Source organism: Aphidius gifuensis, linkage group LG5, assembly GCF_014905175.1.
Source record: "Aphidius gifuensis isolate YNYX2018 linkage group LG5, ASM1490517v1, whole genome shotgun sequence".
NCBI classification, from domain to species: Eukaryota; Metazoa; Arthropoda; class Insecta; order Hymenoptera; family Braconidae; genus Aphidius; species Aphidius gifuensis.
The window spans coordinates 9,791,002-9,863,090 of NC_057792.1; the positions used below are offsets into that span (position 1 = coordinate 9,791,002).

General features: G+C 28.3%; 6 protein-coding genes and 2 pseudogenes across 7 annotated transcripts; 4 read left to right on the top strand and 4 right to left on the bottom strand.

The window, feature by feature from the left end:
- Positions 1 to 18,389: 18,389 nt before the first annotated feature.
- Positions 18,390 to 22,481, bottom strand: LOC122856343. The gene is made up of 3 exons (XM_044158029.1): positions 22,337 to 22,481; positions 22,062 to 22,261; positions 18,390 to 19,844 (listed from the first exon to the last, which is right to left on the bottom strand). The coding sequence occupies exons 1-3, from the start codon at positions 22,479 to 22,481 to the stop codon at positions 18,390 to 18,392; spliced, it is 1,800 nt and encodes a 599-aa protein (XP_044013964.1).
- A 462-nt stretch (positions 22,482 to 22,943) lies between these two features.
- On the bottom strand, positions 22,944 to 24,884 carry LOC122856344. The gene is made up of 6 exons (XM_044158030.1): positions 24,716 to 24,884; positions 24,137 to 24,460; positions 23,950 to 24,069; positions 23,742 to 23,876; positions 23,545 to 23,670; positions 22,944 to 23,461 (listed from the first exon to the last, which is right to left on the bottom strand). Exons 1-6 carry the CDS (start codon positions 24,882 to 24,884, stop codon positions 22,944 to 22,946), a joined length of 1,392 nt encoding a protein of 463 aa, XP_044013965.1.
- An 8,913-nt stretch (positions 24,885 to 33,797) lies between these two features.
- On the top strand, positions 33,798 to 36,147 carry LOC122857559. 2 transcript variants are annotated; one of them, XM_044159811.1, is made up of 5 exons: positions 33,798 to 34,038; positions 34,121 to 34,187; positions 34,278 to 34,443; positions 34,502 to 34,682; positions 34,891 to 36,147. In XM_044159811.1, the coding sequence occupies exons 1-4, from the start codon at positions 33,994 to 33,996 to the stop codon at positions 34,638 to 34,640; spliced, it is 417 nt and encodes a 138-aa protein (XP_044015746.1). In that variant the 5' UTR covers positions 33,798 to 33,993; the 3' UTR covers positions 34,641 to 34,682; positions 34,891 to 36,147. The 2 variants fall into 2 exon arrangements, with proteins under 2 accessions (XP_044015746.1, XP_044015747.1); XM_044159812.1 differs by lacking the exon at positions 34,502 to 34,682 and having other exon boundaries at positions 33,925 to 34,038.
- A 5,954-nt stretch (positions 36,148 to 42,101) lies between these two features.
- LOC122857556 lies at positions 42,102 to 46,072 on the bottom strand. The gene is made up of 3 exons (XM_044159807.1): positions 43,623 to 46,072; positions 43,242 to 43,416; positions 42,102 to 43,173 (listed from the first exon to the last, which is right to left on the bottom strand). Exons 1-3 carry the CDS (start codon positions 43,785 to 43,787, stop codon positions 42,974 to 42,976), a joined length of 540 nt encoding a protein of 179 aa, XP_044015742.1. The 5' UTR covers positions 43,788 to 46,072; the 3' UTR covers positions 42,102 to 42,973.
- Positions 43,874 to 45,274, bottom strand: LOC122856346 (dentin sialophosphoprotein-like). Its single transcript, XM_044158031.1, has 4 exons — positions 45,253 to 45,274; positions 45,021 to 45,133; positions 43,955 to 44,930; positions 43,874 to 43,884 (listed from the first exon to the last, which is right to left on the bottom strand). Exons 1-4 carry the CDS (start codon positions 45,272 to 45,274, stop codon positions 43,874 to 43,876), a joined length of 1,122 nt encoding a protein of 373 aa, XP_044013966.1.
- Positions 46,073 to 46,787: 715 nt separating the features above from the next.
- Positions 46,788 to 49,344, top strand: LOC122856347 (annotated as a pseudogene).
- A 2,572-nt stretch (positions 49,345 to 51,916) lies between these two features.
- Positions 51,917 to 53,522, top strand: LOC122856348 (annotated as a pseudogene).
- A 16,466-nt stretch (positions 53,523 to 69,988) lies between these two features.
- Positions 69,989 to 71,216, top strand: LOC122856349. The gene is made up of 2 exons (XM_044158032.1): positions 69,989 to 70,148; positions 70,570 to 71,216. Exons 1-2 carry the CDS (start codon positions 69,989 to 69,991, stop codon positions 71,214 to 71,216), a joined length of 807 nt encoding a protein of 268 aa, XP_044013967.1.
- The last annotated feature ends 873 nt before the right edge of the window (positions 71,217 to 72,089 follow it).

Genomic DNA, 72,089 nt, shown 5'->3' on the forward strand with positions numbered 1-72,089 from the left:
ATAACAGTCAAATGGAGATTGCAAATTGTTTAAAAAAGGATGATAATGATGTTGTATTTATAGAAGAAATAATTTCTGTTAATGATGAGGATAATAATAATAATAATTGGCATAATGATTGTACAATACTCGAATGAATCATGCAAAATTGAATAAATATTTGATATTAAATTTATAATTTTTTAATCATTGTTTTTTTTTTATTATTAATAAATATATCCATCATAAATTTATATTTTTAGTCATGTAACGAGATGGAGTTGGCGTAACCCAAATTTGTGCTACTGCATCTTTTGCTGCGCACATGGATCCGATGACGCTCGAACTTATACGAGCGCCATCGGAGTAAAATTGAGAATCTACGGAAACACCAATGCTCCGTCTCTTCGGTCACTGGCCTCGGCACACACCACTTGCAAAAAGTTAAATGCAAAGAGAAATCCAGTTGATATTGAAATAAATATTAAAGTTCAAATATCATATTCATTACGTACGAAATAGTATTTATTCAATTAAGAACAATATTGTTAATAATACACACAATCAAAGTGTTAATATAAAAAATAATAATTGATATAATTCAGAGTTTGCTAATATCACCTGGTGCACATGGTGAAGCTATTAGTAACAACATCATACATATTAATTATCAAACATCAACAAATTGTTTAATCAATAATCTTGAGAGATATAACAATATCACCAACTGGTCTTTAGTGCTGATTGATCAACAGCAATAAACAAACAATACAATCAATTGGCTTTTGGGGAGCCGTGAAGGCAACCTGGTAGCGTCATCAACTTGGCATTGCATCAGCTAACTCATATACGGCGTCACTTGGGGAATCACCATCAACGTCATCAACAACATCAACTGGTATCTGTATGTGTGTGATTAGTATGGAAGTATGAATGTGAAATTGCGATATAACAATAATAACATTAAAGTATACTGGTATTAAATTTGAACCTGTTTTGTTTTTTGCTAATTATTATTTACCTGGCCTCATTTCAGGTGTAAATTTAATATAGAGTGTAACTTGGTGGTAAAATTTGAATATAAAATAAAATTCAAATAAAATTTTAAAACCACCGGTTACAGTCATTGTTTCAATTATTATTAATAAATATATCCATAATAAATAAATATCATCCAATCACAGTGTATATATATATATAGATAATAGTAATCACTGAATTATTAACATTCAAAATGGCCGACTTTTGAATATACAGATATACCAATCCCCTACGTTACCGATATACAAAATGGTCGACCTCAAAATGGCTGACATAGAGGGGGAATTTAATCGGAGCCTGGTGGGGGTTTAATTGGGCCGGAGTGGGGGTTTGATATCAAACTGTCCCAGAATCCGCCTTGCTCCACTACTAAAATTCATAACATATTTGTCATTATTATCATTACAGCAATGTTTAAGAATACTTGCATGCAAATCTATAAGGAACTACTAGAATATAAGAAACCATGCTGAATATAAAACACCATGCAAAATTCATAACATATATGTAATTGTTGTATTTTTTTTTGACAACTTGATGTTACAAGATGTAAACAAACTAGTATTTTCTTCAAACTACTTACATACAAAGCAAAACCAAAATCCAATTTTTTACTATTTGGCACAACACACACTCTTCAAATCATTTTTTAAAACTTTTTTCTTAATAATAATCGGTTTTTTACTGTAATTGATTTTCATAATTATAATCTCTACAAGCACTGAAAACTCACATCATGGGCCCTCAACCTAAATTTTATCCCCCAAATTGGAAAAGCGTTCTTAGTGCCATCTAGTTTTTACAAATGTTGAAGAATGACGTGGTGATTGATGATAAAAAGGTAATTATTATTAAAATAAACAATAAAATTTTTTTTTATAATTTTCAATTTTCGAGAGAATCACGCTCTCGGCTATAATACTCTGAGTACCCCTGCAAATTTTGAAGAAAAAAACTTCATTTTTGAATGAAAATCGTTGGATTTCTTTTTTGTGTAAATTTTGCAGAAAACTGTAATTTCCTAATAATTTTTTTTGTTAATAACAATTTTTGAAAGAGTCATAATAGTGATAAGAGTCCAAATAGATAATGTTTTTGAAGTGAAACTTCTTTACGGAGGGTAGCAAAAAAATTCGAGGCCCTGCTAGCGTTACGCGCTCGCGTATACTCTGGCGTTTACTCTCGCGTTTACTCTCTCGTATACTCTCTTGTAGACGTTCTCTCGTATACTTTCTGCTATACTCTCTGCTATACGCTCGGTCGCAAGCGGATAAAGAAAGGAGAATTACATAGAGAGAAGGGAAGCCGGCAAGCATTATACATGCACTATATATAGCGTATAAACTTGGAGCGTCAGCTGCTATGTGTGTATGCGTGTGCGACTTTTTGTTTGTTTATTTATTTAAATATTATTAAACAGTTCAACTGAGTTTAATACTTAAATAATTGATTTTTAAAAAAAATTCATTTGAACGTATCAAGCAATAGTTATCTCGCGGGTTTAAAGAATCATTATTATGATAACAATAAAATTATTATAAATATATATATAAATGATAATTATAACAACAATAATTTTGATAATATTACCAATTATTCACAATAGTATTGATATCAATAATAATATCTATAATAATAATATTTTGAATATCAATACTAATAATTATCAATATTTATATATGAATGTTATTGTCAATATAAAATATTATTATTCATATTATTAATATCACTGATATTATTATAAATCGATAATATTATTGTTATTATTACTAATATTAGATTGATATTATTATTATAGATGATATTTTTGAAATTATTATTTTATTTACACTATGGTTATATATGAATAATATTATGATTAACAATAATATCAATATAATATTAGTAATAATATCGATAGTATCAATTATATCGTCGCATTAAAGAATGAAGGGCGTAAGTGCCAAAAACGTCAATTTTAAAGGAAAAAGGGCGTAAGTGCAATATTATAAATTTTCGGGTTTTTCATCTAATTTTAATACTTAAAAAAAAGCGAAAATGGGCGTAACAACCTTTGATAAAGGATAAAGAGCGTATGTCCAAGGATTTACGCCTTTTTTCCCGTTATCAAAATAATTTTTGATAAAAGATGAAGGGCATATTTTCAATTTTATTTGAAATTCATTGAATGGCAGGATTTTTTGAATTATTGATTGTTTACTGATAATTATACATAATTTATTATCAATAAGAAAAACATAAAAATAATTACAAATCTTCATCTTTTATTAATAATGATTTTGAGAATAGAAGAAAGGCGTAAGTCCCTGAACATACGCACTTTTTTTTTTTCTTTAAGCCTTAAAATTGGATGCAAAGCCCGAAAATTTATAAATTCGCACTCACGCCCTTTTTTAGAAAAAAAAAAATTCCTAAAAATGGCACTTACGCCCTTTTTCCATTAATGTGACGATATAAATAATAAAATTTATAATAATAATATTCGAAATATAAATACTAATAATTATTATTAACTAATAATATTTATATTTGAATATTATTGTCAGTATTAATATTATTATTATTATTATTATTATTATTATTATTATTAATATTCAGCGTGACATTACTCTGAAAGAAGTTTCACTTCCCCCACGCGTACTCGCAACACGCTAATTTTTTTTTTTATTAGAGGCGATAGAATTTCCAAAGCCGCTTCTTTTAGGCCAAATCCGAAGTCTTTACGACAATTAGTTTAAAAGTTATAAACGTTTTTTTTTTTTTTTTGGGATAAATCCAATACTGCGGCTGAGCCTTTCGGCTCCTAGCCTCCGTAATATAAAATATATACAGACAACAACAATTGATTGATAACAGCTATCTGATAAATTTGAACCAGCTTGAATTACCTATTTAATATTATCAGTCCATTCAACAACATTATTGTACAAAACATCATTATATAAATTGTGTTTTTTTTCATTTTATCTTTTAAATTATTTTCATTAAATACAATCATTGAAATATTTAATATTTGTTTGTAGTTAAATAAAGAAAAAAAATATTATACATAATTTATATAAATAAATATTATAACAAAATAAATCAATTTCAAAGATTAATAATTTTGTATTGAAAATTTATATTGACCATAAAAACCCTGACGACAACAATTAACAATGGCAACAAAAAAAGACAAAACGAAGAACTCATTTATTTGTATTTTTATCGAATATATTATTTGATTTAATTTATAATATAATAATATAAATAAAATTACATAACAACGTTTTTATTTTATCTTAAAATAGTTAATTTAAAATTATCATTTTTACCATATAATTTATATTGAGATTGGACAATGGAAATAATACCATTAATTGTAAGTTTATTTAATACACGTAATATTGATACACTTCTTGCTTGTGGAATTATTTCTCTATTAACACCAGTTTTTATTATTGTTATTAGTTTTACATCATTAATATAACCATTTTTACCAGCATCGAACGATTTTTTCCAACCATTTAATGAATATCATTCATTGTAAGTTTTTAAATATATTTGAAAATATTTTAAATATTTTAAATATATTTTATTTATTGCATAATAATAATAGTAATAAGTTGGTACTGTATTGAAGAAATGAGAAATAAAAACTCAAAAAATTGAAAACTTAAAACAAAAATGACAATAATAATAATAATAATGACAGATGTTATTTATCCTTCCAGACGAAATAGTTTTTCGAAAAAAAAAAAAAAAAAATTTCTTGTTTCATTTTTTAATTTTTTTAGTCAAAAGCAATTATGCCTAGAGAAATAATTCTGAAACGCAGCTCTAGAGTTTTTGAAGATGGTTTTTTTAAGCATAGAATGAAGTCTCTCCGATGATCCTATCAAAGGTTATCGAATTTATAGTTTTTTGACTATACGAGTTTTACACGATATTACATGATATCTCTGGATAGCATCATCGTAGCGAGGTTATGCTAAGCTTTCAAGAAGCATCTTTTCAATACCTTTTGCCAACTCGCAAAATTTTTTCTTAATTAGATATACTTTTTTTTAAAAAAAAAGAAAAACTACTAATCGAGAAAAACAGTTTTTTTTTTTAATCTCGAAAACTATGATTCTAAGAAAAATAATTTTATAGAAAGATATATGGTATTCGAAAAACGCAATTTTTAGCTAGCCAGGAAAAAATCGTGTAGATCTACGTATATCAAATTAGATCTACGTAGATCAATGGGATGGTAAAAAAATAGAGCAATAGTTATAAGGCTCAAAAAATCCGGAAGGAATACGTATAAGGCTTTGAATAATTAGAACAATACGTATGGGGTCCAAAAAAATCTTAAGCAATACGTATGAGGCTTAAAAGAATTAAACCAATACGTATAGGGTCGAAAAAAATTAAAGCAATATGTATGGGATAGTAAAAAAATTGAGCAATACGTATGAGGCTCAGAGAATCCAAAGCAATACGTATGAGGCTTTGAAGAATTAGAACAAAACATATGAGGTCCAAAAAAATCTAAATCAATACGTATGAGGCTTAAAAGGACTAAAGCAATACGTATAGGGTCGAAAAAAATTAAAGCAATACGTATGGGGTCAAAAAAAATTAAAGCAATCCGTATGGGGGTAGAAAAATTAAGGCAATACGTATAAGGCTCAAAAAATCCAAAGCAATACGTATGGGATGGTGAAAAAATAATGCAATACGTATAGGATGGTAAATAAATAAAGCAATACGTATAAAGCTCTAAAACCCCAAAGCAATACGTATAAGGCTTTGAAGAATCAAAACATTACGTATAGGGTTCAAAAAAAATCTGAATCAGTACGTATGGGGCTTTGAAGAATTGAAACAATACGTATGGGGTCTGAAATAATCTAAATCAATACGTATGGGATGGTAAAAAAATAAAGCAATAGGTATGGGGTCAGAAAAGTCGAGGCAATACTTATAAAGCTTCAAATAATTAAAGCAATACGTATGGGGCCAAAAAAAATTAAAGATATACGTATGGGATGGTAGAAAGATACAGCAATAGATATGGGGTCAAAAAAAATTAAAACAATACCTATGGGGCTGAAAAAAATTAATGCAATACGTATAGGGTTGAAAAAAATTAAAGCAATACGTATAAGGCTCAGAAAATCCAAAGCAATACGTATGAGGCTTCGAAGAATCAAAACATTACGTATGGGGTCCAAAAAAATCTAAATCAATACGTATGAGGCTTAGAAGAATTAAAGCAATACGTATAGGGTCAAAAAAATTAAAGCAATGCGTATGGGATGGTAAAAAAATAGAGCAATAAGTATAAGGCTAAGAAAATCCGAAGGAATACGTATGAAGTAATATGTATGAGGCTTAAAAGAATTAAAGCAATACGTATAGTGTCGAAAAAAATCAAAGCAATACGTATGAGATGGTAAAAATGATAGCAATACGTATGGGGTCAAAAGAAATTAAAGCAATACTTATGAGGCTTAAAATAATTAAAGCAATACATATGCGGCTGAAAAAAATTAATGCAAGAAATAAAACAATACGTAAGGGGTGCAAAAAAATCTAAATCAATACGTATGAAGCTTAAAAGAATTAAAACAATACTTATAGGGTCGAAAAAAATTAAAGCGATACGTAAGGGATGGTAAAAAAATTAAGCAATACGTATGAGGATCAGAGAATCTAAAGCAATAAGTAGAAGGTGGCTCTTCTGGGCGACTTTGTGGAATGCGGTATTTTTGACGAATTGGCTGAAAAACCTCCGCCGTCCATCTATTCGGCAATTTACAAAATCGTTTTTGACTTTTTTCGTCTTTTTACCTTTTCGCCTTTTGACGAATTGGCTGAAAAACCTCCGCATTTTCGAAACTTTTTCGAAAAACGAAAAGCGAAAAGCGAAAAAACGATTTTGTAAATTGCCGAATAGATGGACGGCGGAGGTTTTGGATTTTTCAGTCAATTCGTCGAAAAGCGAAAAGCGAAAAACGAAAAGCGAAAAGCGAAAAAACGATTTTGTAAATTGCCGAATAGATGGACGGCTGAGGTTTTGGATTTTTCGTCGAAAAGCGAAAAGCGAAAAACGAAAAGCGAAAAGCGAAAAAACGATTTTGTGAATTGCCGAATAGATGGACGGCGGAGGTTTTGGATTTTTCAGTCAATTCGTCGGAAAGCGAAAACGAAAAGCGAACTTGGTATTTTACGTTAATATTAAAAAATCCTCTTATTTTGTTATTCCCTACAGGGTAACGGGTTAGGAGGGAATGAGTATAAATGTAGATCTTTGTTGTAAGAATAATCCGAAACAATTGTTGTTGAGAGCGTGTCAATCTGGATGGCCGCCTTTTGATGTTGATAGTCTCGAATGATCCAAACAGTAAAATAAACTCAAAGTACAGAAAACAACACCCCGGAAAAATGTCACAGTCAATAATTTTTATATAGGATTAGGGAAGGTTAAATAACACAGGAAATAATAATTTATCACAAGTATTAATTGATTTAAATTCACTAGAAAAATGTTATTTATCCAAAACATAAAAGTTCAATTGATTTTATTTAATTTTTATCAGATGTAGTTGATTTAATTTTAATTTTAATTTTAAAATTTTAATTTAGTTTTAATGATTTGAATAGAACGAAAGTTGTCGCAAGAGTGAAGCTCCTTAAAAATTTAAAAATAATAATTCCCATAAAAAATTATATTTATATAATTATATAATTATATTATAAAATTGATGGTTCTCATGATAGTCAGCGTTCAATTATTGCTGAGATATTATTCATAATAATTGATAAATTCAACGGATGTTAAATATCGAGTTGCTTGATAAAAGTGCAACTATGGCTAAGAAAAATAAAAGTTAAAATGAAAAATAATATTGAAAAAGTAAATAATATTTAAATAAAATGTCAATGACACTAAAACTGAAATATAATTATTAAAAATAAAAAGAAAAAATTTATGTGCTACTCGATATTGTATATCAGCATTGAACTTAACAAATATTAATTATTAATTATTTATTTTAAGTACTAAAAATACCAATACGTAACAATTCCCCCCTAAAAAAGGTCGTTGTTTGTCTAAAACACGACAGCAGCGAATCAAAAAAAAATTTATCAATTGTTGTTACATATTGTTAAAAAAAAGATGTTATTCCCTATTAAAAAAAATTATTCTCTACTTCCTATTCGAGACTTCTTACCGACAGTCGACGGATATGGTAACTCTGAGTGAGTCGAGCGTGACCTACTTTTTATCTTATTCAAGTTGTAGTTCAGTGTGATAGTGTTGAGCTTTTCATTCTTTTATCTTACCTTGAAACTTCGTTAATATTAAATTTATTGTTTTTTTTTTGTTTATTGTTTTGTTTTTAATTATTGAGATTTATTGATTGTTAATATTTTTTTTATCTAAGGTTTTTCAACGATGTAGAATGAAAATTTATTGTTATTATTTTTTTCTATATTGTTTTGATTTAAAATTATATTAATTATTAATCTTTTTTAATTATTTTATTTTGATTTTTTTAAAATTGAATGATTGGTAAATCCGCCGCTCACTCGGAATCAATTAACCTCCGACGCGCGCGTTAAAAATCTCTTACAGATTTCTAAGCTAAAAATCTTTATTATAATATTTTTTTTGTTTTTTTTTTTTTGTATTTTTTTTTTATAAGTTTTTTTATTAAACTTTATATCAATTTTTATTATTTTTTTTTTTTTTTTATATTTTTGTTTATTTTTTTATTAGAATATTTAAGTAATATTATTGATAATCAAAAAATTATTAATTTATAAATATATATAAATTTATTATTCAAAAAAAAATTAATTTATCTTTTTGTTTTTCATTTTAGTATTTCCCAAAATATTTTGTTTATGTTCAATGTATTTATTTTCATGTATTATTTGTGTATTTGTTTTGTGTAAAAAAAAATATCATTCCATATATATATGTAAAAAATTTAATTTTCAATTTTATTAGGAATATTTATCTAATTAGTGTTTTTGTTTTAAATTTTTAAGTATTTTTTTCGGTATTTCTTTTTAAGTGTAATTATTAGCAATTTTTCCTTCAACAAATTTTTACCAGGTTTATAATATTCTAGGTTCGATTTTAATCTCGCCCTATCCGGTCTACGTTCCCCCTTGAATTTTTCTACAATATTAATTTTCAATTTACCTTTGTCAATTACTTTATTTTGAAACTTCATTATATCCGGCTTTAATTTTTTATCATATGTTTTCATTAGGTCATCTCGGGTCTCATTCGATTTAATATCTAATTTCTTCCGACTCATATTGTTTTTAATTTTATTCTTTTTATTATTTTCATTAATTTTATTTAAATCAATTTCGTTTAACACATCATCGGTTTTTCCATCGGTTCATGAACTTTAATTATATTTATTACACGTTCAATATTATTATTAACATCTTTGCAATTTATTTCTTTATTATTAACTTCAAAATTATTTTTATCATTATTCAAACTTTTTTTATCAACGTAATCATTATTAACATTTTCCTCGATTTTATTCGCGTGTACGCATATATTTTTATTATTTTTGACAGTTACTTCGTCATTTATTTCATTGTTACTTAAAATACTATATTCTTGGTTTCTCAAACATCTAGTTTCTTTATTCTTCAACTCAATATCTTCATTAAAATTATCATCAATAAAATCTTTGTCATTATCAGACTCATTATTATATTCATCATGTAAATCATCATCATTTTTATTATCACTTAAATTATACATTTCATTGTCAATATTTTTTCTAGTTTCCTCGAGTATTTTTCCCGATTCTTCTAGCATTTTTTTATTAAACAAAAATATTTTGTCATCATCGCGGAAAATCTTTGTTTGATTACGTTCATTATTAGTTTCTTCAATAAATTTAATCTCTTCGTTAACTTCTTTTGCATTAATAATATTTATATTTCGCGTAGCAATATTTAAATCTTTATTTTCATTCATTTCAATTTTATTATTATTATTCGATGAGTTTTCCGATACAGACATTTCATCTAAAAAATTTACTCTTTTTATTTTATTAACATTATCATTTTTATTTTCTTTTTTATCAAGTTCAGAATTGAAGTTTAATTTTTCAGGTTGCACGATAGGTTCATAATAATTATCAACGGTATCTTTCGACGTTGATGGTATTGGATTATCTATATCATTTATATTTTCAAATTTATTATTTTTATTTTCAATTTCAGTAATAGAATTTAATATTTCATTTATTTCTGATTTTAAAATTAATTTGACTGTATTATTTGATCTGATTGTGGTATTGGCCATTTTTGTGTTCCTCCCTCTTGGTCCACCGGCCCATCCCCGTTTTTTCGAGCTTGACGTTCAAGAAATTTTCTCTGAGCATTTTGTAATGCAAAACAATTATTCATATCATGCCTCGGTTTTTGGCAAAAACCACAAACTAAATTATTATTCGTTTTATTATAATCTCTTTCATCTCGATTAATATCATCTGACACAAAGTCATTATCATTATAAACATTTAATTTTCTAAGCTTTAAACTGTCAATATATTCATTATAAATTTTTTTAGTAACATTCCACACTTTCAAAAAATCTGTAGTATCTATATTTTTACATTCAACTCTCAAACATACTTCAGGCAATAATCCTTTAATAAATTGACGAATAGTTTTTTCTTCAATTTTAGATTTACTCATTGTTCCAAAACCATCATTATCACCCTTATTGCAATCAATTAAATCATTATATAATTTCAACACTCTACTTCCATACTTATCAACATTCTCATTATCATTCATTAATACAATAGATAACTCATTCTAAAGTGACTCAAAGCTTTTTCCCGTGTATGTAACTGTACGGAGCAATCTTTCTAGCTCATCAAGAGATGAAAATTCTGTCTTAGAAATTAGACTGATTTTAGGATCTGTAATTTTATTTTTGATTGAAAGGATAAAAGCTTTTGTCCATTGTGGATCCAAAAGTTTCAAAGTTGAACGGCAACTACTAATAAATCCGCGAATAGAATTTGTTTTCCCGTCATAAGTAGGAATTACGTCAAAAGCATCTCGTAAAGAACATTTACCGATTATAATTGTTTCAGCTGACTTTACTGTTTTTACTTCTGAATTTTTATGATTAATTAAAAAATATAATGGTTCATTTAACTGTGAACTTGGACGTTCAGTTTTTAAAGTAGAATTTACATGTGTATCATTGTTATCATTGAAGAAATTTGGGTTGAAAATCTTGCAATTGTCTTTACTTTGTTGATTAAAATTACTAAACATTCAGTAAATGAAATAAGACAGTCATCTTTAATTTGTAAATTTTTTTTCAAGGTCCCATTCTCACATTGCAGCTGATTAATTGTCTCACTCAAAACATTTTCTCTCTCACTTGTCATCATATGGTTATATGTTTCACGGTCATTCATTAATTTCTCAATTTGCTGACGACACTCATTCTTTTCGTAACTCGAAGTACTATTTCTATCTCTTAAAATTTTATTTCCCTGAATCAATTCAATCACTCTCTTTTTTTCACTACACCATTTTTTTGTTAGATTTAAATTTTCATAGTACAAAGTATCATTATTAAAAATGAAACGATCAGACGCGACTTTCAATTAACCAGTAATATTCACCATTTGATCTCCACATTCTGAATATTGTTTAAATTTTTCTATAGTTTTTTTACCAAGATCAATTGAATATATTTGACAAGTATTTTTTTAATCAAACTGAATAGATATTTTTTAAAACTTGCAATTGAAATATAAAAAAAGTATATTGAAATTAAAAAAAAATTAAATTGGAGATTAATAATTTTTTCATGTAATTAAAGTTCATAAATATTAGAATAAATTAAAATTAATATATAGTTTCTAATAAATTATAAATTTCATTGATATTTACTGGTAAATGAAAATTCTAAAAATAAAATTATCTCTCTAAGAAAAACAATACAATTATTTTATTCATAAAAACCAACAAGTGAAGTAGCATTATCAGAAATATTAAATTTTCAATTCAATATATTGAAATATCGTAGCCGGATCATTTATGAGACAATCAATATTGCCCTTTAAAATAATCCAACTAGATATGTATATAATTCAACCCTGTTTATCCTGCCCAGCAAAGGAACATTAGAAAGGTAGGGAGACGATTTTACGTTATGTAGGGAGAGGTAAAAAGGAACCTGAAAAATACGCGAGAATGGTACACAAATTAAACACAAATAATTTATAAAAAACTTGAGTCAAACACAAAAATAATAATGTTAAATAAAATGGTAAATTTATTATTAAAATACCACAACTTTACCAATGGTATTGATGTTCAGTAACAGATAGTTAAATTTGGATCGACGTGGACCTTGAGTTAATTGATGCACTTGTGTAACACTGAATTTACAATAAAAATTATAACGAAGATCACTTTTACATTTGTTTGATTCAATAATTACATAAACTCTTTACTATACTTTGCAGGTCGTAGCTAAAACCAAATTCATGACCACGAGGTCGTTGATTGTTATATTTAAAATAATTAACTATTTTTAACAAGCAAATTCTCGCTTAAATCTGCCAACTATAATTTACTTTATTCAATATTTATTTGAATAAATAATTTAACACAAAACTTGCACTTGAATTTAAATTAAAAGAACAAGCCAACTTAGACCATGTGGTCGGAACTTATTACAAGTTAAATCCAAGATGATTTTAATGAGTTTAATTTAATAATTCATGTAACCAAATATTATGTGAATTTAAGTGAGAATATTTAAGCAAAATAAATCAATGAAATATTGGATAAATATAACTTACAGTTTTCGGCTGGTGATTCTTAAAATTATTCTAAGACTTTTTAAAACACCTATTAAAGCAGTTAGAGCAGTTAAAGCGATTAAAGCAGTTAGAGCTGGTAGTCACGGGATCAGAGATCCCAGTGAACTGATCGATATATTGGGTCAGTGGCACAAGCTAACCGTAGGGTAAGTCGGAAATATTCGGGAGTGCTCGGGGTTGCGTTTGCTCCCTTGAATGTTACCCTTATGAATCATAAGATGGAGCTAAGGGTATCCAATTGGACCCTGAATATATAATTTCATAAAATACAATATATATGAAATAAAAAAAAAGGTTCGGCGCTTACCGCAGGACATTACAATATTATTCAGTTGATTCAAAATTAAATTTTGTGACTTGGATTACATACAAAAAAAGTTGCTGAATTTACTATAAATTGTATTTTCACTCAATTTGTAAATAAATTTTTTTAGCCCATTATAGTCAATGACAGAAAACTGTTATAAAAAATGTGTACCTGATTTTTAGATGCAATATCACTTTTAAAAGCATTAGAATTATTATATGCATTTTGACGAAGTAGAGGAGTTTCCATTAGACCATTTTCTAACATGTTTTCTTGATCGAAATTTTCTTGTTGTTGAGTCTGGAAAGATATGATACACAAATTAATAATAATTACCATTAAAAAATAAAAATCAAAGATTTTAATATTCCAAAAGAAATTTGATAAAAAAGAATTCAAAAAATATATAAATTATAAATATTTTTGTCATAGTTTTAACAATTGTTTCACCTCTTCACGTGTTGTATTATTATTATTTTGTTCATGAAAACCAACAACTAAATGACCATTATCAGAGACATTTATATTTTGATTTACTAAATTATTTCTTAAATCAATGTCTGTATCGAAACCCGACTGCTTCATCTAAAGACAAATTAAAAAAAGATAAAAAAAAAAAATTATTACCAAAATAAATAAAATATATTTTAGATGTATATTATTTATTAAACTGAATAGTTTTTTTTTTCAACTCGCATTTCGAGTATTGTACCTGATTTCTGATTGCAATGTTACTTTTAAAAGCATTCGAACAATTAATTGCATTTTGACAATGTAGAGTTGTTTTCAGTTGACCAATTTCTAAAATTTTTTTTTGCTCCAAGTTTTCTTGTTGTTGGATCGGAAGAGATAAAAAACGAAATTATATAATAATTGCTATTTAAAAAGAAAAATCAAAATTTTAATATTACACAAGAAATTTGAAAATAAAGATAAAAATAAAAAAAACCTATAAATACTTTTGTCATATTGAATAATAAATACAAATTTTAACAATTGTTTTACCTCTTTACGACGATCATTATTATTATTTTGCCCATGGAAACCAATAACTGAATTTGCATGATCAGAAACATTCATTTTTTTATTCATTGCATTATTGTGTTGAGTCTAGAAATGATTACAAAAAAACCAATAAATATTGAAACATTTATTTTATATTTAATATAATGATTACAAAAACAATTAATCTCGAATTGAAAAAATGATTGATCATTAAATTATATTTTTTTTGTTAATTTTTTCAAATTTTTTTTTATACTCACTGCCAATAAACAAGATGAAATAGATGAAATAGATGAAATAACATTAGGTTTTTTATTAACAACTGGAATCTCTTGGTTTTCATCTGAACAATGTTGACGCTTTTTATCAATCTTCTTCAATTTCTCAAGTTCTTTAATTAATTTTTCGTTTTCATTTTTTAAATTTTCTATTATATTTTTTTTTTCTTCATCCTTTTATTATTAATTGTTAATATTTTTTCCATTAATTGTTGATCATTATTTTTTATATTGCAAGTTTTAGTTGATTTTTTATTTGAGTGGTTTTCATTCTCAATTATTTGATTTTAATTCATCATCACTATCACTATCAAATGATTTTTTAAAAAATTTTCTGCGTTCTGTTTTTGTTGTATCTAATACGTCGCATTTTTCTAAATTTTTACTTTTAGAAACCATATCAATCCAATTACCAAATGACAATATTTTTGCTGTTAATGTATCTCATGTAACCCCATTTGGATTTTTGATTAAGCTTTGTATTGACCGTTTGCCATAATCACGAGGCCATTTTGCAATGACAAATTGTTTTTCATCAATGAGCTTTTGAATTTCAACATCTGATGGATTATTTTCGATCCATTGACTGATTGTAACACAAAATTCTGTCTCATCAGGATTTTTTTCGTTTATAAATTCAAGTAAAGCACTCCTTTTTGTTTATATTTTTTGACGTGAAACTTCTTTTGAATGGGCAGTAAAAAAAAAAAAACAAAAGATGGATGCAACGAAAGTAACGGTATGAAGGTAAGTAATTTTAAATTATTTTTTATCTTGTTTTATTTATTTATTCCCTTGACAACGATACGAAAAAATTTGTGTAAAATTTGTTTCAAAATTTTAGTTTCATGAAAGATTCAAAAGACAAAGGTGAAAAAAAAATCAGATTTTTTAGTTGTATACTTTTTTTTAAAACTTTAAAATCAATTTCAGAAATTGCGTTTTTCTTGATATTTCCTTAAAAACTCAGGGCACTCTGACAAACATTGAAAACCAAAATTAAATCAAAGCATTATGGCTTCCAAGTCCAGAGCAATTCGCCATTTAGTCATTTTAACCAAAAAAAAAAAATATATATATGACTAAATAATAATTATAAATATGATAAAATGACATACAGTTATCAACAATAAGTTTATTTATTAATTTTTATGATTTTTTTTTTGTTCTTGTTTCGCTTTTGTTTTGCTATTGGAACGTTCTGGTTTTGTTCATGTTTTGCTCTTGTTTTGCTATGGATTGGATACTGCGCAGACTAGGTGTATTTTTTTTTTTTTTATATATATATAGGTATATATATATATTTTGGTTAAAATGACTCAATAATAATAATATAAATATGACAAAATGACATACACTTATCAACAAAAGGGTTAATTTATTAATTTTCATGATTTTTTTTTTGTTTTTGTTTCGCTCTTGTTTTGCTATTGATTTGCTTTTGATTTTAGTGGTAAGTTTTCATAAATTACCGCTATTGGAGGTCTTGTGTTTTGTGTCTGAAATCTGTTTGACAGCTCGCTCCCTAACCTCTTAATTCTATGTTTTCGAATCGTATAAATTATCAATAATGAAAGATAATTTACGTTAAATTAATGTGTCTAAACTGTCAATAGAATATTTTAATATTTTATTATGGTATTTAATGGTTCATATTATAATTAGGGGTTCTGTAATATTAATTTTAATTTGCTCTTGGATAGCTATTGATTCGTTCTTGTAAAAGCGCCGAAATCAACTCTTGTCATTTCCGCCAGGGTAGAATGGTGTGAGAGAACCTTTATTTATATCAGTACAGTACAGTATTCAATATCGCAGCGATGGTGCGCGCGCCATATGAAGTTGGGATATGGGCGCGAATCCTGCTTATCAGGTGTGCTAATGTACTAATATACAACATACACATGCTTGCTGATAAACGTAACCTTTTGTTTATACATCCTTTTGTCTTTATCGTGCCTTTGTTTCTAGTGCCTTTTGAAATATATTATTTGATTGATGTGAAAAATATTCTGTCTTCTGATCATCTTATAAATTAATTGAAACTTTTTAATAAAAATAAAAACAGATTTTTAAGATGTATATTTTTTTTTTAAACTTCAAAATCATTTTCAGAAATTGCGTTTTTTTTGAAGATTATTTAAAACCTTACTGCACTCTGACAAACATTATAAAACCAAATCAGATCAAAGCAATATGATTTCCAAGTCCAGAGCAATTTGACAACATTATAAAAATAAAATTGTGCAAGGTAGTAGTAGATGGTGTGGGAAACCTTCATATTTACTTCAGTATCCAATATCGCATCGATGGCGCAAATTAAATAATGATACTTTAAGCTATGTTCCCAAGTCACATGTTATTGTTTATTTTTCTTTCCATCAAGTTTAATGAGTTTTTTTTTTTACATCATATGTAAACAAAAATACAAAATATTTTTATTTACGAAAGGATTTATTTTCGAATATCTAAATCAGCTGCCAGAAGCAACGGTCTATAGAACTGCAAATCTGTGGTGTCTCTCCGTGACTGCAGAACAAGCTTGACACCACCAAGCTTGTTCTAAAATCACGGATTCGCGATAAATTTAGTAAATTTAGTTACTTTTTGGTAAGTTTTCTCGCTCACTGACGAATCGAGTCTCCGCTCGGTCTCTACGACTTCACAGCTCTATGGTGTTATTCATTTTTCATTAGCAATGTACAGTTGTAGCTATGAACAAAAGTATTTAGAAAAATGTGAATCGTGTTCATATGTAAATGTTTCCTTGTCAAACGAATTTATGATGAATCTTTTAATACCAATATAATAATAATAATTATAGGTGTAATCAATAAGGCTAAAATACCAATACAATGCTTTATGATAATTTTCTTTTTAGATGCCCAACTTATTTTTCAAAATAAATTGTCTCAAAATTTTCTTATATTTTTTGAGCTTCCTTTTTTCCTTATCTTTTATTGGTAAAACCCCTTTCAAATAATTCAAAATGATTTCACAAATACAATGAATAAATTTAGAATCACTGTGTTGAAGTATTGCTCGACGCTGTTTTGGATTAGCATGAACAAGTGATGTTAATAATATTGTATTTTTCCGATCAAATGGTATTCTCAAAGGCACCTGCTTTGGTATGTTGTCAGACATTATAGATGTACAACTGGTAAATTTAAAGATGGATCACTATTATTTATATCACGTACTTGTTTTGGGACATACACATAATTTTCAGGGTCACTAGGAAAAATACATGTCCTAATACGAATGTTTTCAGGTGTTGACTGATTCAAATCAATTAATAAGTAACCATGTGGCGCTGATGTAGCATCTAAATAAGCTTCTTGAATAAATTTTGTATTCAATGGGGATATTTGTCTAGCAAGATGAGAAATTTGAGCTTTGTCACGAGGATTTTTGAAAACAACAATATAATTTGTATTCAAAGAAATTTCCCTATAAAATTTTCCCCCATGGAATAAATTTTGTGATAATAATAATACACTTAAATTACGGTGATGTGAACCCTTGGTAAATATATCTAATACAGATGAACCACTACTACTTTCACGCATTAAATCATCCATTATGATTAACTTTTTTTTTTTAATATCATTAAAATCTTTCATGTCTGGTAACCCTTCTTGAAATTCAACATTTTTATATTCAGTATACACAGGTTGCCATTCGGCGTAATATAGAATAATACGGTCAAATTCAGTATCACATAATCCCGATAATTCTTTTAAGAAACGTTTAGTCCAAACACTTTTACCAGCCCCTGACGGTCCTGAAATAATAATTTTAAATGGATGTGTCATTTGCCAAGCCATGATGATAACTGAAAAAAAATTTGGTGTGGGTGTATATTCAATAAAAACATTAAACAATTTATTTTTATTCAAGATTTATTCATATAACATATTTAGCACGTTTATTTACAGTATTATTACATGTATAATACTCAGTCGTTAAGTCCCTAGGTCTTTTTTTACTGGTATTATACAGGCTAGTACTATACTCAGTAGTTAAGCCCCCATGTCTTTTTTTACCGCTATTATACATAGTATTATAACCATACGGTAATGTATTATTCATGTTAGCCGTAAATTTCCGTTTCGGCCCGGTAACACGTACAATTTTCGATTCCGATATTGTATGTACATCATGTTCTTTAGTTCTACGTATTGAGTCACAAGTTACAATAATTTTGTCGTTTTCACCATCAGTTAAAGTCTTAATACTATCATAATTGACTAATTTTTGAGCATTAACGTCAAGGCGCACACCTTTTAATTTACATACTTTACTTATTGTACCATCAGGTTTTTCAGCAATATAACTATAAAATTTAGGGCCCCCAGAAATAAAAGTTTTTATGTAACCACCATCAAGCTCATCAGTGAGATCACCTAAATAATTACCTAATGGCAGTTTATCATTTTCATTCTCAGAAATAAAAACTATAGAGTCAGTATCAACATACAATACTCGTGACTGAACTTTATCAAAATATTTGTATAATTCTAAGCGCGCATGCGCAGTCGTGAATGCGCCTAGAACTGGATTAGTTGAGCTATCAGTTCTATTACAACTTTCAACATATTTCCAATTGACAAATAGTGTATCATTATCGATAATAGTTATGCAAGAAACTTTAATATTGGCGTTTTCAATAATTTTATTAAAATCTTGAATATTTTGAATAATACTGTACATATCCGAAATATTATCCATAGCTAGTCTACCCCAAAGCGAATTCAAGTTATTTTTACTGACTTGGCGTAAACCAGGATTTTTTTCAATTTTCGTAGGCTCTAAATCAATTCCCTCTACTTTACTATAATTATCTATGTATGCTTGTTTTGATGCGTCATCAACGCACTCTACAGGCCAACCGCTAGCTTCTTGTTTTATTTTCAAAAATTTATTTATGTAACCTGTAAATAAACCACCAGTTCTAGTTTTTGGGTCATATTGAGTTGTTTTATCCCAATGCCATATTTCTTTTATTTGTAAAATTTTATACCCTTTCTCAACCGCTACTTTCAACTCCTCAGATACCCAAGTACCTATAAGTGCGCGTTCTGATTCATTATGAGCACAATTTTCTTGATTTAAAGTTAATGTACATGCGTTACATAGTGGAAAAAAAAATTTTTTATGACACCTCATTGGCAATACTGGTATATATAAATCGGGGGGTGGCAAAACTCGACATTTAATTAATCCTATCACATTACTTATGTTATTATCTGGACAAAGCTCACGTATATCATCCAGAACAAAAACTTTAGGGTGACCTAGCGGGTAAATATTTTTCTTCAAGACACTAGAATAAAGTGATGTGACGTCCACGTAGTATATCTTTTGAGAACCAGTAACAGTATGTGAAACACAAAAATTTTCAGTTCGCCCACCAAATAAAGCATCACGAGGTAATATTGCTTCTTTATAAAAATTATTATCAATTGTTTTCAAGAAATTCTTTAAATCTATGTTGTTTTGACACATTTTTTTAAAATCACATTCCCAAATAATAATCAATTCATAACCTTTTTTTTTAAAATATGCATTTATGTACTCAGTATTCTCACGCCTCGTTCTAAGCGTTGTATTATCCCCTAAATCTGCATCCACATCTTTGATCAATTCAAAACAATCACAACCATGATAGTAACAACCTAAAAAAGAGTATATGGTTTTTCCATCTTCTGAAATGCCATCGACCAGATAGGACCCTACTCTACGCTCACGCCCTCTACCAGCATGAATTATTTTGATCCCTTGAGAATGTTCAAGCCATAGTAGCCATTGTATAGCTATGGTAGATTGCATGTCACCTAACCTATATCCATTCTTGGGAATCTGTGCTACCTCATTTTCTTTTAAATAATTTCTACGATAAATTAATAAACTAGTCGATGCAGCAGTTAAAGCTTCGGTGAATGGGCAAACATTCCCTACTTGCATCATTAATTTTCTATATGTAATACACGCCTTCTTAAGTAATTCTACATCAGATTTACAATACATCGCCATTTCTCCTTTAAAATCAAATGGTGGGCCCTGAAGTCGTTCATTATACCATTTATCAAATTCTTGTTGTTTTTCAATAGTCAGCGCGCGCACACCAAAGTCTTCTTTAGGCGGTAAAGGACCAATATAATTTTGATTTTCTGGTTTATTAAAAAAGAAAGGAAAAAAACCCTTAGTCAATTCTTTGATTCCAAAAGCTTTTGGTAGCGCACTTAATGGCATGAAAAAATAATTTAGCGAGTCTATAAATTTGACATTATCGAAAGATATCAATATAAGCCTAGTTCCTTTTACAATTGTTTGAATATTTGTTATAGGCACTCTTTTGATTATTTCACGTAAAACAAATTGGGCATCATAGCCCCCACCATTATGAGCTATACAAATTAATTTTGAGTATCTTGATTTTGACTTTAAAACTAAATCAACAAATTTTTCCATGGCATCATCACCCTGATGTGTAAATTCGTGCGTCTCACTACAATGACAATTTTCTGTACCGTCTGACTCCGAACAAATTTCACAAACTATTTGCGCGCAAAAATAATTGACGATATGCATTTTTAATTGTTTATTATTTTTATATGATCTCAGCTCAGACCGTGTTTCAAAATCAAAAAATAAAAATCCGTTAACTTTTTTTTCTTTACGAGCACTCTGCTTTATCGGCCGTGGCTTCATATAACACAGATGGTTTGGTTGTTTATGGTCTTGACAGGGCGCACAATAATAATAACCACACAAATGTTCACTGTCACGGACGTAGACTTTACGACAAATATTACATTTTTTAATTCGATTACAAACTGAAAAATTTTTTGAATACGAGTCTGGTTGTAAATGTTTTTCATAACACTGTTCACTATAAAATACTCGATTACATATCAAACATTTTTTAAAATCATCATCATTACTGTTATTGATTTTACATGCCGGGAAATTTAAGCACTTGTCACATTTTGTCCAACATTGTTTATGATATTCATTTTTTGTAAAGCCGATACGACACCAATCACACCAGAATTTTATATTTGTAGCCATAAATACATGCATATATTTTATAGGCGCGAAATGTTTGTCATCAGGATAATACACAATATTCAAAATTTTCATATTTTCACGCGAAACACCACGATTGAGCAAAGTTTTTTTCCCATCAAAAAAAATTGTATGACTATCATTAATATCGAAATTCCAGATAACTAATGCAGCAGATTCAGTAACTAAATAATTTTGAAATAAAATTATTTCATTGATTCCGCACCCGCCAGGTGGTACACAAATGTTAGCTTTTTGACACAGTTCAAGACCCTGCTTTTTACTAGCAACTATAGTTCTTTTCTTTTTTTTTATTGATAAACATGTTACAATAGAGCGTGGCAAACATAAATATAGATCATCGTGGTTCAGTTCCAGAGCACCACGAGCCTTTTGTACCACTTGGTGTGGGACACTACCACCAGTCGTTGATTTTAATACAACCAAGTCAATAGTAAATAGATCGTTGGCCTGCACTGGATCATTTTTTTGACAAATGCTACTTACAATCTCCCATAACCGTTCAAATGTAAAATTATTGGCAGGTGTCAAGTGAGTATGCGCCTCAGAGTTCATAGAAGGAGTTTTGAAACTGAGAATAACTCGATCACGCGGATTATTTGAATAATTTCTGATCAGCTTGTATACTTCTGCAAATGCTTCTTCAATCCATGTTTCAACTACAGTATTTTCCGGTATTTCTTTCACTTTAAAATTTATCAAATGTTTATTTAAATTATATTTTGCCACAAATGTCTGTGTTTCATCAACAATATCTATACGCTGAAAATTATTATCACTACCACCACCTGTTTGTAAAATCTCACTTAAATGATGTTGTTGTAATGGCGATTGCATGATTCGATTTATTATGTCCCTATCGATAAAATTATCGTCAACTTCAGCATCATCTAAAACACGCTCCATTCTTTAGCAACAACTTGAAAAAAGATCTTCACACTGCAGTGGTCACAGCAAAACTGATTTTTTTTTTCTAAATTCACCTGTTTCGTAAAATATTTTACCTGACAAAATTGAAAATTTTTCTGACCCTCTGGTGTGAAAAAATATAACAAGAGGAATACGAATTTTTTTTTTCTAAACAAAATTATATTTGATACCGGTAAAAAGAAAACGAAAATATGCTGTAACCTGAAAAATTTTTAACAATAACAAATATATCTGTAAAAAGAAGACAACAGGAAAAAGGTATACAAAATTTTTATTTATTTATTTATTTATTTTTTCTATACAATAATACCTGTAAAAAAGACATAAAAACAATTTATTTATTTATTTATTTTTTCATTTTATTTTTTTCGATACAATAATACCTGTTAAAAAGACATACAAACAATTCAATTTATTTACAAATGGGTTTATTATTATTTAATCTATTAATTGGGCACAGTGTTCACAATGACCAAATTCATTGACAATGGGTTCTCCACCACAGAGATCGCATTTTACGTGACTCAATGATTCTTCGAGCTCACGTATTTGGTCTTGTAAACATTTTATTCTATCATCTACAAGTTGTTGTCGTTTTTCAAAAATTGGATTGGGCATTGGTGATGGTTGTGGGATATGTGGTTGTTCACCCATCTGCCATTTTTCATGACAGCCTTTACAAAATTGACGATATGGCGTTGCTGCTTTATTTGGGCATTGATATCCCTCGCAGTCAACGCAGAAATCTGTAATATCTACAGACTCATTTTTTGGCTTTGAAGACCCTGCTTTAGGGCGATATTGATGTTCTTCGTCATATTTTTCAGCAACATTATTCTCATTCATAATAGTGGGTGGGTCTGAAGGCGAAGCCGATGATGACGACCCCGATGACGATGATGATGAACCGGATGATGACGAAGACGTTGACGATTGACTCAATATAACCACGTCATCTACCATACAAAAAATATATATGATTAATATTATTATCATTATTATATTTTAAAATTTTTTTATTTATTTATAAAATATTTACCTTCTTCTTCTTCTTCTCCATTGTCATCATCTGTGGCTATTATTTTTTTACCGTATTTCCCGGACTTATGCATTGCCAGTGGTGATACTGGCCTCTGTTTCTCACCATTGTCATCTTTACTGCGTTCTGTAATAAAAAATAATATTTTATTATTATTACATTATAAAATTTTTCTATTTATTTTATAAAATATTTACTTTTTTGATTGTTTGATTTTTCCTTTTTGCCAGAAATTATCGAAACATGTTTACCGCGTAGTATTTCATCAGCAATGATGTTTGGTTTCTTAGGTCCTGAATAAATTTTTTCTCCAAGACCCTTTTGTTCTAGGTCTGTAACATAAAAATTATTATTATTATTATTATTATTATTATTATTATTATAAACATTTAAAAAATATTTTACCTTTTAAAACCTCATCCAAGTCCACATCAATACCTATAACTTTCCCCCTGAATTTTGTGTTTGCAAACAGTTCCGCAGGTTCTGAATAAATTTTTTCTCCAAGACCCTTTTGTTCTAGGTCTGTAACATAAAAATTATTATTATTATTATTATTATTATTATTATAAACATTGAAAAAATATTTTACCTTTTAAAACATCATCCAAGTCCACATCAATACCTATAACTTTCCCACTGAATTTTGTGTTTGCAAACAGTTCCGCCGCTGTTTCATATTTTCGGTCTGTGTTAGCCATGTCAATTTTTTCAAGAGGTACATTTTCCCGTTCAGGCTCATCAACCGGGATTTCATTGTTTATCACAATTTCGTCAACTGGCATTTCAGCCGCTGTTTCATATTCCCGGTCTGTGTCAACCATGTCATTTTTTTCAAGAGGTACATTTTCCCGTTCAGGCTCATTAACCGGGATTTCATTGTTTATCACAATTTCGTCAACTGGCATTTCAATGTCTATAAAAAGTATTGAAAAATTATTTATTTATTTGTTGAAAAAAAGTATTAAAAATTTTTTTTTTTTATTGAAAATTTATTTGTTGAAAAAAAAGTATTGAAAATTTATTTGTTGAAAAAGTATTAAAAATTTATTTGTTGAAAAAAAAGTATTGAAAATTTTTTTTTTTTATTGAAAATTTATTTGTTAAAAAAGTATTGAAAATTTATTTTATTTATTAGTTAAGAAAAAAGTATCATTGAAAATTTATTTACCTAAAAACATCATATCATCCTCATCAGCCTTCTCAAAATCCTTCACCACATCTTCACACTGTATAGAACTTTTTTTATGTATAACACTTTTTTCACTTTTATCATGAACTCTTTGTATGATTTTTTTGAACTGCACTTCTAATTCCGGATACTCTTCTATATAGCGCATATCTGTCGGGTTATCGAGTAATTTATATCGAATAAAATCATGAAGTTCCCTATCTTCTTTGGGGAAATCTTTGAAAAACCCGGAGACCCAATATCTGCGGGCAATCACAGTACACTTCAAATTTTTCAGCTCGCTTAACAGTTCAGGGTATCTATTAATTTCGTGTACCCATTTTTTATCACGGCTATCTTCTACTTTTTTTTTTTTACAAGTAAATGCAACTTCGTTACTTTTAAGTCCGCGTTTCATTTTTATTTTAGTAGTTAAGATGTGACTAAGTAGACCCGGAAAACACAACTGACACTTGTCGTGAAAATTTTCAGGGATGATAGTCAAAATAATTTTAGTCAGGCCCATTTTCCCACCACCATAAATACTTATCATTTCTAATTGGTCCATTTTTGCTAAGATGTTGCCAATAGAAAATCAGAAAATCAAAAAAAAAATAACAGGTGTATCTTAAAATTTTTAGAAATTTGTCGGTAAAACTTACTTAAATCCAAAAAAATAACCCACTGTTTTTATGACTCTTTTCCACGTACAAAAATCTGAAAATACCCATCGCAAGTCGCTCGTAAAATTAGATAATAAACAGCAGGAACATTTAGAAAAAGTCTATCGAAAAAAAATTAACCCTCGGCATGGAAATCTGAAAAACATGCAACTCGTAAAAATAAAATAACAGAAGAAACATTTTAAACTACAAAAAATTTTTTAGAAAATCAGTTCATAAAAAATCCTATACAACATCTTAAAATAAAAACTTACCTTTTTTAAAGGGAAATCTGAAAAACATGCAAGTCGTAAAAATAAAATAACAAAAGCAACATTTTAAACTTCAGAAAAATTTATGTCGTTCGTAAACTAAATTAACAGCGAGATGATTTTTTCTATTCTACCCTTATACGATTTGAACACGAAACTAAAAACTATATTAAAAAAACTCCTTTATTCTTACATTTTCTGAAAACTATACTAAAAACTATATTAAAAAAAACTACTTTTATCTATGTTCTCTTAAAACTCTATTCTTTTTTTTCCCTACTATAAAACTAAACACATGTATTTCAAAACTAACACCGAAAAACTATACTAAAAAAACTAAACAGAAAAACTATATTAAAAAAACTACTTTTATTTATGTTTTCTTGAAACTCTATTCTTTTTTCCTACTATAAAACTAAACACCTGTATTTCAAAACTAAAGCAAAAAAACTATACGAAAAAAACTACTGAAAACTCTATACTAAAAATACTAAGCCGAAAAAAACTATACTAAAAAAAAAAACAACTGAAAACTCTATGCTAAAAAAACTATCTACCTGTACGATTTCCTTATTCTATACTACGCTTACCTATGCTCTATTCTTCTTCTATTTCTATACTACGCTTGGCCTATGCTCTATATGTACTTCACCGTTGCCCCCGTGACGTCACCCATGCATTTTTATTTTACTACGCGCCCTTACAATCTCATTTATCCTATACTACACACCCCCTTACACACATACCTCTCTCTCACACACATACCTCTCACTCGCACCTATGCTATTTTATTTTTACCCCATGCATCCTATGCGGACCCATGCACAACACACACGAGGGGGGAAAGGGGGGAACCGCATTCCACAAAGTCGCCCAGAAGAGCCACCTTCTACTTACGTAAGGGATGGTAAAAAAATTAAGCAATACGTCTGAGGCTCAGAGATTCTGAAGCAATACGTATGAGGCTTTGAAGAAATAAAACAATACGTATGGGATTGGAAAAATATAAAGCAATACGTATGGGCTTAAAAAAAATTTAAGCAACACTGTTAAAAATGTTGGTAAATTTACAATACTTTTTCAATACCGTTGCACAGTAAAGTTCGCAGTTTTGTATTGTAATGTCGAATTACAATTCAAAGTTGGTAATATTAGTACAAAATATAGTAAATTTCCATAAACTTACAAAAAAAATTTTGTAATTTTACAAACCATTGTAATTTTCCAAAATAGTTTGTAAAACTCCAATAGATTCGGAAACTGAAGTCCCATTACGTTTGTAAATTTTCAATAATAATATTGTGATTTTCCCAATGTTGTAATTGTCCAAAACAGTTGCTAAAATTCCGAAGAAAACTTGAAAATCAAAATCCCATTATGTTTGTAAATTTCTAATAATAATATTGTAATTTTTCCAACATTGTGATTTTCCAAAATACTTTTGAAAGTTTAGTTTCCATGTTGTCAAACGTTTCTATTTTTTACCATAGTATTTATTGCAGTACAGTGAAATTACATTTTTTTTCTGTAACATTTTCACAAAACCAAATGTTGTAAATTTTCTAGATTTATTAACATAGAAAAAAAAACTAAAAAATCAATCAGTGCATTTGAGTATTCAATTATTTAATTAACTGCACGCTGTTTAAACAAAAATTTGTCTGTTTATTCAAGTGAAAGTATGATTGGGAATATCAAAAAAAAAAGTTCAGCAGTGAGAGTCGAACCCCGGAACATTAGACTGTGAACGAGGCGCTGTGCCTACTTGGCCACAACCTCTCTTGGGCGTTGGAAAATACAATATTTTGGGGTAAATCAACACGTGTTGAAAATCTTCAATTTTGGTAGTTATTAATAACTTTTGAAGTTTTTTAACTTTTTATAAGTAAATGAATCAGGCTATTGTACACTTTTAGACCATAAAGTTTTACAATACGTTGGAGTTTTAAAATATGAAGATAACATGTTTCTATATTGAGAATATGCAAATTTGCCAAAATAAAAAAAACGAACGTTTCACATTTAATTTTCTCGTGGTTATTGAATCGAACATTTATTAACCGCAAAGTAACATATTAATATTTCTTTGTTTTTTTTATTACCAAACTATTTTAAACGTGATGAGAATGATTTTGCACGAAAATCATCGACCATCGGTAAGACAGTAAGAAAACTTTCTTCTTTTTTTTCTTTTTTTTTGAGGGGGGATGAGTTTTCAGGTCAGTGCACCTAAAGTCCACTCGTACATCAGACAGCCACCGTGCTAATTGCTGCTCACCCCGCTTGCCTAATAAAGCCTATAAAGCACAGTGACTTTGTGAAGATTTAAATGAAATTATATTGTGTTTTTGATAATTACCGAGTAAAAAAAATTATTTATTTTGTGCTACGAAATTTTTTTCACAAATATATAATAAATTATACTATCAAAACCTCACTACAAGGTAAGTTTTTTCATAAATAGTTATTTATTTTTTTTTTTGTGTATATAATAATTTGACAATAATTTTATTTGTAATTTGATATAAAAAAAAATTGGTCCCATTGAAAATTTAATAATATTTATTTAAAAAATACAATTAAACGCGTGGAAATAAACCGAACAGAAGAACCTTAACAATAAAATTTCCTTCCCAGAAGAATCGGGGCCAATAAAAATTGCGTATATTTTCATTGTCGTCATGCGCCTAACTTTTTTTTTTTATATTCAGATTTTGTTGCTTTGTGAAATAATTTTGATAATTAATCTCATCAAATAAAAAAAGTTGAAAGTTCAGATTATTGTTTACATTGAACATGTTCTGCCATTTGGCCAGTTCTCGCGAAAAAAGTATGCTCTTACATCATGAGCATCATATGTATATGTAAATTTCATTTTTGAATTTTCGAATTCTTTGTTAAAATTAGAATAATAATTAAGAACTTATTCTTTGTTACTTTATTTTTTTGTTGTTTGACTACATGAGATAAAAAAAATATCAAAAAACGTTAATAAACTCAATCATTTTTTTCATTCGATGAAATTGATTAATAAAATAATTCCATAAAATAAAAAAAACTGGAAATTTTTGAGAAAAAAAGTTATATATTTATTTATATATTATATATTTAGAAAAAAAAAATAATTTTAAGTCGAGACTCAGCGACCAACTGTGTAAAAGAATGTTGGCAATAAGACAAAATCTTCTTGGAAAAATGGCGCGCCTTATTGTATTCTTCTCTTTCTTGTCTCTACGCTTCGTTGCATTATGAAATAATATTAGTCCAGTCAAAAAACTTCGAAGTTCACCAAATTTCTCAACAAGAAAAATGAAAAATATGGGCAGATTCCTTGTGACGAGCTGATTAAAGATATGTAAAAAAAAATTGCATCAACCCCCGGGAAAGGGTTGAAAAAAAAAAAATAAAGTTTATTTTTTAAAAAACACATAGAAAAAATAATTTTACATGGATAAAGTTCAGTAACTTTTTGTAGAGAAAAAAATTTGCAATTTTTTGGTTTTTTTAGTTTTTTTTTTATAGAAGGGTTGATTTAATATCAGGGTTCAAAGTTTAAATTAATCGCGTAATCGTTGTAAATAGTGGGGGAGCTAAAAGTTTCAGGGGAAAGTTGAGAGGGAAATATATTGTAGTCGCGCTCACACTCAGTTACACTCGGCCACGCTCGTTCATTCAGTTCCTACTATATCTGTCTTCTTTAAATATATATCTTTCTTTTTTTTTTCAAATCAAACTCTGAGCCGATTTTCATTTTCGGAGCATCCGCGGCCGAAAAATAATAACAAAAGCAATTATTTATTGTTAAATTAATATTAACAACTTGATACTAGCTTCAATAGTTGACCGATTTCAATAATTTTTTAAAGAGCTTGAAACGTGCTATTATATAATTAAATGAAAAAAATTATCACTTAAAAAACAACAATAAAAAAAATTGTTTTTTGTAAAATTATTATTAAAAATTAAATTTCTATTTTAATAATTAATTGATTTGAAAATTTTTTTTTTTTTTGTTCTAAGGGAGACAAAAAAAACTTCAATATTATTGTGAAAAAAATATTTTCACTTGGAAAATAACAATGAAAGCAATTGTTTATTGTAAAATTGTTATTTAAAAATTAAGTTTCTGTCTTAATAATTGATTTATTTCTTTTTTTTTTTTTTTTTGTTTTAAAAAAGATAAACTTCAATATTTTTGAAGAAAAAAAAAAATTTATGAACTTGAAAAATAACAATAAAATTAATTTAGAGTTTGACTTTTTCTTTTTTTTTGAAAAACAACAAAAAACGATAAAAAAAACATTAATTGTTAAAATAGAAATTCAATTTTCAATAATATTATTTATTACTATTTCATTTTACAATAAACAAATAATTTTATTGTTGTTTTTTAAGTTTAGAAATTGTTTTTTTTTCTAATACTGAAGTTTGTCTTGTCTATTTTTAAAATAATATTTTTACGATAAAAACTAATGAATAATATTTTAAAAATTAAATTCCTGTTTTAACAATTTATGGTTTTTTTTTTTTTTTTTAAAAAAAAAAAAAAGGGGAAGACAAATTTTAATATTTTTGAAAACTCACGATTTAAAAACTTTATGAACAATTAATTTTGTTGTTGTTTTTCAAGTTTATGAATTGTTTTTTTTTTCTAATATTGAAGTTTGTCTTGACTTCTTTAGAACAGAAAAAAAAAAAAGAAATCAATCAATTATTAAAATAGAAATTCAATTTTTAAATAATAATTTTACAATAAACAATTAATTTTATTGTTATTTTTCAAGTGAAAATATTTTTTTCACAGTAATATTGCAGTTTGTCTTGTCTCCTTTAGAACAAAAAATAAAAAAAAAAATTGCAATCATCTAATAAAATAGAAATTTAATTTGTAAGCAATAATTTTACAATAAAAAATTATTTTTATTGTTGTCTTTCAAGTTTATGAACTGTTTTTTTTCTTAATTATTGAAGTTTGTCTTGTCCTTTTTTAAAGCAAAAAAAAATTTTGAAATCGATCAATTATTAGAATAGAAATTTAATGGTTAATAATAATTTTACAAAAAACGATTGCTGTTTGTTGTCTTATTGTTGTTTTTTTTTTAAGTGATAATTTTTTTTTTTTTACAGTAATATTGTAGTTCAAAACTTCAATAATACTGTAAAAAAAAAATTTTCACTCGAAAAATAACAATGAATTTAATCGTTTATTGTAAAATTATTAGTTATAAATTGAATTTCTATTTTAATAATTGATTTATTTCTTTTTTTTTTTTTTTTTTGTTTTAAAGAAGACAAGACAAACTTCAATATTTTTAGAAGAAAAAAAATTTATAAACTTTTGAAACAACAATGAAATTATTTGTTTATTGTGAAATGATCATTTAAAATTAAATTTCGATCTTAATACATGATTGATTTTTTTCTTTTTTTTTTGTTTCCACAAAGAACAACAATAAAATTAATTGTTTATTGTAAAACTATTAGTTGTAAATTAATTTTTATTTTAATAATTAATTGATTTTCAAATTTTAAAATTAATTATTCAATACTAGACAGTTCTTTCAATGATTTTTAAAAGTATAATAAAGTAATTCGACTTGTTGAAAGAGTTTTATTTTATTATTTATATAATTATAATTAATGCATTAAACCATGGTAACTAAAAAGTCCATTATTATAATATATCAAGTACAGTATAGAGTATAATTTTTAAGTGTTTAAATGTTTTAATAATATTACTTTTGTTATTTTTTACTGTGAAAAAATTAACAGACTGAATACAGCTTGTATGTATACTAAATTAATTTTTTCATATATATTTTAATGTATTTTTTATAAATTAAAAATTAAAACAATATACTAATTGTTGAATGATGCAAGTGAAAAATTTGAAAAACAAAAATTTCTTGTGTTCACGATTACAATAAAGATTAGTAATTTTTGAAAAACAACAACAAAAGTAAATGTTCATAAAGTTTTTAAATCATGAGTTTTCAATAATATTAAAATTTGTCTTCTCCTTTTTTTTAAAAAAAAAAAAAAAAAGATAAAAAAACCATAAATTGTTAAAATAGAAATTTAATTTTCTTAAAATATTATTCATTAGTATTTATTGTAAAAATATTATTTAAAAAATAGACAAGACAAACTTCAGTATTAGAGAAAAAAACAATTTCTAAATTTGAAAAACAACAATAAAATTATTTGTATATTGTAAAGTTGAATAATATTAAATAATATTACTGAAAATTGAATTTCTATTTTAACAATTAATGTTTTTTTCATCTTTTTTTTGTTTAAAAAAGAAATCGCAATCATCTATTGAATTAGAAGTTCAATTTTTAAACAATAATTTCACAATAAAAAATTATTTTTATTGTTGTTTTTCAAGTTTATGAACTGTTTTTTTTTTTTAATATTGAAGTTTGTTTCAGATTAGTGTCAAAATTCCGTCCAAATTATGTGCGATTTATCTGTATTCTTTTAATTTTTTATAACAATTTCAATTTTTCAATATTGAAAACACCTTCACCAAATAAAAAATCTCACCAGGTGTTCTAAAACAATAAAACTATTTTCTTTTTAATTTTATCATACTCCAATTTACAATAACATCAAAAAAATAAATAAATGAAATTTTACTTCAATAAATAAATTGGAAGATTAACATTTTTAAAACAAAATAATATTTTGTTTCAAAATCAATTGTTATTTCTGGCGTAAATTTAGAGAAAAACCATTATTTTTTATGAAGATGTTTTTTTTTTTTCAACCAATAGTTTTATTATTTTAAAACACCTTATGAAATTGGTTATTTATTGAAGGTGTTTTCAATAATAGAAAATTAAAATTAATACATTTTCCCAGAAATCTTTTCCAAAATGATTATATTTATATCTCTTATTTTTACAAAATATATATGTCAATATATTTCAAAATGCATGTCTCATATTAAAAAAAATTCACGACTTGGTATGATTAGAATAACTACAAGTAATTTAAAAAAACATAATTATTATTTGAACATAATATAATTATAAAACAATATATAGAGCTAAAACGTACTGACTAATGTTGAGTGAAAAAAAAAACTTCTATTAACTATTTACAAAAGTTTACAATTATTATATTTAAGAAAATTTACAAAAAAAAAAACAAAAAGTAAATTTAAACGAAATTTTGATTTGCCCAAGTAAAATAAATTGATTTTGTTTTTCCATTAAATATATTCTTTTAGAAAGTAGAAAAAAAATTTATTAAAATTCAAAATCAACCAGTAGAATAATGAGCTTTGGACATTGATTTTATAATATGAATAAAATATATATAGAATTTTCACATTAAAATATTTTCAATAGTCATCTGTGATATGAAGTAATTTTTTAAAATAAATATATATTGATAAATAACATAAATAAAATAGATAGACTTATTTTGTCGTTGCATTTTTTTATTGTTAATCATTTTGTTTTTTTTTCGGTGATAGATGTAATGGAAAACGTAACTTTAAATGTTTATGATAAGTTCGTAGACTCGTTACCAAAAAAAGTCAAAGAGTGTAAGAGAGGATTGGTTGATAAAGATGAAAGAACATGCTTGCAAAGACGTGCAGTCGATTTTATTTTTGATGAATTGAAAGACACGAGTTTAGGTACTGTCAAAATAGTATGCAAAAAAATTTGTGACAGATATCCTCAATATCGATCTGTGGTTGGCGAAAATGAGTTGGGTGATAAAGCACATATGGGTATAGTCTGCAGTATTCATGACTCTATAAACCATCGTCTGCGAGTCAAAAGAAGACGCGAGTCAAACAGTTTGTCTATGGAAAATAATGAAAACAATTCCAAAAAACGCAAAGATCAATATGGTCTTGCCGAAGGTCAATACTGCCCACCAATAACAGAAGAAGTGTTGACAGCGTTAAATAAGAAAAGAAGTGAATTAGTTGAATTGTTTGGGGATGGTGTAAACAGTTCTGAAAAAAGTGTAACGCAATTAATGCATGAAACTTATAAACTGCAAAGAAATGACATTGTTGGTGGATCTGCTAAGTCAATTGCAACCATATTTTTAGAATGGCCTTACTTAAAAACTTACGCAATATTACTGCAGCATGCAAATTGTTTATTGGGTCAAACTGATTTTCAAAACCATTGGAATGGAGCATTGGAACTGTGGGCCAAACATACTAGGAAATACTTAGAACTTGATGAGTATGCAAGAATAGTACAGTCTAAAAATCAAAATAAAGTATTTCCAATGAGAATAAAAATAACAGAGGCTGAAGAAATCAAAGATGGCACGCATGGAAATGAAGCTCCAGTAATACACACTTGTTGTAATGTATTTTCATGAAAAAGAAGAACTTTTATATGTTGTGGTTGACGTAAGTTAACAATTTTTAACTATAAACAATATATTTACGAAACTCAAATGACATATTTATATCTTTTTCTTATTTTTTATAGGAAGAAGCAAACCAAGACCAAATACGTGATGCTCCTACAAATGTTACCCCAGTACTTGTTATAAAAGGTGTTTATCTAAATATGATATTTAAATTTTTCTAAATTTTTTCGAACAATCACACTTATATTTGTTTTGCATTTTGAATTTGATTTGCAGGTAAATCTATCTATGATGATAAGGCCGAATTTTTCGTCGTCATCGAAAAAAATGTTTTACGAGTTGCTAACATACTGAACGGAGTATTATTAACTTTGTTGAGTTACTATATTTTCAACTTGGAGTATCCAGTTGGTTTAGAGAATACACTCGAATTTATTCAAAGGTAATAATAAAACAATACTTTATATTTAGATCTATATACTCATATACGTCTATTTCAGATTATTCCTCGCCATTAATTGTACAATTAATAATAAAGAAAGCAGGAAAAAAGCTGGTAAACAGCCCAAGAAATTACCAGCAGGTTTCAATCGAAAAGTGATAAAACTAATCGATGAAATTAACCTTTTAAAAACTTAAGAATAGTTTGATATATTTGGATTTATTTTAGTTTATATTTAGGTCAATAAGATTTAAATTCATAAAAAAAATTTTAATTTTAATAATAAAAAATACCGCAATATAGATTATACTAATTAGTTTGATTACTGACAGAGTACAAAAATTTTCAAGTCATGTTTTGCAAATATCCAAGATTAATGTGATAATTATAATTATGTAATAGTTAACAGTTTTTCTGTTTTACTTATTATTTTCAATATATTCACAGATTGCCAGCTCAATATTAGTGTCAGTTATACACATATACATATCGAAACACTTACACAATCAACAACTCCAACTCAATCTATTGTGTGTTGACTGAGACAATACAATGGATTTTCGTGTAGCTGAAAATGTGCCATCATTGTTGACTATCAAAATGATGCTCTATGCCAAACTAGAGAATGCTCTGGTGGAGTTTAACACAGCTCATGGAGAAGCGAACCTCCACATGGACTCATCAAAGCTAATATTTCTATGCTCAAAGAAGAGTAGGCAGAATTTAACTCCAATGAAAAATATACACAATTTCATTTATGTCAAAAAGATAAGTCAGTAATTAAAATCATTGAAGAACATGATTATATTAAACTTGATATATATCATAATGCACGATCATCCTACATGCATGATCTTGGCATCATGATGGAAGAATTGGTTCAATATGAAACACCTGAAATACCTCAACCAACTCCAACAACAAATTTAGAAAAATTAAATATCACTCCATTTTCAGGTGATTTTAATCAATGGATCACGTTTAAAGATACATTCGACTCAAGAATAATTCAAGCGAACATCTCTGATACTGACAAACATGCTTATTTAGTCCAATATACTACTGGACCAGCTTAAGAACACATTAAATCCATCAAGGTATCAAAAGATGGATTTGCAAAAGCGTGGAAAGCATTAGATGACCATATTATAATAATAACCCTGACGGAACGCTACAAGGCTTGTTTTGTCCAAAAATACATGGCTTATTCAAGCCTTGTAGGCGTGGCTTGAACGATACTTGTATACAAGGTTTGAACAAGTCTTGTACAAGGCTGTGTTAACAGACTGAATCGCTGAGATCGATTACAATACTCGTTCAAGCCTTGTACGAGCGTGGTTACAAGGCTTGTACAATGTATGTACAACGATGGTTTTTGATTTGGTTTATCGCTCCCGTGTATTCTGCTTGTACGAGCAATGTACAAGCCATGTATACAATACTTGTACAAGACTCACACAAGACTTGTTGAAAGTTACAAGCATTGTACAACTCTCGCACAAGGGTTGTAAGCAATGCTTGTACAATACTCGTACAATACCGGAATAAAAGCGGCTTCCAACGGTTCTCAACTAACTTACAATATTGTGTTTACTTATAAAAGACGGTTTTAAAAGCTTTTTACGATATTTACTAGCATTTAAGCGTTAATATTTTTATATTAATAAATAAAAAGAAAATTGCTTTGATTTTTTAGTGTTAAATAGAAAAAGATGTACACTCAGAGAAGGATAAGTTCACAGTTAACATATCAATATGTTTACATTAAACATACAAAAGTTTAATGTTAACATATATATATTAACAATAAACATAGATATCTTAACTGTTTACATACGTATGTTTATAGTTAACATACGCACTGTAAAATTTTTTAGTTAAACCCAGGTGGAAATTCGCGGTAAGGAATCGACATAAGCTATGTCGACAATAAGTCGGGTAAACGGTCGATTCGACGTCGATGTCGCCGTAATATCGACATTGTGAAAACTCAAAATATAAAAACTGTCGAATGTACAAGAGAATTTAAGTGTTAAAAGTTACAAATAATTATATTACTGTATAGATATTTGTTTTTTTCGTCCTTCTCTCGATAATATTGTTTAATTTGTTGTTGTAAATTTTTTATACCAAAATGCCATTAAAAAATATAAATCTAGAATACAAAACTTGAAAAAAAAAAAGTTACTAGATAAAGTCAAGTGACATTACCGACAAAGCAGAAAAAAAAAAAAATTTTGTCAGCCATCTAGACTCGCGGGTTTATTATGTGTAAACATCTTCGGCGTGTTGTTGTAATTGAACAAAATAATTATAAGTACACATTTAAACAAATTTTTTTCATTCATTTATAAAAATATTGTTTGTTTTTATTTCATTTTTTCCATTTTCATACAATTATTGTTGTTCAGTAATTTTCAATAATCAATGATTTTAGAATTTCGATATATCGATTTTTTGTTCCTAATTCTATAATAACGATTGATAAAACACATGAAGTAGAAAAAGAAGTTCAAATAAAATTTTTTAATATATTCCGAACGGCTGGTAAAAATATGTATAGGTATTGTTTGTTCGGCTATAATTGAGACTAAGTGAAAAATATAGCTAAGGGAAAATTTAGCTATGGAAAAAATGTAGCTGAGGGAATAATTGAGCTCGTAAAATTATGTAGATATTGTGTGTTTATATGTATAATTAAGACTAAGTAAAAGATCAAACGGCTGAGTAAAAAATGTAGCTATAAGGAAAAAATCTAGCTAAAGAAAAAATTTAGCCAAGAAAAAGATGTAGCTGAGGGGAAAATTAAGCTGATAAAAATATATTTGGCTATAACGGAGACTAAGTAAAAAGTCTAGCGGCTAAGTAAAAAAGCTAGTGCCCGAGTGGAAATTTCAGTCCGGTTCGGATCCAGGACGGATCCGGTTTACCTGATTACATATCCGAATCGGATCAGGCTGGCCGGATCCGATTCGGATTGAAAATGTAACGCCCGCTAGGCTCCAAATCGAAAAAAAAAAATTATCCATTTCCTCAGTGCCGTTTAAAAGCTATTGGCTAATTACTTTTTAAATTTACGGGTTTCAGCCGGCTGAATTACATTGAAAATTTGGGGTACGTTCCAATACCGCCATTCGGTTTTATTCTTCTAGCTCTATCCTGCTCTCTATCTCTTCTGGCTCAATCTTCCATCTCTTCTTCTATCCTTCTCTTACAAGAAATGTACGGTTTTGGAACTTCCCCCTGAATGTTTATTGCTAGAGTACACTGAAAAAAAAAACTTCTGTCAGATAGAAGTTTTCTTCTTGCAAAAAAATGGATTTGGATTAAGAAAAAGTTGATTTGGATTGAGACAAAGACTTCTTAATCCAAATCATAAAAAACTTCTTGAATCATGAAAAAAACGTCTTGGTTCAAAACAAATTGTTCATGTTTTTAGAAGTATACTTCTTGGATTATGAACAAAAATGTCTCGGTTCAAGGCAAATTGTTCATGTTTTTAAAAGTATACTTCTTGGATTATGAACAAAAGTGTCTCGGTTCAAAACAAATTGTTCATGTTTTTAGAAGTATGCTTCTTGGATTATGAACAAAAGTGTCTCGGTCCAAGGCAAATTGTTCATGTTTTTAGAAGTATGCTTCTTGGATTATGAACAAAAGTGTCTCGGTTCAAGACAATATTGTTTCTATTTATGAATATAGATTCTTGATAAGATAAAAAATTGAAACCAAAAAAAAAAAAAAAAATTTTTTTAATTACAAACTTTTGATTTTGTAATTATATTTCCTACAATTTTTTTTTTCTTTTTTTGGTGTCTTACGCGGTAAGCTAATTTTTTTTCCAATTTTTTTCTACCTAACGCGGGACTCGAACCTATGACCGTAAAAACCTATCTAAATCTCAACCTGTGCCTTAGCTCGCTTAACCACGGGCGCGATATGAAAACAGGAAGTTATTTGTTTTACTTTAGTGACAAGATATTTATTTTTTTTAAATTCATTACATGAACAAATATCAATGAAACTATACTATATATATATTTTTATCAACAAACTTCAATAAAACAATAAATTACCAAATTACTATAACAACATTCTTTTGTTATTTCAAAATATTTTATGTTTTCCAAATAATTATTAAACATTCAAATAACATTTCATCATTATTATTATTTAAGAATATAAATATAATAGTTATAATAGTTGAAATATTCAAAATTTACGGATTTTAAAGGAAAACTAAATTAAAATGAAAAATTTAAAGAAAGTTATCATTATTTTATATAAAAGTTTATATGAGTACATTCGAGAAATAAATTAAAGTATATGCAACGTTAAATATAATTTATTAAAATACACAATAACTTTAGTAAATTATCATATTTTTTTTTCTCATCTTTATTCAAAATAACAATTTATTACTAATACATCATTCTTATAATGGCAAAACGTTTTTTAATTTTTTGAACAAATATTATATACTCTAATAACACCTTAATTATCTTAGATATTATTTTATTGTTTTATTGAAGTTTGTTGATAAAAATATATATATAGTAGTTTCATTGATATTTGTTCATGTAATGAATTTAAGAAAAATAAATATCTTGTCACTAAAGTAAAACAAATAACTTCCTGTTTTCATATCGCGCCCGTGGTTAAGCGAGCTAAGGCACAGGTTTAGATTTAGATAGGTTTTTACCGTCATAGGTTCGAGTCCCGCGTTAGGTAGAAAAAAAAAAAAAAAAAAAAATTGGAAAAAAAATTAGCTTACCGCGTAAGACACCAAAAAAAGAAAAAAAAAATTGTAGGAAATATAATTACAAAATCAAAAGTTTGTAATTAAAAAAATTTTTTTTTTTTTTTTTGGTTTCAATTTTTTATCTTATCAAGAATCTATATTCATAAATAGAAACAATATTGTCTTGAACCGAGACACTTTTGTTCATAATCCAAGAAGCATACTTCTAAAAACATGAACAATTTGCCTTGGACCGAGACACTTTTGTTCATAATCCAAGAAGCATACTTCTAAAAACATGAACAATTTGTTTTGAACCAAGACGTTTTTTTCATGATTCAAGAAGTTTTTTATGATTTGGATTAAGAAGTCTTTGTCTCAATCCAAATCAACTTTTTCTTAATCCAAATCCATTTTTTTGCAAGAAGAAAACTTCTATTATTAAGAACTTTTTGTCTTAAAAATAGAAAAATTTTTTTTCAGTGTATAGTAGTAGTGTCTGTAAATATAAGCCGGCAACACTCACACTACTTATGACGCATCAGTAAAGTGAAAAGATTTTAGGCATGAGGGGGCGCTATAATTTTTTTATTTAACATACGTTTGTAAGTACCCTTGTGAACCCAAAACGTCGCCCGGTCATGCGATTTAAAAACAACCTTAAAAATATTTTTATCTTAGAAAATTCAACCTTAACTAAACTAAAATTCCGGAATTTGCGGGGATCAATCTCGGGGCTATTCTGTTCAAAGTCGGCAACTCTATCCTATTGACCACGGTGGCGTACGTGGAATCGATGAAATCAAAAGTCCTTTACAAGTGTAGAAAGTTATTTCAAAATTACAGTAGAAAAACTTGATATAATTAATACTATATATGCAACAATGTATTTATTATTATCAAAAAATAAAATGACATTCTGAAATTAATTTTTTTTTTTTTTTTTTTCAAATACTTCTGAGTTGGATCCGTTTCAAATCAGGGAAACCGGATCTGGCTTACCTTAGCCAAGCCTGACCGAATCCGGAAGTTAACTTTGACAAAAAAAACAAACTTTAATTAAAGTCCGGCATTCCGGATCCGATTCGGATCAGGATAGAGTAAGGAAAACCGGATCCGGTTAGCCTCAGCCAAACCTGACTAAACCCGGAGATAACTTTGAAAAAAAAAATGAAGGTCCGATTAAAGTCCGGCAATCTGGATCCGATTCGGATCAGGAAAGAGTGAGGAAAGCCGGATCCGGTTAGCCTTAGCCAAACCTGACTGAACCCGGAGATAACTTTGAAAAAAAAAATAAGGTCTGATTAAAGTCCGGCAATCTGGATCCGATTCGGATCAGGAAAGAGTAAGGAAAGCCGGATCCGGTTAGCCTTAGCCATAACGGATCCGAAAAGGGTCAGGAAACCCGGATCCGGATTACCTTAGCCATACTGGATCCGATTCGGATCAGGATCCGGCCAAGCCGGATTCAATTTCCACTCGGGTGGCTTAGTTAAATCTAGCGGTTTAAAAAAGAAAAAAAAAATTTAATATATCGAAATTTTTATTTTGACTTTCTTTTTTACTTGAAGAGTTTTATCGACTGCTATTATTATATTTGCAAAATATATATATATATATATATATTATCTAAATTTTTATCGATACATTTTTTTCTCCTTGACGAGCTTTATTGATTGATATTAATAAATTTTCTAATCAATTGTTATTTTAATAACTATACGATATATAACCGATAAATAGCCGTTTTTTACTTACTTCAACTCCATTTTTAACGACTTTGCGCATGTGTAGGAATTTTTTCCGTATTTTTCCCGTAATCGTGAGAAAATTTTTTATAAAAACTGAATAAAAAAACATGTTGTCTTCAATTAATACGTCTTCAATTTTATACGCCGTGTACCTATACATTACAGCATCTCGATAGTTCAGTTCCCAAATTATATTTTACGAACACTATTTCGCATTTAGTATGTTAAACGAACTTGAATAATTGGAAATCAATAAATATCGACAGATGAAATATAATACATAGTTAGATCCTAATAATATCGATATCGAAACTTTGAATATCACTGTGTTTTTTTATACGTAATATATTATACTTATTGAAAAAAAGGTACTTTTTAGTTTAAATGAAAAATTATTTTTTTACCTAAAAAGGACCTTTTTTTAATTCACTATAATAAACTTAATAATTATAAATATATATATATATATTTATCAACTATACCCTTTTTTCTTTACTTTGATTAAAAAAGTATATAAATAAATTATATTGTAAAATTATTGTACAATTACAATAATAATTTTCTTTTTCAAACTAACACATCAATGTCTATTTCTCTTTTTTTAAAACACGAATTTAGTCAATATTATAAATAAATTATTATTGTATAATAATTCAATATTTTGTTTTAAGTTTAGGAAATATTATTTTATATAAACAATAGTATATTAATATACTTATCTTACAATATTAATCTTGTAAATTAATGTAAATGAAAAATACTTGCATATGCATGTATACATATATATGTACAATATGAACTTTACTTCGACTAACAAATGCGAGCATAACCAATAAATACAAATAAAATACTTGTATATTAATATATACAACGGCATATATATAACAATAAATAAATAAATATATATAAATACTCGCATTTAAATTCACCGATACTACAGAACGCCTGATGGTAACGGTTACCGACCGATTACCATGGCGCTGCATGGCGCAATGTAGACTGACAGAAAATGGATTCCTGCCCAGATCCGTTACCGGATCTGACGTCTAAACTCAATTTTTTTCCTTTTACTCCATACCCAACCCGCGCCTAAAGATGTTTACACATCAAAAATGTTAAGATATCTTATTTTAAGGTTGCTTCCCAGAGATTGGATTTCTATTGAATTTTTTTTTTTTTTTTGGCTCATTTTGTAAATGAAATAATTATCTATCTGGTAAATTTTTTTCAATTTTTTCTGACGTGGATCTTTTGAGATAATTAGTCTCAAAGTTGATAACTTTTATACATGAGGATAGGGCGGAACCTCACATTTTGATTTTTAGCATATTCGTTGTCTATTAAAAAACCTTTCATTTACTACAAAATTTTAGTGATTACAAAGATACATACGATAAAAAATTTTGAATTTTTTCTGACGTGGATTTTGAAAAATAAATAACTTTAAAGTATTAAAACTTTGCTAGTGCGTGGCACACTGACATGCACACAAGCATGGTTTTGGCGTACGACGTAAACTTTGTTTGCTAGTGTGTTGCCGCGCACACACATACTACTAAAGAACTTGGTTTTTTCATCAGTGGCGCCACAAAAATTTCAGGACACGGGAATAAAAAATAGCGTTATTAATATACGGGCCCTTCGTGGCATAAATATTGGTTCGGTGATGCGACTGGGAAGCAACCTTAATATAATAAAAAAAAAAAAAAGATATCTTATTTATTAATATTATTAATAAATTTTTTAACATAAATTTGGAGGAAGTTTGTGACGTAATTTTAAACATTTCTTTTTTTGAACATTGAAATAAATTCATTAAAAACATTAAAAAATAGATAATTCATTTATAAGTTGAAAAACACATAAAATTAATAAATTGTCATGTCACATTGAGTTGTTTTAAATTTTTTTATTTTATTAAGGTGATTATAATTGTTCATGTGTTATTTATTTATTTGAATAGAATAATAAGATAATAAAAAAATATTAAGATAATAAAAAATAAATAATATATATTTATTGAATTAAAAAGTAATTTTTAAGTGTTATGATCACTGTTTTCATTCATTTCTTCTTTAGCAATATAATCAGAAAGAGTCTTTTGATTCTGATCACTTTTTTTACTTTTGGAACGATGATTGTCCCAGTCAGTTGCTCTCGTTAAGCAACTGCTCAAAACACTTGAGCATTTTAATTGCAACGATTCATGTAATTTCTTTCTTCTACGTTCCAATGCACCTAAAAAAAATTAAACATTTATTTTTACAATAATTTGATTTTTAATTATATATAAGTTAAATAATTACCTAAAATACAATTCTTTAAAATTGGCAAATCTTTGGGCATGACAATTTTTCCATCACGATGCCTAGACATTGTCAGACGCATGGCTAGTTTTTGCGTAAATACTGCTCGTAAAATTAGTCTGGTACAATCTGGCAACCTACTTTCATGCTCAATCAGCTGGTTCATGTATTCAGTCTTGTAAACAAATGAATGGATTATTATAAATATTTGTATATACGTATATAGATCTATATACAAACTTGAGGTTGTATATATAATATATGAACAAATACACATATTTATAAATTAATATTGCATGTCATTTTATTATTGTTATTTAATAATATATTTAAAATATATAAATCAATAAAAAGTTTCTTATTTCAATGAATTATACTTACTGTCCCTGTCAGGCATTCTTTATTTGTTTTCAATTCTTTTTCTAGTGATTGAAGATCAGTCAGTTTGTTCAGTGGCAACATGTAGCCATATTTTTTATAGAGGTCCACTGGAAAAGTCGTCACTCTAACAGGCTGATGAATATCTTTGTGAATTTTTTTAATCATTAAAAACGTTTTTTTTATTTGTTCATCTGTAGCTGCTTGATAATTAGAAACTGATGGATGGACTTTGCTTGGTATTTTATGTCTAATTAAATTTTTCCTGTAATCATCATCAACACGACTACATTTACTTGTTGCCTTTTTAAATTTTTTAGTAGTAGTTTTATTACGTGATGTTACTATATCATCATCATTAACATCAGTATCACATTGATCATCACAATTAAAATCATAAGCATCTCTTGATCCACCACCATCATCAACACGACTACGTTTTCTTGAAACTATTGAACTTGATGCTTTTTTAGATATGTTAGTAGTAGTTTCATTGCGTGATGTTACTATATCATCATCATCATTAACATCAGTGTCACATTGATCATCACAATTATCATCATAAGCATCTCTTGATCCGCCACCATCATCAACACGACTACGTTTTCTTGAAATTATTGAACTTGATGCTTTTTTAGATATGTTAGAAGTAGTTTCATTGCGTGATGTTACTATATCATCATCATCATTAACATCAGTATCACATTGATCATCACAATTATCATTATAAGCATCTCTTGATCCACCACCATCATCAACACGACTACGTTTTCTTGAAACTATTGAACTTGATGCTTTTTTAGATATGTTAGAAGTAGTTTCATTGCGTGATGTTACTATATCATCATCATCATTAACATCAGTATCACATTGATCATCACAATTATCATTATAAGCATCTCTTGATCCACCACCATCATCAACACGACTACGTTTTCTTGAAACTATTGAACTTGATGCTTTTTTAGATATGTTAGAAGTAGTTTCATTGCGTGATGTTACTATATCATCATCATCATTAACATCAGTATCACATTGATCATCATAATTATTATCATAAGCATCTCTTGATCTACCACCATTATTAACACCACTACCACTGGCACGACGTTGAGTTTTTTTCTTAGATGTTTCATCATTAGTATTATCACAACTGTTACCATTACTATCATGATTTTTTTCACTTAAAATTATTGATGATTGTTGAGTTGTTTTTCTGGGTATTTTATTATCATCATCATCATCATCATCATCATCATCAGTCGTCAACAAAGTCGCTATATTTTTACTTGTTTTCTTAACTTGATCTTTCTGGTTTGATTTCACGTAATCATTTTTCAATTTTTTATTCAGATTCAATATTAATTTTTTTTCTTCTAAAATCTGTGAATTATGAATCACAGTCTCTGTCTCGATGGCTTTGGTAGCTTGCGTGTTTTCACTGCCATCAGAGTACCCATATTTATCTCCTCGTTTTAGATTCTCGTAAGCCAACAAGGCACCATCATATGAATCTGAAAATAATTTTCAAAGGTATATTCAATGAAATTTTTTATTTTTGGTTAGCAGTATTGGTTTTTATTTTTGATTTTTAATATTTATTTTTTATTATTTGGTATAAAAATTAACTTACCTGAAGCACCAACAATTTTCATCTGGTATGTCTTCCAGGTGTTGTCAGGTCCAGATGAAGTCTTTATCAAGGTTTCCAAATTCATAAAAGGACTTGGTGGAAAATAACAAATAATTATTTGCTGATTATTTTTTTTCCTTTGGGGTTTTATCCATGACAAAGGCACAATGTCAATTTTTCTAACTTTTGGTTTTGGACCTGGAAGAACCCATTCGACCAATTGATAGGCTTTTAATTTTTTACATGATTTATCCATTTTTGTAAAAAAACACTAGTCAATTATTTTCTTTTTAACAAATAAAATTTATCTTACAAAGACAAAGGGTGAAACACCCACATAAAAAACACGACAATTAACGAATTAATCAATGGTTGAGGACGCTCTTCTGTGCGTATATAGGTCTCACTGTATGTGTGCTGACGTAAGCGGAGGGGGGCAGAAGTTTGTCAGCTATCGTGCGGCTATTGTTCATGAACTAATTTTAGTAAACATCAACAATGAAATAATGGGTGCCAGTGTGAAATTATTTATTCAGATATTTGACATTGTTTAATGAATTATTTAAAACATTTCAACAATCAAAAATTTTAATGAAGCAGTTATTAAGCCGGTTTTTTTTTAGTTATACATGCGTGGTAAAAGTTTCACTGTAACATTAAACAATATAGATTCTAAAATAACGACAGTATATATTCATTATTAACCTAGAAATAACAAAAACAAAAATAATAATAGCAACAGTGAGAGCAACAACACCAAAAAAAAAATATAATAATGAACCAAGTAAAAATTAATCCAATAATAATTATAACCACAGCCGTTTTGTCAATGAAGTGCAGTTGCTAATCATCCAGGATAAGTTTATTGTTCCGTATCTCAAGCAGCAACAGGTGATCAAGAACTAATAAAAAATTTTTTTGATGCTCCTACATCAGGTGATCCACCACCTAATACAACAAAAGTAACAGTATCAGCGATACCAAAAGTTAGAAGTAAATGTTCCAGTGAAAAAATAAATAATAGTATGATAATATAAAAGTAATCAAAATAATCCAGGACCAAGTTATTTACATGGAGAAATAAATAAATCACCACCTGGTACTTTTGGAACAATTATTAATTCATCAAGAGTCACAATAAAAAATCGACTTGATATACTGAAGAAGTAGCTAAACGTAAAAATAAAAGAGAAGTAGAACTTGTTATTATGCGTTTATTAAGTGTATTAATGACACGTTTAAAATGTAGTAAAAAATCATCAACATCATTAGAAAGTTTAGGTTTTATTGGTCTTTCTAATAATCATTACTAGCTGAATTATTAAAAGATCGTAAACAACAAGAATTAATGATCCAGGTAAAATAATACGTTCGTGGACATACAATGATGTTTTTTAGACATATCCACAATTGTTAACTGAAATGACACTACGTTTACCATATCAAGTTTATAAATATGACGCTGAAAAAAATAAATCAACACAATCATTGTTTGATCAACGAGCATGGTATTTTTATCTTTGCGAATATATATAATGTTATATCAAACACCATTTATACGTCGTCAAGTTAAAAAAATTATTACAATTAATATGTGGTAATAAAAAAAATTGTCAATTGAGAAATGGTGCTTGGTGCTTAAAGAAGTATTATTTAATCCAAGTTCAAGGCTTGCACGACAAATTGCTTGTAATATGATTGAAAGTTTATGTCAAGGTAATGAAAGAAGAAAAAAATATTAATATTATTAACTGGTTATCTTGATGAATTAAGAAATGCTGGTGAAAATTCAGCTGAATTTTTATTTTTATATCAAACACTTATACGTCAATCACCATGGAAACAATTTTTAGCTGTACGTGGTGTTATGACAAAATTAGCAAATTTATTAATACGTGAAATTGAAGAATTACATCGTCTTGAAGGAACAACATTAACAAGTGATTTATCACAAGGTTCTTCATTAAAAATGTTAACTGAATTATTACCAACATTTTTAGAACAAAATAATATTAAACAACAATACAAAGGAAGATTAGTTGGTGCTGTATTAAATGGTTATTTATCATTAAGACGTTTAGTTGTACAACGTACAAGACTTATTGATGATACACAAGAAAAATTACTTGAATTATTAGAAGAAATGACATCTAGAACTGAAAAAGAAGTCCACAAGATACACTTGTATTTGTATTTGAGCGTTTATGCTCAATTATATATCCAGAAAAAAATGATATTGGTGAATTTTTTTTAACACCTGAAAGAGATCCACAACAAGAAGATTTTTACAAGGTAGAATATTTGGTAATCCATATAGTAATTTAGAGCCTGGTATGGGACCATTAATGAATGATGTTAAAAATAAAATATGTCAAGATTGTGAATTAGTTGCGTTACTTGAAGATGATAATGGAATGAAGCTACTTGTTAATAATAAAATAATAAGTTTAGATTTTTTATGCTATAAGAGTTGTATACATGAGAGGTTTACGTGGTGATGCTACTGAAGAATTTGTTGAAACATTAAATGCAACAACACAACAAGAAGTTAATAATGAAGAAGTATATAAAATGGCAAATGTATTAGCTGATTGTGGTGGTTTACAAGTTATGCTTAATTGTTTATCTGGTATTAAAGATATTTGTCGTGCAAAACCATTATTACAAGTTTTATTAAAACTATTTCGTTCATCAGTTAAAGTTAAAAAAAATCAACAAGTATTAATTAAACCAGAAATTGGTGTTGTTACTGTTTTATTACAAGTATTACAACGTTTTTTATCAAATGAATCATCACAAACACAAGCTAAAATAACTGAACAATTACTTGATATTATGAAAACAATACTTGCAAATGCAACATCACAACCATTAAAATATTTTGAAAAAATTTCAAGAACACTTGGTAGACCAGAACATGTTAATGCATTATTAAAATGTACACAATTATCAACAGTACGACAAAGTAATAATGTATTAATACATTTAGCTAGAGTTGTTACTGCATTAACATATGGTAGTTCAGAAAAAATGACAGTACTTAGTGATTATTTTAAGCCAGTATTAAATTTTTATGAATTTGATTTTAAGCATACAAATAAAGATGAACAAAAACTTAAATTATTTTGTACTATATTAACAGAAGGTATTAAAAAAAATTCAATTGGCAATACACTTGAAGGTCATATCATATTGATATGGAAATTGTTAACAATGCATTTAAATATATAATGGTTTATGCACCATGTGTTAAATCAACATTATTACGTACTGATTCAGATGAACTTTAAGAATTTATATTAGAACTAGCATAAAAATATATATTACTTTGGCTAACTGGTCTTGCTAGTGAATATGATCCAACTTAACTTGCTGCAACACAACCAAAAATATCAATAATAAATCTTCTTGAACAAGTATCATCTGATGAATATGTTGGTTCACTTGCTGAAAATTTACTTGAAGCATTATTTACTAATGAATAAGTAGCAAAATTAATTGATGAAATTTTTCATGATGATACTGGTTGTGGTGGTGATGCACAATCGAATATGCATATTATACCATATCATATACATATGACACTTTATGTTATACAACAAGATTTGCTAGTAAAGAAGAACACAAATTATCGAATTATTTAAAATCATTATCATCATCATCACATCAATGGCTTGATAATTATTATGAAGTTGAAGGTCCAATGTATCAATTCTTTCCAAAGAAAACAACGACAAATTACTAATAATTGTTTTGTGTTTTAATATACTTGGAACTTGATTTCTGCAACAAATCAGGTCTCACAAAAAAAAAAAAATAATAAACGAGCCGCGAGAATATATAGACCTTGGAAAGACATTGAAGATAATTATCCAAAACCTAGATCATAAGATGAATTTACATTAAAACCAAGATTTTATAATTCAACAAATTTCGATATTAATAATCAAGATAACAAAACTTGATGATCTTGTATGTAAATTTGTTCTTGGTATACCCGATAAAATGCAATATGCACTTTTAGTTGATGCATTAATTGATATATTCAATGTTATTAATCACACATTGGATGCTAGAACAGATTATTTTTAAGAAATGGCATCAAAAACACTTGTTAAATTATTTGATAATAAAGATAATGAATGACGTCAATTACAAAAACATTTATATGTATTAAATTATACATATAATGTTATTGTTGATTATACTCAAAATAATGAAGAATCAATTGATGTATCTGTTGATGAAAAAATATTAAAACAATGTATTATCTATTGGATGAACTTTTTTCTCCAAATACAAATAGAACGTTGATATCTTTATTTTTATCAACAGCATCACCACTGCAAGCATTACAACAATTTAATTCATATGTTTGCAAGTATTCATAAAAATGTCTGAAGTCTTACAAATACGAAAAAAATATTATTAGCAATTAAAATTTGTATTATTCGAAATACAACAGCTTCAACAACAACTACTACTTTTGAATTCTACGACAGCAAGTTTAACATATGAAGATAATCAACAAATGCAATTAATTTGCAAGAAACTAATCAATTACTTCAATTATAAACAAAACAGTGATAATGTATCTGTTGAAATATTATTGGCATTAATACTAATCAATATTAATGTTAATTAATGTTAGTCAATATTATCACCAGCTGTTGAGGCGATTAGTTTTCATGATTCGATGCAGGCAATGTCAAAATTGGCTGTACTAGAAGTGATCAAAGTAATATATTTATACCACCATCAACTCCATATATGGATAAATTAGCACTTGGTGAAGAAATTCCAGCAGGACCAATGTTACTTTATTCATTAATTTGGGGTCCACGTGCAGCATATAAAACATTTAATAGTTGGATTAAAGATTGTCTTGTTAAACAAGGAATGTATACACAGTATGCTGAAAATTTATTGAAAACAGTAACATCAACAGTTAATTCAATTAAATATGATACAACACTTGCTAAAAATTGTATTAAAGCATTAAAACCAGAATTTAATACAACAGATAAAATTATGCCAAAAATGACATTACCAAAGTTAAGTTCATTAACAATTTTAGCAGCAGTTATTGCAAAATTACAAGTATTAATGGATGAAAATAACTTAAAAATTACAATTACTGAACAACAACAAGAAATGATTGATACATCAAATAAAACATCTGATACATCAAATACAAATACAAATTTAAATAATAATAATAAAATTATTTCTGATATATTACCACATGTATTATCATTAACAGAATCTATATTGTCATCATATCAAATGCATGAGTCATCAGAATCAATTGGTAAATATACAGTGAGAGATTATTTAGTACTTGATGGTATAACATGTGTTGCTGGTGCAAGTTGGGCAATGGAAGCATCAATTGTAACATTATTACCAAGTACAATACGTTCAGTACTTGATAAATGGAAATCAATCTATATATCACGTATATCATGGAATAATTATTCAAATGATATTATACCAGCTGAAAGTTATATATTAGCTATTGTTAATACACATATTAGTACATTATCACAGTATGGTGTATTTTCAATAAATTCATCACTTAAAAATTTATTATATTCACTTGTACAATTTTTATTGGATTATGTTAATACAACAACAGTACCAGATACATCAGATATACGTAATAAATTAATAAATATATTAATTGCATAAACAATGTATGCTAGAACAGATTATCTACAAGAAATGGCATCAAAAACACTTGTTGAATTATTTGGTAATAATGATAATGAATCACGTCAATTACAAGAACATTTATATGTATTAAATTATACATATAATGTTATTGTTGATTATACGAAAAATAATGAAGAATCAATTAATGTATCTCTTGATGAAAAAATATTAAAACAATGTATTAAATATTGGGAACAATTAATTGATACACTAATTGGTTGTAAAGCATTGGATGAATTTTTTTCATCAAATACAAATAGAACATTGATATCTGTATTATTATCAATAGCATCACCACAAGCATTACAACCATTCAATTCATATGTTTTACATTTTTTTAATAAATTATTTAAAACTGCTGGAAAAACACAAGATTCTTGTCTTGATCGTTTATGTATATCTGTTGCTAATTTAGCAAGTGTTGAGAGTAAAAAATTACATCGTTGGTTAAGACATGTTGTTTTTGGTCGTCGTAATAATACAGCAACAATACCAACACCAACAGCTTCAACAACAGCAACAGATGTAAAAACACAAAATGATAATAAAAATGAAGATGCCAACAATACAACAATACAACAACAACAACGAGTATTGTTCTTGCTGCTACTATTGCAAGTATTCATGAAAATGTACAAAATCTTCCAAAGGCACAACAAATATTATCAGCAATTGAACGTGGTATTATTTGGAATATAACAGCTTCAACAACAACAACAACACCACTTTTAAATTCTGCAACAACAAATTCTACAAATTAAGAAAATCAACAAATAATGGAAGAAAATAATCAATTACTTCAAGCATTAACAAAATATATTGTTAAATCAAATAAAAGTATTGGTGATAATATGTATCGGTTGAAATATTATTGGTATTAATACCACTTGGTTATTTAATATTATCACCAGCTGTTGAAGCAATTGGTTTTGCTGGTTTAATGCAAGCAATGTCAACATTAGCTGATGCTGGAAATGATAAAAGTAATATATTGTTATTCAAAGTTGCAATTGATTGGGTTGAAATTTGTAAACAACAATTAATAAATAAAGATAAAGAATTAACAAAATCAATGCCATATACTGAAGCTGGATGTTGTGTATTAAATTATATTGTTGGTGCAGCATGTCCACAACAAAAATATACATATCATGATCGTGCAATGAGTCCACCATGGGAAGGTACAGCACCATCACTTGTAAGTGGTGATTTAAATGATAGTGATTGGATTGATGAATTAATTCACGAAGATGAAGATAGTGCTGCTGAAGATTCAGATGAAGATAGTATATGTAATAAACTTTGTACATTTACTGTTACACAAAAAGAATTTACAAATCAACATTGGTATCATTGTCATACATGTAGTATGGTTGATGGTTCTGGTGTTTGTACAATATGTGCAAGAGTTTGTCATCGTGGTCATGATATAACATATGCTAAATATGGTAATTTCTTTCGTGATTGTGGCTCAAAAGATGATGCATCATGTCAAGCATTAACAAAACGAAGTCCACAAAGTACTGAACAACAACAATAACAACAACAACCACAACAACAAGTATCAACAACATCATCATCTACTAGTCTTGGCTCATCATCAACACCAACATCATCAACAAATGAAAATTCTACTAGTAGTATGAATTGTCGTCTTCGTAGACGTGCATCTAGTCCAAGTAATTTACATGAAAAATTTGAAAGAAATTGTCGTGATAAAGAAAAATTAATTGCATTATGAAAACAACTTGATTCATCAACAAAAAAATGGATATTATCAAAGTTATGGTCAAGTGATCTTGTATCATCTCTTGTTGAATTAACACGTACATTAATACCAGCAGTTGATGCATCATGTCAAATAAATGGATCAGTTGGTTGTCATACACGTGGTCAAGTTGCTCTAACATTATTACATACAATTGAAAAAAAATTTGAACATACTGATCAACTTATGTTATCAAGAGGGTGCATTTGAAAATGTTAGAATGAATTTTTCTGGTGATCAAGGACAAACAATACGTCAATTATTAACAGCCCATATGATTAGAAGAGTTGCAATGTGTTGTTTAACATCACTACATGGTAAACGTCAACATCTTGCTGTATCACATGAAAAAGGAAAAATAACAATATTACAATTGAGTGCATTATTTAAACAGGCTATTTATCAAACCGTGAATTAAGTTTAACTAGACTTACATCAGCACCAATAAAAAATTTGCTGTATTATCAATAACTGATAATCCATGAAATAAAGATTTTTTAACTGTTCGTGGATGAAAAGATTATCATGTATTAATATTTAGTAATTCTGGTATAGTGTTAGATCATTTAGTATTACATCCACAACGTGAACTTGGTAATTTTTTAATAAATTCAATAAAGGAGCCGGTTCACAAACACAACTTGCTTTAATAACTACTGATTTTGTGATTGGTTTGTCAATTGGTAAATTATATGATGAACATGGTCCATTGTATGCAACAAATACACTTGATACTTATCAGCCTGAAATCAAATATTATGAACAAATAAGAAAATATAGATTCTGAGATAATAATACTATTTATGATTAAACTAGGAAATAACAACAACAATAATAACGAATAAATTTTTAATTGGTATTTATTTAATTTTTCAATTTTAGATACACATAACAAAATCATTTAAATTTATATTTATGTATTTTTAACATCCAATATTCAAGAACCAATGACGACATAATCATCTGTTGTATTCTAATGTGATCTATGTGTAATGTAATTTTAATGGTCTATTACATGATAATGATGATTTTATTCATGAAGTAAAGGCATTGTAAACATTCGTATTGGAAGAACTGTAGAAAAGTTAAGCTCAAACTTCACCATTTTATTTGCCACTTCATCCAATGAAATAATTACAATATCTTGTTCAGCATGATTTTTAATTTCCCAAGAATTTTGAGACTCAGAATTTATTAATCCATATTGATAGATTGGTTTCAAGGTTTTCCAACGATTACCTTGAATTAATATTCCATTTGAAATTTTTATAAATTTTTTAACTTCAATAATATGTTTATTTTTTAATAATACAATATTATCAGGTTTTTCACAAGAAATAATTGTACCTTTGAATTGAAGCTTTTTGATACGAGTTTGAGTTTGTTTGAGTATTTGTACTTGTTGTTTTATTTGAGGTTTTTGATTTAGACAGCTGTTTTCTTCATGTATTCATCGAATGACCTGGGCAGTTTTACGGGCACCTGAACGCAGAAGTCTTTTTAATTTCCCCAAATAACTCTCGAAACAAAATGCATTCATTTCACTGAGGCTGCAACCAATATTTTCCACATCATCAGAAACGTGAATCAAATTATGTACATTTATTGATGCTGATTTATCACCATATATAATTTTAAATTGATCAAAGCATTGTCTCATCAAGTTTCTTGCGACAAGTACAAATTTTACAGCGGTTTTTGGACTCCACAAAAGTCTCGATGCATGATGAAACAAGATAAAGTGTTTATATTGATCCTGTGTGAGTACTTTTTTAAGTACCACAGGTCCAATATACAATGAAAAAAACTTTAATTCTGTCGCTTTGTACTTTGTAAAATCAAATAAATCTCGTGTCTGTCTTTGAAATTCACTTGGTACTTGTGACCGTATCATTGTTAATCTTCTCGACACTTCTTTTTTTACACCAGCACTGACTCTAAACTCTGAAGTATCTAAAAACCAAAATGAAAGTAATTTTCCCATGATACCCATAAAACCTAAATGCATAAAATCAAGTACAAATGCTGTAACCATATTAATTTTTGGTTGAATGAAACACAACGATGATGCTCCAACACGATGTCCTGGTTCAGCTTTTGCTCGAAATGATGTATCAGTCCTCAGGTCTTTATCAGCATCAAGAAATAGCATTCGTTGATTTAACCTCACACCAGTAACCCTGCACCTTTCACATCCGTGCTTTCCAGTATGACTAATCACACTTTTTAGGAAAGCTCGAGCTGGAGTATCTGCGATAAAACAATGAATCTTGAGGTGGAAATGTCTTCCAGATATATCCAGGCCATCATTGAGTAACTGATTTATTTCCAACAGAAACTTTGCAAAGTATTCACGCTCGTATTTTGGTTTTGATCTGCCGGTATAAATAGCAACTGGAAAAGGATGATAAATAACTGAAGTCGAATAGATTTTACACAGCAAGGGCCACATTGAAAGACTGCTTGATCTTCATAAAGATAAGCCATCACAGTGAAATTGTAACTGAAGAACGTCTGAATCGTGAGCAGCTAGATTAATACAATTTTCAATTCCTTTTCTAATGCCACAATATGAAAACTCCCCTGGTGGACCATCTTTACAATCTTCCATAGGATCAATTTGATATGAAGCCTTTGCTGTTTGCAGAAGAGTCTTGGACGACTTGGGAACATTTACATGCAAATCCTCTCGCAGAATTTTGAGAAATCCATCCAAGTCAGAATGAGAAATCCGAGATCGAATAGCCCAGTTTTTTATTTTCTTTTTCACTTTACCATCATCATCATCATTATCATCATCATCATCATCATCATCATCATCATCACCGATATCACCAATATCACCAACATCATCTCTATTATTAGTATCATCATCATCATCACCACTATCATCTCTACTACTATTATCATCATTATCACCAATATTATCAGCAATATCATCATTATCTGCACCACTACCACGATCATCATTGTCATCATCATCATCATCATCATCATCATCAACGATATCACCAATATCACCAATATCATCTCTACTATTAGTATCATCATCACCAGTATCACCACTATCATCTCTACTACTATTATCATCATCGTCATCATCACCAATATCATCATTATCAGCACCATCACCACTATCATAATTGTCATCATCATCATCATCATTATTATCACCACAATCAAAATCATTTGATGATGATAAATAAAGAGAACAATCAGTAGACTGATCATCAGAAGCGTCAACAAAAATGTTATCATCATTATTATCATCACAATCAAAACCATCTGATGAGCTTAAATAAATGGAGCAATCATCAGTAAACTCATCAGAAGCGTCAAAAAAAAATGTCATTTTCTTGATGCCTCATTCTCTTCCTACTTAGTGATGGTGAAATAGTCCTTTTGTTTTTACTCATTATATATTTAGATTTAAATTGTATAAGTGTTATTATTGTTTCTTATGAGTATTATAGTTCTTATGAGTATATAAAAAAAAATTGTTAAAGTATTATGCTCAATAATTATTTATTCTTTTATTCCACAACAATAACAATACAAAATAAATTTTGATATTATGTTGACATAACCATCAAATAAGTGAACCACAATAATTATTAGACAAGAATTTAGAGTTTAAAGCAGTTTAAAGAAAGAAAGAATTTTTCAGATATTTCTGTCGGTAAAGTCACCTGACTAGTAACTTTTTTTTTTCAAGTTTTCTATTCTAGATTTATATTTTTAATGACATTTTGGTATAAAAAATTTACAACAACAAATTAAACAATATTATCGAGAGAAGGACGGAAAAAACAAATATCTATATAGTAATATAATTATTTGTAACTTTTAACACTTAAATTCTCTTGTACATTCGACAGTTTTTATATTTTGAGTTTTCACAATGTCGATATTACGGCGACATCGACGTCGAATCGACCGTTTACCCGACTTATTGTCGACATAGCTTATGTCGATATAATGTCGATTCGACGTCGATTTTCGCGTATTTTTCTACCTGGGTAAATTGAGACAAAAATTTCTGCAAAATAGAAATTTTTGTCTAGGAAAAAAAAACGTTTGAAAGAAATAAAAAGCGGTTTGATTGAAGAAAGAAATATGTCTTCTTGAAAACAAAAAAAATCCTCGACTTTATATTTTTTAGGTTCAATTCGAGTATTAGAAACATCAAATACAGTAAAAATAAATTTATTTCAAACGACTAATATCCTTCATTTGAAATAATTGCAGGAATTGAATTAATTTTTTTTTTTCTTATTTAATAAATATGTTTGTCTTGAAAAGAAACAAAAGTGTCTAAATTTTAAGCAATGTCGTCTTGCTTTATAACATACTTCGTTTCATTAAAAACAATATTGTCTAAATTTTAGACAATGTCGTCTTCCTTTATAACAGATTTAGTTTGTAGTATAACAAAATTGTCTAAATTTTAGACAATACTACGTCTTGCCTTATAACAGATTTTGTTTCCCTGAAAACCAAATTGTCCAACTTTTAGACAATATTACGTCTTGCTTTATAACAAATTTAATTTTTATTAAAACGAAATTGTCTAATTTTTAGACACTATTGCGTCTTGCTTTATAACATGTTTGGTTTCATTGTCGACAAAATTGTCTAAATTTTAGACAATGTCGTCTTGCTCCATAAATGATTTGGTTCTATTCAAAACAAAATTGTCTAAATTTTAGACAATATTGCGTCTTGCTTCATACCATAATAGACTTCGATTTCAACAAAAGTGTCTCAATTTTAGACAATATTACGTCTTGCTTCATAACAAATTTGATTTTTATTAAAACGAAATTGTCCAAATTTTAGACAATATTACGTCTTGCTTCATAACAAATTTGATTTTTATTAAAACGAAATTGTCTAAATTTTAGACACTATTGCGTCTTGCTTTATAACAAGTTTGGTTTCATTGTCGACAAAATTGTCTAAATTTTAGACAATGTCGTCTTGCTTCATAAATGATTTGGTTTAATTCAAAACAAAATTGTGTAAATTTTAGACACTTTTTGTCTTGATGTAAATACTTGTACGCCTTGATTTATAGATAAAGTCCCTCAATTTTATATACAATTTGTCTTCGTACATGCAATAATATTCTTGAATAAAAATAATAACATTCTTTTTTCATGGACACATATTGCCTCGAATCAATACTTAATTTTTTTTTTTTCAAGACTTTATTTTCTAAATTAAAAGCAATAATAGAATAACTCAAGACGTAAAAAGATATTTTAAAAGTTTAATAATAAAAAAAAAAAAAAATTATATTTTGTATTGTTAATTAGTCTTTATTATATTGATGTCTATTTATATGCCTACCTATCAATGAAAACCTAAACCTATTTTTTTGTCGTAACCGGGAACCGAACCTACTATCTTCTAATTTCTAAACGCATATCTTAGCCCGCGCGGCCATCGCAAGATTATAATTTCAATGTGATTTTTGTAAACTTAAAGTACACGTTGGCTAACATAGAATAAATTTGCAAAGTCTTGTAATAAAAAAAATATTTAATTATATTTTAATGAACAAATTTTGAATCCATAAAGAAACAAAATGTTAGGTGTCCCAATTTGAATTTATAAATTCGTTTAATCAAATATTATTCCCAGACTAAATTTTTTTTATTATTTAAAATTTAACCATAAATTATTTGTCATTGTTAAGTTAAATTATTTGTTAATGTCAAATTTGTTTTATTGAAAGAACTATTCATTTATGATCAATTATAAATATTTAGACATGGGTAATTCTTTCAATCAAACAAATTTTACTGTAATATCATAAATATACAATGCAAATTTATTCTATATGTTAGCCAACGTGTACTTTAAGTTCACAAAAATCACATTGAAATTATAATCTTGCAATGGCCGCGCGGGCTAAGACATGCGTTTAGAAATTAGAAGATAGTAGGTTCGGTTCTCGGTTAAAACAAACAAATAGATTTAGGTTTTCGGATAGGTAGTTAGGATAAACAATGACGATAAAAATAAACAATAAGGATAAAGAATAATTAACAATAAAAAAAATAATTTTTTTTTTTTTTTTATTATTAAACTTTTAAAATATCTTTTTACGTCTTGAGTTATTCTATTATTGCTTTTAATTTAGAAAATAAAGTCTTGAAAAAAAAAAAATTAAGTATTGATTCGAGGCAATATGTGTCCATGAAAAAAGAATGTTATTATTTTTATTCAAATAATATTGTATGTACGTATGACAAAGTATAAAATTGAGGGATTCTTGATCTATAACCTGCGTACAAGTATTTCAAGCATCAAGACACACAAAGTTTCTAAAATTTATTAATAATTTTGTTTTGAATTCAAAAAACCAAATCATTTATGGAAGCAAGACGACATTGTCTTAAAATTTTCTAGACAATCTTTTGTCGACAATGAAACCAAACATGTTATAAAGCAAGACGCAATAGTGTCTAAAATTTAGACAATTTCGTTTTAATAAAAATCAAATTTGTTATGAAGCAAGACGTAATATTGTCTAAAATTGAGACACTTTTGTTGAAATCGAAGTCTATTATGGTATGAAGCAAGACGCAATATTGTCTAAAATTTAGACAATTTTGTTTTGAATAGAACCAAATCATTTATGGAGCAAGACGACATTGTCTCAAATTTAGACAATTTTGTCGACAATGAAACCAAACATGTTATAAAGCAAGACGCAATAGTGTCTAAAAATTAGACAATTTCGTTTTAATAAAAATTAAATTTGTTATAAAGCAAGACGTAATATTGTCTAAAAGTTGGACAATTTGGTTTTCAGGGAAACAAAATCTGTTATAAGGCAAGACGTAGTATTGTCTAAAATTTAGACAATTTTGTTATACTACAAACTAAATCTGTTATAAAGGAAGACGACATTGTCTAAAATTTAGACAATATTGTTTTTAATGAAACGAAGTATGTTATAAAGCAAGACGACATTGCTTAAAATTTAGACACTTTTGTTTCTTTTCAAGACAAACATATTTATTAAATAAGAAAAAAAAAAATTAATTCAATTCCTGCAATTATTTCAAATGAAGGATATTAGTCGTTTGAAATAAATTTATTTTTACTGTATTTGATGTTTCTATTACTCGAATTGAACCTAAAAAATATAAAGTCGAGGATTTTTTTTGTTTTCAAGAAGACATATTTTTTTCTTCAATCAAACCGCTTTTTATTTCATTCAAACGTTTTTTTTTCCTAGACAAAAATTTCTATTTTGCAGAAATTTTTTTTTACAGTGCATATCTTTACGCGGCCAAATATTTTGATGCGCCAGTCTACTTCTTGTCAGCTTTTTTTTTTGACATTATATTGTGATACTATTCTAATTGTAATATAATATAATATGTACTCGTGTTGTCATAAATTTATTTAAATTTAGTTTTTTTGTAAATTCATTCTTAATTTTACATTCAATTTTCATATTACATACGTAAATGTCTTCAACTATCAGCCTAACCTTCAAATTGTGTCAATTACAGATATCTTAATAGTTAACATACGCATATTAACTATTAAGATACGTATGTTTAATGTTAATAAATATATCTTTGACGTAAACTTATCAGCCACCACCTATTTCAACATGGCATATGTTAACATTAAACAGGATATGTTAACTGTTAACATATCCTTCTCTGTGTGTAGCTATAAGGAATAAATGTTGACCTTGGGTATTTTATTTTTTTAATAAATAAAATACATGGAATTTTATTTTTTAAAAATAAAAATCTCCAAATAAAAGCAGTAGCTAAGAAATCAATGTAGCTTACCATTTACATTTTTTTTTTTTTTTTTAATAAATATTAATAAAGCTTAGCTACTGCTTTTCCTTGATATTTTTATTAGGAAAAATTAATTGCATTAATTTTATTTGTTAAATAACTTAAACAACTAACGATTAATTTCTCAGTCAGTGATCTCATACCCGAAAAATTTCTCTATGGCTAACGAGCAAAAATACGATTAATGCCAAAAAAATATATTCACCAGGGTAGCTCCATCTTTTCCGCAGCTACATCTTTCTATTTTAACTATTGTTTTTCATTATTTTTATTTATGAAAATAAATTCAATGTATTTTATTTATTAGACAAATGAATTACTTAAGACTGGCAGTAGCTAAAAAATAAAAGATAAAGCTAAAGAATTAAGGTAGCCAAAAAAAATATGTGGTAACCCGTGTAGGAGACTACAGCACGGCTATGCAACGGCCGATGCATGGCGAAATTCTGCCATTAATGGCCCATTAAAATTTACCAATATTGTCCCATTAACGTTTACCAAGATTAGCCCATTAACATTTGCCAAGATTGGTCCATTAACATTTGCCAAGATTGGCCCATTACTTGCGAATTCAATTATTTTTATAAATAAAAAAAAAAAAATATTTTTTTTTTCAATTGCATTTATAGATTCTCGAGTCCAACTCTGTTTTTCTTTTTTATAATAAATGTTTTTTTTTTCCTGCCTCTCGCCGGGCGCGAACTTTCGACCTTACTGCCTAAACCTATCCTAAACCTATGCTTTAACTAACTGAGCCACGAGCGTGATATATATTTTGGAAGTTTTTTCTTCTCTTGTAGTAATTAAGTTCACTCGTAGACTTGGTAGACTTTTTTGAAGATGATTATTCAAATAAAAATATATTTATTTATTCATTCAATTTAAATGCTCCATTGTTGATTCATTATTTTTTTTGTCTTGTTTTTTTTTTTTCGCCAAAAAATGGCTGATGGTTGGCAGCCATTAAATGGCTAGCCATGCATTTACCATGAATTGGCCAATAAATAGCAGCCATGATATTGCCAAATAACGGCCAATAAATGGCCAGCCATGAATTTTCCAAGGATCGACCGATGAATGGTAGCCAATTAATGGCCAAACGTTGGCCAAGAGAAGGCTGCCAATTTTGGCAACAAAATAATGGATCGATCGTTTGCCAAGTATATCTTATGAATGGCCCTTGCTTGGCTACCAATCATGGGCTGCCATTCATCAGCCAATGTATGGCCGTGTTTCCATCGCTTAGCGAGTCCTACAGGGGTTAATTGTAGTGAAAACTGTTTTAATTATAGTTAAAAAAAAAAACTGGTTTAAGAAAAGATTAGATGTCGACTTTTTTAAAAATAGCCTTAGGACATTGCAAATAGTTCAAATAGTTTTGTTTACAATTTCAGTTAATTGTAGTGAAAAGAGTTTTACTTATAATTCAAAAAATAATTGTAAAAAATATGAATCGAAATTTTGGGCATAATTCATAATAATATTTCCAGTGATCTCATGTCGGAGTAATTTCTCGGGCAATGGGCTAAAAACGGAGTTATGCCGGAAAAATATTTCTGACAGGGTATTAGCCAAAATAAATTGAAATCCGTTTGGCAAATAGCTAAGGGATTAATGGAACTCAAAAAATTGTATATTATTAATCTTCATTAGTTCCTTAGCTCAATTTGCCAACAATATTTTTATTAATCTAAAAAAATTACAAGCCTCTATTAAATATTGCAAATTGTCAAATTAAAAGTTCAAAAAAATTGAAATATAAAAATTTTATTGCAGTTTAATAAAATCTTATTGTTATTACCCTGATGGAAATAATACTTCGAATTTTCTACGAATTTTCACGAATTATTACAAATTCTTACGAATCTCTACGAATTTTTACGAAATTGACCCATTCGAGAAAATAGTTTCGGAGCTATCTCTCAATTTTTCTTTGAGTTTTTATGGCCTTCGGAGAAACTTCTCCGATTACTCGGGAACTTTTATAAAAGTCAACCATGTGTTAAAATAATTCCAAAATTTTCTCTAAATGTTTTTCCGAATTATTTCGAGCTTCAGAGAAGTTGGACTATTAGTAGAAATAATTTATAGATTTTCTTTGAACATTTTTCGGAATTCATTTAGTTTTACAAAGAAACTTCTTCGATTGTTTGCGAACGTTAGAAGAACTATTTTCAGAAATTTGTAAAAAGTTCGTTGAAATTCGTAAAAATATTTCCGCTATGAATTATTTGGCAAAAAACCTTAAAATATCTCTTGAAGCTCAGACAAATGATTAAGAGTACGGAGAAACCTTTCAAAGACATTTTAAAAGTTTTTCCCCGCATGGGTCAATTCCGTAGAAATTGGTCGAAAACTCGTTAAAATTCGTAGAAATATTAATTTTTTTTCCATTGCACCGGGCAACAATAGAAAAATACTCCAAATGGTGGACACCATACCCTAGTAGAAACTTGTTCAGGATAGTCTGAACACTGATCCAGGCCTGATTAGGATATCATAAGGTTATCCCTATTCCAGTAACCCCTGATGAAAATATTTTTCCGCGATTTCACCTGAATTTCTTCGCAATTACTCTGAATTTTGCCCAAATTGACTCATGTAGAGAAATAAGTAGAGAAAGGTATCAAAATTTCTCCGAATAAACTTGGGTGAAAAAACGTTCGGAAATATTTCTCCGCTTTGAAAAAAAGTGTCTTCGAATTTTCATTTTTTTTTTTTTTTTTTTGGAAAAATTGAAAATTGAAAAAGTTGAAAAAAAATTGAACGAATGGTGGAGAAAGTTGGAGTAAGGGTTGAGACATTTGTCCGCCATTTCTCCAACCGTGTGAAAAAATAATTTTACTGCTGATAAATTTTTTTTAAAATCAATGGCCAGGAGAAATTTTTCCGTCGTTTCTCCAAATCAACTTGAGTAAAGGAATTTTCGGAAATATTTCTCCGCAAAAAAAACACACGCGGAAAAACATGTGAAAAAAATAAATTTTACAGGCTATTCCTATTAAGGATAAAATACAAATAGTTAGAGCATAGGTTTAGTGTAGGTTTAGGTATTAGGTCGAGAGTTCGCGCCCGGCGAGAGGCAGGAAAAAAAAACATTTACTATAAAAAAAAAAAACAGAGTTGGACTCGAGAATCTATAAATGCAATTGAAAAAAAAAATATATTTTTTTTTTATTTATAAAGATAATTGAATTCGCAAGTAATGGGCCAATCTTGGCAAATGTTAATGGGACAATCTTGGCAAATTTTAATGGGCCAATCTTAGCAAATGTTAATGGGCCAATAATGGCAGCCAATATTAGAACGGTGTAACGCGCCAGGCCCGGCGTATGAGTGGCCCATTAATGGCAAAATTTCGCCATGCATCGGCCGTTGCATGGCCGTGTTGTAGTCTCTTACACGGGTACAAACAATGACATTTTTACGTTGTGCCCCGTGAAAAAAAATACAAAATCTCGGGAAAAATACTTTTCCTTCACCTTGAAATAAATTTACATTTTTTCACAGAAGAAGAAAAAAAAAAAAAAAGTTCAATTTTTTTTTTTTATGGTAAACTGAGAAAGCTTATTGATGGATTTTGTTTTTTTTTTTTCGTCCTAACCGGGATTCGAACCTACGACTCTGCCTAAACTTATAAACCTATCTTTGGAAATCCGGCGCCTTATCCCCTAAGCTATCGCATGCTACAGATATAAATTAGAAAATTTTCGTCCATATAAAGAATGACCTTCAATTGACTGGGAAATATAATTCTTATTAATAAATTATATGATACATTAAATAATTAACATATGAATTTCAATTTAAACATTTCAAACATTAGAAAATTGATATATGTATTAAAATGTTTGTATTTGTTTCGCAAATGATCACTGAGAGAAAGTTTCTGTGATTTTCAAGTGAGAGTCCCGGGCTTTGTACCGAGAGTTTTCTTTTTTAAAAATAAAATACATGTGAATTAATTTTTTTAATAAATAAAAATGTCCAAGGAAAAGAATTAGCTAAGGAGAAGATGTAGCTAAGGAATTAATGTGACTAAGGAATTATTTTCTTGAAACATAATTTTTTGGCAACATTAATTTCTTGGCTACATCTTTTCCTTAGCTACTGCTTTTCCTTGGACATTTGCATTTTTAAAAAATAAATTTACATGTATTTTAAAAAAATTAATTTACATGTATTTTATTTATAAAATAAATAAAAAATGTCCAAGGAAAAGCAGTAGCTAAGGAATTAATGTGACTAAGGAATTAATGTTGCCAAAAAATTATGTTTCAAGGAAATAATTCCTTAGTCACTATAATTCCTTAGCTACATCTTTCCCTTAGCTACTGCTTTTCCTTGGACATTTTTTATTTATCCTATTTAAAAAAATCACTTCATTTCAGCTAACTTCACGTTGAAAGGTTTTTATTTTGTTATTATTTTTTTTGTTTATTGTGAAATTAGCTGAAATAGTGTGATTTATTTATTTTTTTATTTTTTTTGTTAAATTTGTTATTTTTTATTTTCTTAATTGATCAATTTAAATTTATTTCTTGATGATCGTTATTTAGTATTTTATATAAAGCTTTTAAAAATTAGTTTTTTACATTTTTTTAACGTGATAGAATAATATTAGCAATACGTATGGGGCTAAAAAAGTTAAAGCAATACGTATGGGGTTAAAAAAAATTAAAGCAATACGTATGAGTCTTAGAAAATTCAAAGCAATACGTATGGGGCTAAAAAAAATTAAAGCGAAAGGTATGAGGCTGAAAAAAATTAAAGCAATACGTATGGGGCTAAAAAAAATTTAAACAATACGTATGGGGCTGAAAAAAATTTAAGCAATACGTATGGGACTGAAAAAAATTAAAGCAATACGTATGGGGTCAAAAAAAATTAAAGCAATACGTATGGAGCTAAAAAAAATTTGAGCAATACGTATGGGGCTGAAAAAAAATTAAAGCAATACGTATGGGACTGAAAAAAATTTAAGCAATACGTATGGGACTGAAAAAAATTAAAGCAATACGTATGGGGCTAAAAAAAATTTAAGCAATACGTATGGGGCTGAAAAAAATGAAAGCAACACGTATGGGGCTGAAAAAAATTAAAGCAATACGTATGGGACTGAAAAAAATTAAAGCAATACGTATGGGGTCAAAAAAAATTAAAGCGAAAGGTATGAGGCTGAAAAAAATTAAAGCAATACGTATGGGGCTAAAAAAAATTTAAACAATACGTATGGGGCTGAAAAAAATTTAAGCAATACGTATGGGACTGAAAAAAATTAAAGCAATACGTATGGGGTCAAAAAAAATTAAAGCAATACGTATGGAGCTAAAAAAAATTTGAGCAATACGTATGGGGCTAAAAAAAATTTAAGCAATACGTATGGGGCTGAAAAAAATTCAAGCAATACGTATGGGGCTAAAAAAAATTAAAGCAATACGTATGGGGCTAAAAAAAATTTAGGCAATACGTATGGGGCTGAAAAAAATGAAAGCAACACGTATGGGGCTGAAAAAAATTAAAGCAATACGTATGGGACTGAAAAAAATTAAAGCAATACGTATGGGGTCAAAAAAAATTAAAACAATACGTATTGGGCTCAGAAAACTCAAAGCAATACGTATGGAGTCAAAAAAACTTGAAGCAATACGTATGGGGCTGAAAAAAATTGAAGCAATACGTATTGGGCTCAGAAAACTCAAAGCAATACGTATGGAGTCAAAAAAACTTGAAGCAATACGTATGGGGCTGAAAAAAATTGAAGCAATACGTATGGGGTTAATAAAAATTAAAGCAATACGTATGGGACTGAAAAAAATTAAAGCAATACGTATGGGACTGAAAAAAATTAAAGCAATACGTATGGGGCTAAAAAAAATTTAAGCAATACGTATGGGGCTGAAAAAAATTCAAGCAATACGTATGGGGCTGAAAAAAAATTAAAGCAATACGTATGGGACTGAAAAAAATTTAAGCAATACGTATGGGACTGAAAAAAATTAAAGCAATACGTATGGGGCTAAAAAAAATTAAAGCAATACGTATGGGGCTAAAAAAAATTAAAGCAATACGTATGGGGCTGAAAAAAATTAAAGCAATACGTATGGGGCTGAAAAAAATTAAAGCAATACGTATGGGGCTAAAAAAAATAAAGTACGTATGGGACTGAAAAATTAAAGCAATACGTATGGGACTGAAAAAAAGCAATCGTTTAAGGGTCAAAAAAATTAAAGCAATACGTATGGGGCTAAAAAAAATTTAAGCAATACGTATGGGGCTGAAAAAAATTCAAGCAATACGTATGGGGCTCAGAAAACTCAAAGCAATACGTATGGGGTCAAAAAAAATCAAAGCAATACGTATGGGGCTGAAAAAAATTAAAGCAATACGTATGGGGTCAAAAAAAATTAAAGCAACACGTATGGGGCTGAAAAATTACGTATGGGGCTGAAAAAAAAATTTAAGCAATACGTATGGGGCTGAAAAAATTTTAGCAATACGTATGGGGCTGAAAAAAAAATTTAGCAATACGTATGGGGCTGAAAAAAAAATTTAGCAATACGTATGGGGCTGAAAAAAATTTAAGCAATACGTATGGGGCTGAAAAAAAAATTTAAGCAATACGTATGGGGCTGAAAAAAATTTAAGCAATACGTATGGGGCTGAAAAAAATTTAGCAATACGTATGGGGCTGAAAAAAATTTAAGCAATACATAACTGAAAAAATTAAAGCAATACGTATGGGGCTAAAATTAAAGCAAAATACGTATGGGGCTCAAAAAATTAAAGCAATACGTATGGGGCTGAAAATTAAAAGCAATACGTATGGGCTGAAAATTAAGCAATACGTATAAAAAAATTAAAGCAATACGTATGGGGCTGAAAAAATTAAAGCAATACGTATGGGACTGAAAACAAAGCAATAACAAATGTAGTCAAAAAATTAAAGCAATACGTATGGGGTCAAAAAAAATTAAAGCAATACGTATGGGGTCAAAAAAAATTAAAGCAATACGTATGGGGTGGAAGAAAATTAAAGCAATACATATGAGGCTTACAAAATAATCATTTCTTATTGTTTTCTAAGTAAATCAACATTCTATAAAATTCAGTGACCAAAAAACCTAGGCTCCCAGAGACTTCTTATTCACCCCTGCCTGTATTTAGTTATCATCAGTAGTTGAATTCACGAGGTAATAGGGTTTTCTTTGAATTCTTTCAATTTATTTAAATATTAACGAACTGAACAAATTATCTGTATTATTATTTTTAGTATTATTTTGACTATAATTTTTGGTTAAAAAAAAACTCACGAAAAAACCGCGCGAAGCGCGGGTATGCCCTAGTTTTATAAATAAAATACATGTAAATTTATTATTTTAAAATACATGTAAATTTATTTTTTTGAAATACAAATGTCCAAGGAAAAGCAGTAGCTAAGGAATTAATGTGACTAAGGAATTAATGTGACTAAGGAATTATTGTTGCCAAAAAATTATGTTTCAAGGAAATAATTCCTTAGTCACATTAATTCCTTAGCTACATCATTTCCTTAGCTACTTCTTTTCCTTGGACATTTTATATTTATTTTATAAATAAAATACATGTAAATTTATTTTTTAAAAATACAAATGTCCAAGGAAAAAGAGTAGCTAAGGAATTGATGTGACTAAGGAATTAATGTGACTAAGGAATTAATGTTGCCATAAAATTATGTTTCAAGGAAATAATTCCTTAGTCACATTAATTCCTTAGCTACATCTTTTCCTTAGCTACTGCTTTTCCTTGGAAATTTTTTATTTATTTTATAAATAAAATACATGTCAATTTATTTTTTAAAAATACAAATGTCCAAGGAAAAGCAGTAGCTAAGGAATTAATGTGACTAAGGAATTAATGTTGCCAAAAAATTATGTTTCAAGAAAATAATTCCTCAGTCACATTAATTCCTTAGTCACATTAGTTCCTTAGCTACTGCTTTTCCTTGGACATTTGTATTTAAAAAAAATAAATTTACATGTATTTTATTTATAAAATAAATAAAAAATGTCCAAGGGGAAGCAGTAGCTAAGGAATTAATGTTGCCAAAGAATTATGTTTCAAGGAAAGAATTCCTTAGCTACATCTTTTCCTTAGCTACTGCTTTTCCTTGGACATTTTTTATTTATTTTATAAATAAAATACATGTAAATTTATTATTTTAAAATACATGTAAAATTATTTTTTAAAAATACAAATGTCCAAGGAAAAGCAGTAGCTAAGGGAAAGATGTAGCTGAGGAATTAATGTGACTAAGGAACTAATGGTGCCAAAAAATTATGTTTCAACGAAATAATTCCTTAGTCACATTAATTCCTTAGCTCTATCTTTCCCTCAGCTACTGCTTTTCCTTGGACATTTTTTATTTATTCTATAACAGAAACCTTCTCTCAGTGTATGAGATCACTGACTGATAAATTACTCGTTAGTTGTTTAAGTTATTTAACAAATAAAATTAATGCAATTAATTTTTCCAAATAAAAATATCAAGGAAAAGCAGTAGCTAAGCTTTATTAATATTTATTAAAAAAAAAAAAAAAATGTAAATGGCAAGCTACGTTGATTTCTTAGCTACTGCTTTTATTTGGAGATTTTTATTTTTAAAAAATAAAATTCCATGTATTTTATTTATTAAAAAAATAAAATACCCAAGGTTAACATTTATTCCTTATAGCTTCATCTTTTTCTATTTAACACTAAAAAATCAAAGCAATTTTCTTTTTATTTATTAATATAAAAATATTAACGCTTAAATGCTAGTAAATATCGTAAAAAGCTTTTAAAACCGTCTTTTATAAGTAAACGAAATATTGTAAGTTAGTTGAGAACCGTTGGAAGCCGCTTTTATTCCGGTATTGTACGAGTATTTTACAAGCATTGCTTACAACCCTTGTGCGAGAGTTGTACAATGCTTGTAACTTTCAACAAGTCTTGTGTGTGTCTTGTACAAGTATTGTATACATGGCTTGTACATTGCTCGTACAAGCAGAATACACGGGAGCGATAAACCAAATCAAAAACCATCGTTGTACATACATTGTACAAGCCTTGTAACCACGCTCGTACAAGGCTTGAACGAGTATTGTAATCGATCTCAGCGATTCAGTCTGTTAACACAGCCTTGTACAAGACTTGTTCAAACCTTGTATGCAAGTATCGTTCAAGCCACGTCTACAAGGCTTGAATAAGCCATGTATTTTTAACAAAACAAGCCTTGAACAAGTCTGTTTTACACGAGACAATTCCGTCAGGGAAGAGGTTCATCATACAATCTCATATAGCTGAATTTTATAATTTACCAACAGTACAAAAGAATTCAGCCAATGACTTAGAAAAATTAGTCACAACAACATCTCAAGCTTTGAGTTCCCTGCAAGTAATGGATTGTCCACTTGGTGATGGATTGGATAATCACTTATTGGTGTTCATCCTTGAATCAAAATTGGATAAATCTACATTACATTATTGGGAACAACATCAAGGCGAAACCACCAACCCATCTACATGGGATCAGCTCAAAAAGTTCGGTTTTGATACAAGTAATTTAACTCAGCAACAACAACAATGACATCAACTCATGCCTATGAGGAAGGCTCAAACTTTATGTTCTTCATCAATGGCCAATAGTCAAACAATATCAATCAATCACACTATGAAGTCATCAACTCAGTGAAGACCAAGTGTTTTATTAGCTTTGGTGAATGTCAAAGATAACCTTGATAATTTAATTCAAGTGCGAGCCTTATTGGATCAAGGTTCTGAGATTTCCATATGCTCAGAAGACTCGGTAACTCAATTAAATTTAAAACGTTACAACTCAAGTACACCAATCATTGGGATTGGCGCAGGTCAATCACAACAATCACGTGGATGCGTATTTTTAACAATAAAATCACGTTACAATAATTACACATACTACCAAAGTTGACTGGTTTATTACCATCAATTAACATATTCAAGATGAAGATAAGCTCCAAGGCATCAATCTGGCAGATCCAGCGTATTATCAGCAAGCAAAAGCAGACGTACTATTGGGTGCTGATGTATATGGTTCTCTGTTACAAGATGGTGTTGTACAACAAATTGGTAATAATAACCATTTGACAGCTCAACAAAAACAACTTGGTTGGATCCTTTCAGGAGGAACCGATTCAAACCATTGCTCAACAACTCATCAACCAACTCGCCATTGTTTCACGATGTCAAGTGACAATGAGTTACTTCAACTAGTAAAATCATTCTGGATGCAAGAAGAAGCATTCCACGACTCATCAGCTGATCTAACTCAAGATGATCAGATATGTCTTGATCATTTCAACCAAACCCACTCAAGAACACAAGAAAGTAGATACATTGTGAAACTGCCTTTTAAATCAAACGAATTTTTCAACTACTCAAAATCAAAGCAACATGCAGAACTCATGCTCAAACGACAAGAAGTTCGTTTTGCAAAAGATCCACAACTCCATCAGCTCTACAGCTCGTTCTTAAATGAATACGAAAAACTTGGTCACATGATGCCTTCCAGGCATGATGTTGATATACGCACCATTTGTTATTTACCACATCATGGTGTAAAGAAAGAAAGCAGCTCTACAACTAAATAACGTGTTGTATTTAATGGATCTCAACTCATAGACAAAAATAAATCATTAAATGACCTATTGTATGATGGTCCTTGCCTACTTAATAATCTGAGTGATGTAATAACTCGGTGGAGACGGTATAAAATTGTCTTTTCAGCAGATGTTGAAAAGATGTACTGTCAAATATTCATTCACGAAGACGACCAAGAAAAACAAAGAATTCTGTGGCGTCCAACTCCAAATGAACAAATAAAAAGTTACACATTAAAGACTGTAACATATGGCTTGAAACCAGCTCCATTTTTAGCATTGGCAACTCTTCGACAGCTCGAAAGGATGAAGGTATAAATTATCCTTTAACCAGCTCAGTGATATCACGTTGATGATATTTTTTCTGGTGTGAGGCTTAAAAGGACTAAAGCAATACGAATAGGTTCGAAAAAAATTAAAGCAATACGTATGGGCTTAAAAAAAATTTAAGCAATACGTATGGGGGTGAAAAAAATCAAAACATCACGTATGGGATGGTAAAATAATGAAGCAATACGTATGGGGTCGAAAAAAATTAAAGCAATACTTTTGAGGCTTTAAATAATAAAAGCAATACGTATGCGGCTGGAAATAATTAAAGCAATACGAATGAGATGGTAAAAAAATAAAGCAATACGTATAAGGCTCAGAAAATCCAAAGCACTACGTATGAGGCTTTGAAAAATTGAAACAATACGTATGGGGTCTAAAAAAATCTAAATCAATACGGAAGAGGCTTCAAAGAATCAAAACATTACGTATGGGGTCCAAAAAAATCTTAATCAATTCGTATGAGGATAAGAAGAATTAAAGCAATACGTATAGGGTTGAATAATATTAAAGCGATACGTATAGGATGGTAAA

Coding starts and splice junctions, on each gene's coding strand:
- LOC122856346 (XM_044158031.1), bottom strand. CDS start 45,274: ATGAAAATTGTTGGTGCTTCAG. Junction 45,134..45,252: donor GAAAATTGTTGGTGCTTCAG/GTAAGTTAATTT, acceptor AATTATTTTCAG/ATTCATATGATGGTGCCTTG. Junction 44,931..45,020: donor AAGCCATCGAGACAGAGACT/GTGATTCATAAT, acceptor AAATCAAACCAG/AAAGATCAAGTTAAGAAAAC.
- LOC122857559 (XM_044159811.1), top strand. CDS start 33,994: ATGTATTTTCATGAAAAAGAAGAACTTTTATATGTTGTGGTTGAC. Junction 34,039..34,120: donor TTTTATATGTTGTGGTTGAC/GTAAGTTAACAA, acceptor TATTTTTTATAG/GAAGAAGCAAACCAAGACCA. Junction 34,444..34,501: donor ACACTCGAATTTATTCAAAG/GTAATAATAAAA, acceptor CGTCTATTTCAG/ATTATTCCTCGCCATTAATT.
- LOC122856349 (XM_044158032.1), top strand. CDS start 69,989: ATGGATTGTCCACTTGGTGATGGATTGGATAATCACTTATTGGTGTTC. Junction 70,149..70,569: donor AAAGTTCGGTTTTGATACAA/GTAATTTAACTC, acceptor AACATATTCAAG/ATGAAGATAAGCTCCAAGGC.
- LOC122856343 (XM_044158029.1), bottom strand. CDS start 22,481: ATGGAGCGTGTTTTAGATGATGCTGAAGTTGACGATAATTTTATCGAT. Junction 22,262..22,336: donor TAGTGATAATAATTTTCAGC/GTATAGATATTG, acceptor TAAATTTTAAAG/TGAAAGAAATACCGGAAAAT. Junction 19,845..22,061: donor TTGAACGGTTATGGGAGATT/GTAAGTAGCATT, acceptor GGTTCTCAAAAG/ATATACTACGTGGACGTCAC.
- LOC122857556 (XM_044159807.1), bottom strand. CDS start 43,787: ATGATTAAAAAAATTCACAAAGATATTCATCAGCCTGTTAGAGTGACG. Junction 43,417..43,622: donor AAGAATGCCTGACAGGGACA/GTAAGTATAATT, acceptor TTTGTTTACAAG/ACTGAATACATGAACCAGCT. Junction 43,174..43,241: donor TTTAAAGAATTGTATTTTAG/GTAATTATTTAA, acceptor AATTTTTTTTAG/GTGCATTGGAACGTAGAAGA.
- LOC122856344 (XM_044158030.1), bottom strand. CDS start 24,884: ATGCGCTATATAGAAGAGTATCCGGAATTAGAAGTGCAGTTCAAAAAA. Junction 23,877..23,949: donor CTTGGATGAGGTTTTAAAAG/GTAAAATATTTT, acceptor TTTATGTTACAG/ACCTAGAACAAAAGGGTCTT. Junction 23,462..23,544: donor TGGAGAAGAAGAAGAAGAAG/GTAAATATTTTA, acceptor TTTGTATGGTAG/ATGACGTGGTTATATTGAGT.